The 72,089-nt window shown below is 33.3% G+C and overlaps 1 long non-coding RNA gene across 1 annotated transcript; it reads left to right on the forward strand.

The window, feature by feature from the left end:
* Nucleotides 1-8,672: 8,672 nt before the first annotated feature.
* LOC131409954 (uncharacterized) lies at nt 8,673-28,167 on the forward strand. The gene is made up of 3 exons (XR_009221090.1): nt 8,673-8,825; nt 22,463-22,641; nt 27,898-28,167. It is a non-coding gene; the product is annotated as an uncharacterized LOC131409954 (long non-coding RNA).
* The last annotated feature ends 43,922 nt before the right edge of the window (nt 28,168-72,089 follow it).

The following is a 72,089-nucleotide window of genomic DNA, read 5'->3' on the forward strand; positions in this document are numbered from 1 at the left end:
TTTATTAAAGAAATCAGCAGCAACTCATTCAGAACTACCCGTGTAGGTGTCAAGGAAGCCCTGTTGCTTAAGAAGAGCTGCTGGAGTGAAATGAGTGGGTGACCGTCTGTGCTACTTTTCTCTAGGAGTTTAAACGTGAAATTCTGGTTATAGGAAATGCCTGGTCAGGTGGCAGCAGGCAAGAGTGATCAAAAGTGCCCCTGTGAGGACTTCTGGTTTCAGCTCTGACATGTAAAGGGCTTGGAAGTTGTCACTTTCATTATTCCAACAATAAAATGCTAAGAAAGCTGAAAATAAACTCCTTTCCTTGGGACCATCAATAATGAGATTCTACTACAGAAATATTAGAATGGCTAAAATCCATAAACCTGACAGTATCAACCTGACAGATGCAAAACAAAAGACACTCTCCTTCATGGCTGAAGGTAATGAAAATGGTACAGACACTTTGTAAAGCTGTTTGGTATTTCTTACAGAGTTAAATATAATCTTACTATGTGATCCAGCTATAGCTGTCCTGGTTTTTACCAAAATAATTGGAAAACTTAAGTCCACACAAAAGCTTTTCATAAATGTTCGAGCAGTTTTATTCCTAATCATCAAAAACAGGAAAGAAAAAAAATGTCCTTTAACAGGGGAATTGGTTGACAAACTGCAAGACATTATGATCCATTTGAATATTATTCAGAGACAGGAAAAAATAAAAACTATCAACCCTAGTTGAAACTTAAATGCATATTGCTAAGTGAAAGAAGCTAATCTCAAAGGGGTGCATATTGTATGATTCCATTTCTATGACATTCTGGAAAAGGCAAAACTATGGAGATGTTAAATAGATCAGTGGTTACCCAGGGTTTGGGAAGGGTGGAGGTTTCAACAGATGAAGCATGGGGCATTTTTAGAATAGTGACACTATTCCATAAGACACTACAATGGAGGCTCCATGGCTCTATGCATTTGTCAAAACTCACAGCACAAAGAGTGAATCTTAATTTATGTGAATTTAATTATTTAGGAGGTCAGAAGATCCCAGCACCAGATATTTCTACCCCAGCAGGATATCTCAGATCATACCCTGAAAGGGATACCTAGTCTGATTTTACAGGTTTAATGAAACCTTTTCTAAGTGTAAAAACAAAGAGAATTCTCAATACCTTCTCTCTTCTTCCTCAGGTATTGATGAGTTTGAAACATCATACAGATTTTCTATGAAATATCAAATAACGGCACTTTTATTGAACACTCCATCCTTCACTTCGAGACATAGTCATCCCTAGCTCTATTAACTGATCTCCAATCTATTCCTTTTACAAAAACTCCAGACGTGTCAATCTCTCCATAAATTCTAGGCATAATCACTTTCAGTCTCATCCTAGAAGTTCTACCCCCTGAAAACATAAAATAACTAGGAACGTAGAAAGACACAGTGAAAAATCTGGTTGCCATCTACTCAATCTCAATGTCTATGTCTTTCAAAATCCCAAAGTCTGAAATACAAAACCTATTTTGTATTCTAGGAAATCTTTATTTAGGGTACTGAGGATATTTCCTCATTCAGAGTTGGCAGTTCCAACACATCTATGCATCTGTTTGTTTTGTAAGTAAATGCCATGCGTGAGGATACCAAAGCAAAAGAGAACAGATTCTGGTATCTGTTTCCTTAAACACTTTTAACTATTTTCCTTATGCCAATGGCTTCCTGGGCAATTCAGATAATCAATGACTCACCTATGAAGAAAAAAAGAGAAAGTGGTAAAGAGAGATAAGTATACATAGTATTTACATGAAAATAGAAGATAATTCAAATGAATCAATTCTCTAAATCAAACGAATAGACAAATAAAAAAAAAGAATCCCCAACACACAGAAGACCCTGTATTCCAAAAAACTGAATGTGTTTATTCTCAACTTTAAACTTAAGCACTTTGCATTAGGTTTTGCTGTGATATTTTTTAACTACTTTTCAGTAAAACACAATATGAAATTTATAATAACTTTAGAAAAAATTTCAAATTTATATTCATTTTAAAGTTTATCTCATCTGAAATTGTGATTATGTATGTATCTTGTAATTCAATTTTAATTTTCAGGAAATGTGCATTTTTGAAGAGATGTAAAATAAATCATTGGAAAAATTGAAGGAAATTGATTAATGAGGAATATCACATGCCTCTTCTTTTCTAGAATATAAAGAAATATTATATACTCACCTGCTCTTCCTTACAGTTGTAAGATGTCCATAATAAAGAATCTTTCTGTGTAATGCCAGCTTGGCTAGAAATATTTGAATTTTAAAACTAAAAGAGCACAAACAATAAATTAAGAGTTTGGTGTGTGTTTGTGCATGTTTGTACACACTCGTGTACTTAAAACTTTTACATCTGTTAACTCCCAATGAGTTATTTAACATAGGCTTTACTTTACTCATTCCTCCATTTCTCATATAGTGGACAATGATTTTCTACCCAGCATTCATTTCCAGTTTTTTCTTTCTGAACATACTTTTATTTTTTTGTGTCCACTAAATGACTAAACCGCTTACACAATTCTTGAAAAGATAGTCTAGGGAGAGGGGAAATGGAGGAAGAGGTGGAGCACAGGAGGTTTTTATGGCAGTGAAACTATTCAGTATGATACTGCAATGGTGGATACATGATATTATGCATTTGGCAAAACGTAGATCTGAGCAACACAGAGTGAACACTAATGTAAATGATAGGTTTTAGTTAATAATAGTGTATTTGTTAGTTTCTCAGTTGTGACAAATGTACCACACAAATGCAAGATATTAAAAATAAGGGGAGAGCAAAGGGAGTATATAAGAACTATATTCTCTGTTTCAGTTCCATTTTTCATTGTCTACTCCAAATTCATTTTTTGTGAATTTCTTAATTTTACTATTTTTTTCTTTTATTTTTATTTTGACATATGTAGTAATATCAAATATCAACACAGAAAAGTACTCATGACCATACCACACAAAAATGAATATAGTACTGGATTTTTTACAGTAAAATCCATTGAATCATTATAAATAATGTCCTCTTATTTTTTATACAATTTAATATAGATGCAATTTTTGCTTTCATTTATCTTTGCCATTATGAAATCACAACGTGACCGTCGGATTATCTGTACTTACTTAGATCCAGTAGAATATTTTCTATGAGTATTATTATGTATTATTTAGGTTATTTTTAAGATTGTGCTAAACTCAATTCTAGAGTAGAATATGAAGGCATGAAAGAAGAATTGTTTTACCCAGCAACTTTTGCTTTCATGAAAAGGCTTATTGAATACTTAGTGAAGTGAAAACTAAGTTAAATAATTCACTGTCAGGTAACAGATGTTAAAAAAGATTAGGCACAGTAGTTGGATACACATGTATCAAATACCTACACGTAAAACTCTTAATGATTCGATGTGTGTGCTCTTTTTGGTTTAAGATTCAAATATTTTAGCCTAACTAGGACTAAACAGAAAGACCTAAAATGAATCATCTGAAAAATAAAATAAATAATTTCAATTAACAAGGAATATCTCATATGCATATTCTTTTCTAGAGTTTTGTTTTTGAATTGCTTGTTCCAACAGTCTGATGGCCACTGCATATGATGGGCTATGGATGCCCAATTTTCCAAAGGGAATGATATCATTACTGGGTTTAATCTCAAATGGGCCTAGTACAAAACCCAGATTCCCGATCTTTAGGTTTGGCCCATGGGTTGAACTTTGTTGACTTATGATTTGGAGAAACAAAATGAGGACACAAACTAATTGTAAGGTGGATGACTCCAGAAATTCTCTTTGGGTTGACTCTTGATAAACTGGCTGGGGCCAGGAGCACTCATTCCCCCAAGTGGATGCTTTATAGCTGAACTTATAGTACCAGGAGCTTGTAATACTCCAATAGTGGGCATGAACACTCCATCTTCCCCATGGTTTTCAGTTGCCGGGTGGCTGCAATTAATTAGTTAAGTGTGTATGTGTCTACCACTAAATTTTACACTCTCTGGTGACTAAACATACCTTTTTTCTCCCATAACCTACTAATCCTTTCTTATATTTTCCCTACAACAATAAGAAAAATAAGTGTCAATCTATTGCAGCATGGCACTCCTTTGAATGGAAAGTTGAAAAAACAGGATCCCAGGTATCCTATGGATTCAACATGTGCAAAGTTATCCTTGCTATTAAGTGCCCAAACCCATTGAATGACCCAACATTTTGAATGTGTTCTCTCAGTAAGACTTGGATGTTATTTGTGAAGTATTGTTACCTCACTTGAAAATTCAGAGCTTTTGTGTATGTAATTATCCTTATAAAATTATCATTTTAAAATTTCTGGCATATATTGCTTGTTTATAAGTTATTACATAATTTTCATATAAAGTATGCCAGAAGCATACATTATAAATGTTAGAGCTAAGTAGGAAGAATGAACCAGCAGTCCATCTCTCTGAAAATAGTCACCCAGATTTTCAATACAAGTTGATGGTATTTACATGTTATACCATTTGTATCATCCAGGAGACAGGTATGCTTTTCCAAATTATTAAAGTTGCCTGTGGTTCTATATACTGTGCAGATTTTTGCCTTATAAGAAAACGTAAAACGTACTAGTGTGCACATTAACAAGTGAGTGATATTAAAACATATAAAAATATAAAATAAACAAGAGAAAAATCACTTATCACTGCCACATGACAACTATAATCTGTATTATTTTGTGTGCCCTTTAAGTCACTGTTTTTATATATATGTTACATAATCGTAAACATGTTCTGTATCTAGTTTCACAATAAGTATTTTTATTTAATATTTTACTTATACATTCAGTGGTGTGTATGCTAAGAAAGACTGCACAATATTCAATAAAGTAGATATAAATGTAAAAACGTCATATTTTTGGTTCACAATTCTGTTATGTACAATTAGCTCAGTGCAGGGTTAAATTTGCTCACATTTATGACATTGCTTAATACATATTGAAATGTATTTTGTAGTTAATTTATATATTTCATCTGATCAGATAATTTAATGTTTACCTCAGATTAAGAGCTTTCTCAGACTGAAGTAGAACAGGTTTAACATTCTTTGACTTTTTTGACTTTCCATAAAGGAATCATTAGCCAAGTATATGATTTAAGTTTAAATATTTCTATAAGACTCTTTGTGCCCAAATTTTCTCCTGATGAGTTTGTTACTGATATATTAACATGTTAGGGAAAATTATGTTTTTACGTTAGTCATTCCAATTTAAAGACAATTTGATTTTTTTTTTTCTAATAGGCATACTAGTGTATTGAAAAGAATATCAGTATTATGATTTAAAAGGTAAGCATATGAATCCTGGCTTTACCGCTCACAGGTGGAATGACCTTAGAGAAATTAGTTAAATTGTTCATTTTAAAATACTAGATGATAATTCCTACTTTAAAGGATTATATTGAAGACAAAATAAAACATTATATTTGAAAATGTATCCTCTACTGCCTAATACATTATTTAAATTAAAAAAATATTATTCACAAAATGTTAGCCCTCATTATTTTGACTCTATAATAAAATGGGGCAATATTATTGGTTAAGCAACATATACTGTTTACATATCAGAAATACAACTTTACTTATACACAGTGTGTTATTTAAAAATATATTGGTGATAGTAGAGACAGTTGGTTATGCCATAATTCAGAATCAAAAACTGATGTTTAAAAATCAGATTTTATTTATTTATAAACACACATGTATACATATATACACATATACACATGCATGTATATATATGTATATATATATTACACAGAGTAGCTGATGCTGCTTCAATTTTCATAGTCAAGTTGAGGATTAGTACCTGCTCTTTCTTTGTGATCTTTCATTTGTAGAGACATCATAATACTAAGCTTAGTTTGATGACTAAACTGGACATACGATATGTCTATTTCCTGGGTTCTCAATGAAGCAGTGGGTTGACAGCCTTGTTATTTCCTCATACACATTTTCTTATTGATGAGAATCTTTATCTAAAGGTTTGGTTTTCTATAAGTAAATCAACATATTCATTTTCTTTAGATAAGGTCAGAGGTCCACGATATGTTTAAGAACTCATCAAATCTAGATTCAGAGTCTTCAGTGTTTTGTTACATGAAGATGCCTAAAAACATAACAAGTCAAAATAAATGAAAATGAGTTTTGTTGGATTAGGGAAAGAGTGTAAAATGTCTGCGTTCAGAGTAAAGCATTTTAAAGAACGGCTACTTTGCTGTTTCTATGCATATGTTTATATGAATTAATTGCTTAGTAAAATGGTTCCAAGTAAAAGTCTAATGTATAACTAATATTCCTTTATATTTCACAGTTTATTACATTTTTCTAAAAAATCTTAAGTTGACTTTTTGTTTTAGTACTTAAATTGACATAAAACATTAAAACCTTAGATACTAATAGCAAACGTTTTTGTAGATTCTCAAAGGTAAAATAAGGGACATTTTGTGTGCTTTTTGTTGACTCAATTAATGGAGAGTAAATGGTATTTTTATCGTAAAATATATTAAATAGCAGAATATATCTTTGGCTCTAAAAGATAACATTATCCCTTATTCCACAGTGTAACTATAAGATCAAGTGATGTTATACATAATGAAACTTACACTGAATTTTGGTAACTGTTGAGTTCCTAATTTAAATTTGTAATTTTGGAAGAGTATTTCTATAAACAGATGACATATTACTTCTCGGATGTTGGGACATGCACCACACTTGTAACACTGCAACATTGTGCATTACTTATGGAGTAGGTTGTGTCAACGAGGATTTTGGCAATCATAATTACCAGAAACTGTAAAATTCAGATCATTGGTTGGACTTTGTAGTAGAACATACTGTGTTGTTGATTGAAATGAGAGATAATATTTTGGTTGACTACCATGTAGATAGGGAAGTCAGTATTTCGTTAAAAAATATAAAGGATGCTTTGAGGTCTTGCCCTAATTGTGAGTGGAGGTAATATGTGTCATGTAAAATGACTTTTAAAGATCACACATATTGAGATAAAATTCACATATATACAATATACAATTATATATTATACATAATGAATAAACTACACTTACATATTCAATGTAATGAACAGACATAAATAATACAATATATGTATATTGTATATATACCATATATGTAATGAACAAATATGAATTACACAGTTCAATAAGTATTGAAATGTACACATTCAAGTAATCACCTGTCAAATCTAGATACAGAATATGTCTATTATTGCAGAATGTCATGCCATTTTGAAATGTATTTCCTTCCCATATATTCTCTATGACCTAAGTAAACAATGATCTGTTTTCTATCACTGTGGATATGAAGTCATGCAATATATACACTTTTGTGTTTGGGTTCTTCTTCTCAGCATCATGGCTTAGACATCCATTCACGCTATTGCAATTTGCTGTTTTTTATTTTTTTAACTGCTGAGCAGTGTTCCATGGTATGGATACCAGTTTGTTTATCCATTCATCTGTTGATGGATATCTGGGTTGCTTCCAGTTTGGGCTATTATAAATAAAGTTGTCATGACAATTTGTTTAAAAAGTTTTTTGTGTTGTTATTGTGGTTTTCCTGTGGACATCTAGTTTTCATTTTTATTTGGTGAATGCCTGGGGTGTGCAATTGTTGGATCATATGGTAACTGTATATTTAACTAAAGAGTCAAATTGTTTTCCCAGTTATTATACTGACTTTACAGTTCTACCAGCAATGTATGAACAATTCCCTTGTGCCAAAACCTAGCCAATATTTGGTATTGTGATTCTTTTAATTTTTGATCATAGTCATACTAGTAAGCATATAATATTGTCTCAATGTGATTTTGATTTGCTTTGCCCTCATGACAAATGACATTAAGCAATTTTTATTGTATTTATTGGACTTATACTCCTAGCTAGAATATATTATGTGTTTATAAATAATTCTGGATTTTATTTGTTAATATTTTTGTTAATATTTGTTGAGAATATGTTGCTTATATTCATGAAGAATAACATTCTTTTCTCAAGTAATATCTATGCCTTTTTTTGGTATTCAGGTAATACTGTATTCATAAAATGAATTGAGAAGAATTTCATTCTTTTTTTATTTTCTTAAAGAGTTTGTGTATTATTGATGTTATTTTTCTCCCAAAATGTTTGATAGAAGTCATCCATGAAACTATATGGGCATTGAATTTTCTTTATGTGAAAATATTTAATTTAATATATTTACTAGCGATAGGAATATTCATATTTTCTCTTTCTTCTTCATTAAACTTTGTTGAGTTTTTTAAAGTCTTTTTCCTTTATGTTGGCAAAATTCTTAACATAATTTTGATCATAGTATTTCCTTTTTGTCTTTTTAATGTCCGTAGCAGTTACAGTGATATTCTCTTTCATTTCTGATACCAGTACTTCATGTATGTGTGCACATACATATGTGTGTTTCTCTCTTTGCCTTGACTAGTATTTATATAGTTTTAACTATTCTATGAAATTTTTGCAAGAACAAATTTTGGCTTTTTAAAATGTTCTTTCCTTCTACTTATTTTGGTTTTAATTAGCTTTCCTTTTTCTTATTTCTTTACAATCCATTACATCAAGGATTTTAAAACTTTCTTCTTTCCAAGACAGGTAAGGTTATAATTTCCCCACCAAGTACTACTTTGCTGTATCCTGTTTACCTTTCACCAGAGGCATATAAAGGGGTAGAGCGTATAAAGGACGCAGCTCCTGCAAGTACCTCAGGGAAAGCCAAGTCTGGACATTGAGTTCTGCCCAGCTGAAGAGGTGAGGGAATTACCTGCGTCACTTCATTCCCTAACAGAGCATAAATTTAAATCTGACCTTCATTATCTCTTTCTATTCTCAACTCTGTAGTAGTTACTTTCTGGTAAGTCTCATGTTGTTGCGCCCAGCCAATGTACAGCAGCCCTCTACCAAGGACTCACAGGGAATAACCTTACGGACTTCTTTTTGACCTCCTCCCTCTCTCTTTCACAGCTCCTTCTGCTTTAGTGTCTGTCCCATAGATTACAGACATGTTTCTGTTCAGGGGGACAACTCTTCTGAGCTTGGAATTCAGCATCTTTCACCAAAGGTCTTAAATTTCTGCAGTTAGAAAGCCAGGGTAATAATGGGGTTCTTCCATGAGTTTTCCTCTCTTATGAATCACAGTTTTATAGTTACTGTTGACTCAAAACAGTTATATATTCTGTCCATTGTTATGGTTGTTTAGTTTGGGATGCTAGCCCAATACCAGCTACGCCATGAGAGTGGGCCCAGTAACCGTTATTCCATCATAGCTGAAAGCAGACATCCCTCTAGATGGCTTTTAATTATTTGATTTAAAAGACTTTCTTAAGGCAGTGAAGTTTATGACTTATTAATATACATATTATCAAAAATTAATAAGCAAATAATTACTATAATTCTATTGCAAATTATATTTTCTAATGTCTAAATTTTTGCATCATTTTCTGGTAGGAACAAATACAATAGCACTCTAATGAACTTCTAAATGCTGTGTTTTATTATATAATATCACTGAGGAGAAAATATTTTCAAGGAGAAAGATAACTTTCTTACATTTTAGAGATGCACTAGTATGGAATGTTACAGCTTGTATGAATGGTGATTTTAATTTATAAGTAGTAATTTGGTTCACCTACCAAGGCACTAAAATCTTTAATAAAACTTACTCTGTCATTATTATTCATTATTCATAAAGTGATGTAAATGGAGATAGTGTCTCAGAAAGGTTAGCATATAGATAAATCCATGCCTTAAAGAATTTATAATTCTGAAATCCTTTCAACAAGCTCCCCACCACCCAACCCCTGGGCACTCGTTAGAATAAGACAGCTTGTGATCACTATTCCATTTGGCATTAATGGTATAAAGAAGTCCAACTAAGTACAAGCTTTAACATAATTCAAAAGTATATTTTAAAATTTGAAAACAAAACATAATATTCTGATGGATCTACGTTATCTTCTTAGGTTTAAAGTATGACATAAATGTTAAACAAGTGGTTTATGGTGTAGCAGGAGAGTAATACTTCTATCTCAGATTTAATGTTAAACTCATTTTATTTTAATATGGCAACTAGAGCAGGAAGTAGAGAAAGAACGACTCCTCTGGTACTTGCACACTGGACTGCAGTAAATGAATTGGAGTTTTGGCCTGCACGTATACAGCTTACTGAGGATCCTTTTCCTTGAATCTGGTCACTGGGCGTATGTCTACACGATCTTGTGCCCCTTCGTTATTGCTATTTTGTGAATTAATGTTATCTTCAGGTAAATGTAATGAATCAGAATAATTCAAAATTTCACAGAAATTAAAAATATTTTGATGCATATTGAAATCATTATGACAACTCTATTTAAAGCTTGTCTTTCAGAGTAGGGTAGAATGAGCAAACTTTACAAAATATTAAGAATGTAGAAAATCCTTTTCTCAATTTATTTTTTTTCCATGGAAGATCTGAGAAATCCTACTTAATGCTTTATCATTTGAAAATAATATGGTTTCGATTTAAAAAATGTATAAGTGAAGAGTCCAGTTTTTCCTACAGCTACATGAAGAAGTTCTTGTTCAGGAAAATGCTAAACCATTTTTAGGAGTTACAAAGAACAAATTATCTCACTCTGAGTACATTTGAAGAGTTCTTTGGCCCTCTGCTTCTGAGAATATGAAAAAACCTCTGCCCGAAGCAACACAGGAAGAAGGTAGAAAAGGCAGGGTTCAGGAATCATTGGTTGGAAGGAGGCATGTGGGCCATCCACTCTTGCTTCTACAAAGAGTGATTCACCTTTGTTTCTGAGGGCATTGCAGGCTCCCATCTTCCTTATTCCATGCCTAGGAAACATAGAGCTAAGAACAGGGACCCTAGCATCACTGACTAGAGTTGGAGAAACTAGTTTGATGATCAAAGAGGTTAAATCTTGTGTTTCTGTATTGTATTCAGAATTTCATTAAGGACATTTTTATAAAATTGTTGTGTGTTCACATTGTCTTGACTTTACCTTTCTTCTGGAATGCTTCCTCCCATCCAACTAGCATGGTAAACTGGGAATAAAGCTTCTTTGAACTCAGGAAGGCTCTCTCACATAACAGTAGGGAATTTAGGTCAGCTCTGTGCTAGTATTTGAAAAAAAATCATTTATCTTGGTGCTATCTTCCTGAGGTTCTTTATTTTTCCTTTCATTCTTCTTCTGGTCATAAAGTTGCAAAACTTCAAGGGCCAAGATTAAGATATAGGCCTAACTGAATGCTTAGGACATAAAGGTCAGATCTAGAATTGACTACACTTGGGGTTTCCATTTCAGAGTTTAGGGATAAAGCATTCTTACAATTAACAGTATGCCTTGTTTGGAATTTGTATGCTTATTCTATTGAGTTCCTAAATCTGTGGTGGAAGGAAGTAAGTGGAGAATTTAGAGAATACAGGATCCTGACATTGCTAAAATTCTTTACTGTAGAAGAGCTAACAGGGGGAGTCAGTGCGAGTTATTAATTTTCATGTTACCAGCAAATTATTTCAAATATGGGGATTTTTTTTTTCTAAATTAACTATGAGAACTCTGAAGTTGAGTCTCCAGCATCCTAATAATGTTAACTCTGAAACATACCTTTTGCCAGAATCATAAGAAAGTCCTATAATGGGACCTTATAATGGGGAAAATGCTAAAGACTGCTTTATTTATTTTAATGTATTGAGATACATTCTAATACAATGTGAATGGCTACTCTACATGGCACAATGATCATAATGTAATATTAAGTGAAAGTAAATTACAAAACAATTCATGCAGTGTGGTAAATATTTTTAAATGTAAGTAAAATCTAATGTAGTATGTATAAATTTTGATATCTCCAAAGCCTTGCAAATTGTGGTGTGCAAAATATTGACTACATAGAATTTTGTTGATTTTTGAGCTCTACATTTCCTTACATTTTACCATTCCCAATGTCAAGGTATGTTTAATAATGAATAGCGTATTATAGTTTAGTAGGTAGTTTTTTTTTTTAACTCAATGGTACATTGTAATATCATTGACATCTTAGATCTAATAAAATGTTCTTCTTAATCAGAATTTCCCCATTTCTGCCTGCTAGCAAAACATTATCTAGTCACTTTTTCTCACTGTAGCACAATTCCTCTTAGTTTCTTGTTTTAGGCATTTTCTTTTATGTTATTTACACCAGTGGTTCTCATCCCAGAAGTGATTTTGCCCCGTAGGGGACATTTGTGAATGTCTGGAGACATTTTTGATTGTCACACTGGCGCCTCAAATTATCTAGTTGAAAATGACAATACTGCCAAAGTTGAGAAACCCTAACAGGGAAACGATCTGCTGCCAGCAGCAAAATCGCCCCCACAAAATCATTCAGACCCTGGGGTACAGTTTCACATATGTCATATATGTCACACATATGTGAAACTGTAACTTCCCACCATTCCAGATAGAACCAAAACAAACAAGACAACAACAACAAAAACCTCTCAATTCATTATAGGATTGGTAAGGTAAAACAGTTAACTGTAACGCTATTTTTAGTGAAACGGGTTTTTAACTTTGACCCTCAATAGAATCACCTGAGAAGCTGTGAAAATGCCGATGCCTCTGTCCCACCTCCAGAGATTCTGAGGGAGTTGGTCTGGGGAGTGTAGTTGTTCTGGGCTTTGGGATTATTTTTTTTAAAGTTCCCCAGGTGATACTAAGTCAAGATTAAGAAGCACTTCCCTGAAGTGTCTCTTTTTATAACCAGCTGGGAAACATGTTTGAGCAGAGTCAACTGACTTTTGGATCTCATTTAATATGAAGATGATGACTTTTGGGCTTGTAAGTTTAAACAAATAGCATCTGTTCACTAGTTTTCTGAAAACTTTGTAGTGGAAACAATTGTGGACTCAATTCTTACAGTCTGGGCAAAACTCTCAGAAAAGAAAATATTGAGGATTTGATGCTATATATGTTACTGCCTACAAATGCCACACAAACAGTGGAGGATAAAGAGAAATATCTTATTTTTCTTGGATAAATGCCTGGTGCCTGAATGAGGTTACTCTGACTTTTGGGTAGTGCAATTATTTTTCCACTTTGCATTCTTTAACAGAAAGTTATAAAAATAGTGTGCTAATTTTAGTGATGGATGTAATTGCAGAATTGTTTCCTTATATTTTTTGTGTATTTCAAATTTCTGAGATTTTATATATATATATAATCATTTTCCATGCACACGTAGAAGTTTTTGAATGAATATATATATAATATATAAATTATTCAATATTTATACATCTATACCAGAGTAAAAAGACAATGTTATTAATTTAAAGGTAGAAATGTGATAAATGCGTGAAGTATGTTGAGTCTTATCTGCCAGTAAGAAATTTGGTGGACAATACCATTAGGCAGTTAGAAATGTATAAAGTAGCTTATAATATGTTCAAACTATTAATATAAATTTGACAATCTTGTATAGTCAGATGATGTTAATTTAACAATAAGATAATTTTCTTTACAGTGGAAAACATAAAATGAGAGAAGGAAAATGGTAAGAGAAGTGATTTAGGGGAATCACTGCATTTGTGCAGTGAGAGGTGGAAGAAGGACAAGTAAGCATAGAAGGAACAATCAGAACACAAGGAACACAATCAGTTACCACGTACTACAAAGGCAACAGAGGAGACTACCGTAAAGTGGTTGAGGATGATAAACAGGCAAAATGCTGAAGGGAATTAAAAATGGTGACAAAACAAGTTGGGGTCTTGAGTTCAGTGCATAGGATGTTCTTGGTGACTTTTGAGAAAATAGGTCTATAAAACGGTGAGTAAAATTAAAGCAGCAAGAGAAAATGAGTGAGTAAATGGAGTCCCTGGTACAGATTATGGTACTCCTGTGGATAATACAAAAGGAAAGAAAAAGCAGAGTAGTTTGAGATGATAGCTCTGTGCAAATAAGATATACACTTGCTTACTTTTAAGTTTATTTTAATCCTAATTTTACTTTTTTTTTAGAATAGTGGACGCAGAGTTTATTTGTGAGGAAAAGCAAAAAGACAAGGGACCAGTAAAAGCTATAAAAAAAGAAGATTAAGAGGTTAAATAGATATTTGATATACCCCAAATAAATCATTGATAGCATGAGTTACTATTGCATAGTGGTAAGAAGCATTGGTGATCGCTTAGCTTTGGTTAAAAATAAAGTTACTTTATTGGAAAGAGAAAACATGGTGAAGATGCAATTTGAAATGTTATGTTAGAGGCAATATCACCTGCTAAGAGTGAGCAATTGGAGTATCTTTTCATGGAATATTTTCAATTTAATATGCATTAGATGCCTACCACACTCTGAAGTATGAATGCTGGGGATACAATGAAATCTACAGTATTTGTCCACAAATGCCATACAGTCCAGTGGAAGATACCAAGAAGTTTTTATTTTTTAGGATAAAGTTTCAGTGTGGGGACTGATGTTATGGTTTTGGGGTAAACTGATAAAATAGACTTCCAAAACGAAATAGAAAAGTTGAATTTTGAATCAATAAATACTAAAAAGAAAATCTTAATTTTAAAAATCTTGCATGTGGGGGCCAGCCTGGTGGCACAAGTGGCTAAGTGCGCGCGTTCCGCTTTGGTGGCCCAGGGTTCGCAGGTTCGGATCCCGGGCGCGCACCGACGCATTGCTTGTTAAGCCATGCTTAACATGCTTTATATGGGTGGCGTCCCATATAAAGTAGAGGAAGATGGGCATGGATGTTAGCTCAGGGCCAATCTTCCTCAAGGAAAAAAGAGGAAGACTGGCATCTGATGTTAGCTCAGGGCTAAGTCCTCCTCACAAAAAAGAAAAAAAAAAAAAAAAATCTTGCATCTGGGAATGGCCCAGTTGTGCAGTGGTTAAGTTTGGCGTGTTCCACTTTGGTGGGCCGAGGTTTGCAGGTTCAGATCCCAGGCATGGACCTATACCATTCATCAGGCCATGCTGTGGCGGCATCCCAAATATAAAATAAAGGAAGATGGACACAGACGTTAGCTCATACAGGATCTTCCTCAAGCAAAAAGAGGAAGATAGGAAACAGGTGTTAGCTCAGGGCCAATCTTCCTCACAAAAAAAACAAAACAAAACAAAACAAAAAAACCTTGCATGCATATATAATACTCCCCAAAAACACATTTGGCAGCATTTAGGATTGACTCAAATTTACTTTCGCATATTCAAATCTTTTCCCCACAATTACCATTTTTTCTTTGAATATGAATGAAAAGACAACAAATTTGGGAAAAAAAACTAAATGTTTACCCTCAAAGTATTTTAATTTGCCAAAAATCTAATTTTTCAAAACTAGAAAGTACATCCTGAATCTAAATTTATTTTCACATATAGCAAGCAATGAGAAATACAGTTCTGAAATGTTTTCTTCCTGTGTGAAGCGAAGGCTTTCCTCCTCTGTGGGATAGTGGCTAAGGTTTTCAGAAATGCATAATTAACTCAAAACACTAAAAGAGGAAGCTAAAGTAAATTTTGATAGACTTGTTCATGATATTTTTCCTTATGTGTTTACTTACCCCACCATCTCAATACTGCTTACCATTTTCTTCGTTGCCTGTAGGAAATAACACTCATCTGCTGATCAAACTAAAACTGATTAAATATTTCTGTATGAAATTTTATATGTGAGTCTATAGAATGGAAGAAAATTAGATACAACAGATAATATTACAGAATATGAAGTCTCCAATATGTATTTAAAAACAGAAATGTCTGAAGTTCCAAATTATAAGTTTATTTCCTGAATTTAATATTTAATTGATTTAATTTTCCATTTGGTTTTAATTTTGGAGCAATCATGGTTTAAGATTACACGTATTCTATCCATGGGGACTAAAACAGTGTAGACCAATGAAAAACAACCTCTCACAGGTGAAAACAAAACAAAAAACAAAGCAGTGGTACTTAGAGAACCAGCTTTGAGGTCAGAGTCACTGGAATTTAAACATTATTATCTTTCTACATCACTGGTTGTACATGCTTCACAATTTATATGTGTTCCCTAGTGTTTAAGTTTCTTCAGCTAAAAAAGAAGAAAATATGAGATGGTAGTGATCATTAAAGACATTGTTTTCTGCAGTGTCCATATAATCCACAGTACAAGAGTAGTTGTTAATAACTATAATGATGTAACAGTAACAATAATAATGGAGATAGCAATAATAAAAGGGAGCTTTGTTTTCTTGTAATATGAGGGCTAAATTATATAAAACAAATGTGAGAGGTATTCAGAAGTGATTGTTTATAATCTTTTTTAAGACTTGTTTTTGAAATTGTCATCCAGTTGACTTAATTTTCTGCTTGACTCATTGACCGTTTGACCCCTCAGTACTCCACCAATGCTGCTGTATCTCTTATTTCAAGACGGTGAGTGAAGAGAAACAAGTGTGTTCTCTCCTGGAGTAGTATAATCCAGTTACCCTGGGGCTATGGTGCCTGTTTTCCTTCTGACTGATCAATGAGGAACTTGACTGAGGATTGCATGCAAACGGAATTAGACACAAGTTTAAGTAATCTGTTCTCAGAAGTAGATATTCTATTGCCTCTAACTCAAACAAGCTTTAAATATAGGTAAAGTAGATAATTGTACAGTGTTTGAACTCCAAAGGAAATTAATCATTTCTTCAGGTAATGAGTCATTGCCAGCCTGGAAAGAATTTTTGGTGTGATTTGCAAAGCTGTGGTTCATTACCAGCCAATAATTGGGTTGGTGTGTGTTCAATATCCTGTGAGCTACTTAACTTATTATCTACATAAGAATTCCAGTATATTGTGGGATCTTAATATTCTCTTTGCAACTACTAAAGATATTTTTCTGTATATATCCAATGATAACAGATCAATCCGTAAAGCCATTTTTATGACATTTGTGATAAATCCTCAATATTTTATGGTTGCCACTGTATTTCAAATAGACTAAACTGAGTTCTGAATGTGTATGTGTGTGTGAGAAATACAAAGAGAGAAAGAGAGAAATTAGAGATTGATTTCAGGAAATAGCTTTAAAGACATTCAGCAGAAAAACACTTTCAAGATCTAGTTCTTTTAATTCGCTATATGTATATTTTTAATTATTGCATAGAATATGGAAGTGTACTAATACTAATTTTGGATTTCCTAAAATTTTCATACAGACATAACCTTCAAATTTGTTAGAAAGTCAGAAATAACTCATTATGATACTCTTTTGGGTTTAATTGTAGGTTTATTCACCATCCCTAGGATATTATTGGGAAGATCTGAAGTCAGGGTGCAAAATAATGATTACTATAAAATCTGTTTAATTCTGTGCTTTCTATTGTATATAGCCGTCATTGCTCTATGTGATGAGGTTCTAACAAAGCATGACACAGTCGATTACTTGTGGAGATATTTTAGAAAGGTTTGACAGAAGTTTGAAAACTTTTGATGTGCCAACATTGGAAATAACATACATGAGATCATTGTGTGGGTAACAGAAGGTTCCTATAAACTGAGTCTAAGTTCTTTGTCTGGTACTGCGGGTCTCTGAGGGTAACAGCGCCTTGTGAGCTCAGGAGAAAGCTATCCAACTCGGAGCTCAACCATACGCTGCTATTGATTACATGGGCATCAGATTATTCCACCTAGAAGACATACCCTCTCCATACAGCATCGTCCCTTCTTACTCAGGAGTGTGTTTTCCTTAGAAGCAGCAGATGGCACTTGTATGCTATTCTAATTAAACAAAATACAAATAAATCTGATCCAACTGCCAATCTCAGTGGAATCAGGTCACTCTCTGGGGCTCTCCTTCCCTTCCCAGAACTGAGACTCAATTTTCTTAGTCTATTTAAAAATAATTTAAACAATACTTATCTTATTTTAAAACACGTATGTACAATTTTATGTATATTCAGATTAAACAAATAAGAATAATTTTTATTAATTTTCTGTGCTGAAGGCTAAACATGGTTAAGTTGGGAGAAGAAACTAGTGATCCTATGTTCACCTGTATACATTAGGAAGCATCATAAGTCGTGACATAGGTTTGGCTTTTTTTATATAAATCAGGTTTATTAAGTAATAATTGTTATAATTTATATGTTGTAAAATTTATCCTTTTGGGGTACACCTTTTATACATTTTGATAAACAAATTGTTGTGTAACCACTGCTACAATTGAGGCACAGTATATTACTACTAGCTCTTAAAGGTCCCTCATATTCCCTTGAAGTAACCCTCACTTCTTTAGCCCTTGGCAAGCATTGATTTCTTTTCTGTCAGTATAGTTATTACCTTTTACACAAGGTCATAAAAATGGAATCATACATTATCTACTCTTTTGTATATGGCTTCTTTTACTTTTAATTATGATTGTTTCATGCTGTTAGATATATAAGTAGTTCATTCGTTTTTATTGCTCAGTAGTATTTTGCTGTACATATATATATATCACAATTTGTTTATCCATTCACTATTTGAGGGACTTTTTTCTTGAGCTCTGGTTTTTGGTAATTATGAATAAAGCCACTACAAAAATTCCCCTACAAGTTCGTGTGTGTGCGTGTATGTGTGAAAATGTGTTTTATTTTTCTTGACTAAGGATCTAGATGCAGATTGCAGAATATAGAGAAACCACCAAAGTATTTTCCAAAGTGGCTGTGCCATTTTGCATTTACACCAGCAACATACGAGAATTTTAGTTGCTCTACATCCTTTCCATCACTTAGAGTTATGAGATTTTTTTTTTAAGTTTAGACTTTTTAAACACTTTAGTATGAATTAGTTGTGTCCACTGTGATTTAAATTTGCATTTCCCTGTTGGCTAACAATGTTGAGTATCATATCATGTATTTGCCTTTTGTATATCTTCCTTGGTGAAGTCTCTGTTCAAATCTTTTCCCCATTTTCTTATATATATATTTTAATTTCTTACATTAAATTGTCAGGGTTCTTTAGATTTTCTGCATATTGGTTTTTTAAAAAAACATGTGGCTATTAAATACTTATTTGCTAAATAGGCATATATTTTTAAAATACATATATACATTTTTTGTTATATATATATTTAAATCTACATATTTTTCTCTCAACCTAGTTTCTGTTTTTGACTTTTATCAGTGTCTTTCTAAAAGCAAAGTTTTAATTTTGGTCAATGTGTTCTTTTTCAGTTCATGATTTTTTGTTCTAAGATATCTTTGCCCAACCCAAAGTCACAAAGTTCATCTTCTGTATTTTCTTTAGAAGTCCAATAGTTTAGGATTTTACTTCAGATTAGTTTTTTATATGTTGAAAGTATGGGTCAAGGTTCACTTTTTTGCATAGGACTATGCAGTTGTTTCTATACCGTTTGTTAGAAAGACTATCCTTTCTTCATTGAATTGCCTTAATATCTTTGTCAGAAATCAATTGACCATATATGTGTGATTCTATTTCCGAAGTTTGTATTCAATTACATTGAATGATATGTCTCCTATTTTGACAATAACAGACAAATTTATTTCTGCAGATTAAATCTCCAAATTTGCCCTTGTTTTTCAAAATTATTTAAATTCTCTTGTTCATTTGCTTTGTTACATAAATTCTGTAATTAGGTTGTCAATGCCTATGGAAATCCTCCTGGGAACTTGACTGCTCATATCCCCCACCCTGCAAGACCAACAAGGGAGCCTCTCTCTGGTCTCCTGCTCTGCCTTCATTTGGTCTCCAGCAGCAAATGGAAGTGTGAGAACAAGAGCCTACGAGTGAATGTGAACTCCTCTTTTTTGGTGGAAATCTCAAGACTTCTATACTAGCATATTAGTCTACACTTGGCGTTTTGACAGTCACTAAAATTTTAGGTTATTTCTTCCTCGTGAGCCTGTCCCTTCATCCTATGCTCTGCCACAGGTGAGGCAGTCATAATGCCTTGTATTCCCTTGACAGAGGACTGTCTTCCTTGCCTTGCTGGCTGCTTCATTGCCCTGGGATCTTGTCTCTCTGAAGAGTTCAAGATGAGTTATGATTTAGTATTTTTTACGGCTTTTTCTCATTATTAGGAATAAACATTCTTTTCAGCTTTCTACAAACTAGGTGGAAACAGAATGAGTCCTCTTTTTATTACTATTTTAAGAAATTAAAATTAATTCCTAAACTCTGGTGTTGATCTTTTTTCAAAAACCATTTTAGAAGAGACATTGATGGTGTGGAGGGGTTGATTACCAACCCCATAAACCTGCCAATTGTGAATTCAAAAGCAATGTCATTATTGACTGATACTAATTATTTCCGTAAAAGTCATATGCTATTGAAATGATTATAGTTAACAATACTTGTATAAACAGAAGGAGACTGATATGTTAAGAAGCAGCAAGCAGGAGCCAACCTTAGAGGGACTGCGTCTACATAGCTCTGCCAGCTATAAGCATTCTTTCTTATCCTTCCTTCTTTCTTCCTCTTTCTTGATTCCTTTTTCTTCCTTTCTTTTCCTTACTTTCTTCTTTCTTTCCTTCTTTCCACCTTATTCTTTCTTCCTTTCTTCTTTCTTTCAGTCCCTTCTTCATCTTACATTATCCCCCTTCATTCTACTATGCATCAAAACATTTCTGAAATATCTGTATACTATAAACACTCTCTTAAATGATAGATACACGAACATGTTAGGAATGTTTTCAATATCAAGTGGCTCACAGACTAATGAATTAAAACTTATGATTAATATGGCAAATGTCATAAAAGAGATATGAATAAAATGTTTGGAAACACAGCATAGTACAAGAGTAACTGTCTTGGAGTTAGATGTAGATTGACACAGTTATATCTTGAAGTATTTCCAGGGTTTGTTACATGGAGATTATGAAAAATGACATTTAGGCAGTCACCCATAAGGTCTTTAATTAAGGAATGCCATATGAATTTCGTGGTCACCAAAGAGGTAAACAAGACATTTTTTATAGTTCCCACTAAAATATCCCTGAAGATATATCAAAATACAGTAAATGACTATGTAGTTTGACTGGAAACAGTTTTTTACATTAAGAAAAAGCTTAAAAGTGTCTAAGGCTATGAACTCTGAAAAGTTATACAAATTTTATTTCTCTCCACAAATTCTATTCTTGTCAGAATAGGGCAAAATGTTGCATAAAGTGAAGATAACTTTGATGCTGGTCTCCAATTGGGAATTAAGACACTATTTTTCTTAAACTAAACAGCTTCATAACAATTCCTTCTTAAAAGTTATCAGAATTTCCTGTTTCTTTATCTCTAATAAATAAATTGTGACTTTAATTTTAATTAAATATTTTAATCAAATATTGTGATTTTAATTTTACCTAAGAATTGGAATGAATTTGCAAACAATACTCTCATTGTGTAAAGCAATGTGTCTGTCTTTTATGACTACTTCCTTGAAATGTAGTTGATATAAATGAAATATATTTTTCAATTATTAAAATTTGATAGAATGAATGCTAGATGGATATTTAAGAATAGAAAGACAGATCATACATGAGACATGAGACTAGTACTATATTTTATTTAGCATCAATTTCAATATTGATTAATCTAATATTAATACAGCATTTTATGTACATAGAGATTATTTTACAGATGTCTTTTATAATAAAGCAAATACATCTGATTCCAATGATATAAATTTGATTTATGCATTTTTTTCAAAAAAGTTAACATATTTGAATATATTGAAGTCCCTCAGCTTGTAAATGAGCGAGATGGCTTTAGAAATAGTCATGCAATGGTAATGAGCTGCAAAGAGACAAAGGCAAACAAAAGTTAAATGAGCAAAGAAGGTTTGAGACAAAGGAGTCTAAGATGGGTTGATTTGAACACAGTAGGTGAAAAACTATGCCATTGTAGAATACTCTTATTAAAATCAGACTTGCTCATGGTTTGTCCTTTGAAATACATTTATACTAGGCTAACCATGTAGTATTATTTTAAATAAGACAGATGAACAAACTAAAACAAAAAATACTTTAATGTGTATGAAGTACAAACATAAAACTTAATCTGACCATCGTTATAAGCACCTATCCTGTAGCATCCCTTAAATATCAAATAGTTTTGGTGTGTAGACTCATATATGAGAAGCCATGCCTCTTTGTGTGTTTTATTCGCAGTTCAAATTTTCAATTTCATTTTGTACACAATGAATACAGATGATTCCAAATTTGGCTAACTGCTTCTAAATTATTTTTATGTGGACATAATACGGTATCTCATCAGAGTGGTGAATAATTTATAAGTGGATTTTGCAGACGCATGTCTGTCTCTGAACGTGTAGCTAACTATCTTTGGTATATTCATCTAGATAGAAAGATTGTCCCTCATAATGATAGTAATTTGGTAGTATTTTAAAATCTGTTGAGCAAATGTATATTTTGTTAATCTTTAAATATTTGATATTAATAGTGGTAGGTGTTATTGAAGATATCTTCAAAGTTAACATAGAGCCGTAATATAAATAGGACCCATCAAAGACATATGTCTGTTCTGGAAGGAAGAGTGATTTCCTGGCAGGAATTGTAAATTGGAACTGGAAAAGCAACGTTTGGACTCGGTTTCAACACTTACTAACTTTGAGATTTTAGGTAAGTTATGTAGCTCCTCAGTACTGCAGTTGTCTCCTTAAAAAAAAAAAATAAACAAGTTGAATTTATATGCTGGATAGTTTTTATAACAGACTCTGTTTGTTTTTGAGCTGGGTTTTCTTCCTACCAGCTCAAAAATCATTTGATTGTATTACAAATACATGATGACCGTCTTTGGATGTGTTAAAGTACTTGTTGGTTTAAAATAAGAATTTTTCAAATGGCAATAAGATTTCATTATATTAGCGTGTGTATACTCTCAATTAGAATCATTTAGAAAATGATATAAAAGAAAATCTGTTTTCATGTCGATACTGGAGATATAATGCATCATTGCACTAGTGAGAATTATTTCAATTCAAAGAAAGTAGATGAGTGTATTTTTTTCATATACAATATTAAGCATGTCTGTGTTCTAAAATACTTAGAAAGTCACCTATTCTTTATAATGCAATTTATAAAATTGCATTTAGTCCTCTAAAGATTCACTCTCAAGCATAAAATGTTATAATTTGATTTTTAACCACTGTCACATCTTTACACTAAAATTATTCTTTAACATTGAGGGGAAAAAGAAAGCAATAGCATTGTTATGAAAGTCCAATTTTTACTGCATTCATCTTTAAGAAAAAAAATTAAGCCCATAATTGTTGTTAATGTAATACATGTACTAACATTGTATTTTTGCTATCGGTTTCTAGGCCGTAATAAAGATAAATAGGCAGCTAACACAGCTTTGAAGATACCATTCCAAATGTCTGGCTTGTAAAAAATTCATCATGCTGTCTAATACTTACCAATGAAAGTAATTCAAGGACAGCTCACTCTGTACTAGTACTTCGTCATTTCAAAAGCTTACAGCCAAAGAATAGTTTTTAATTGTTTATGTGATATATGACTTGATTGTCTCCTTTACTCTGCACCTAGGTAGAAGAGAGTAAATTAATAATAAACTTAGGCACACTGCAAAAGAAGCTGCTAGTGAATTCAAGTGATTTATATCATGGATGATGATGCTTTAACATTAGATAAATAAAAAAGAAATATAAATTTTCCTCTATGTCTATAGTCAGAATCTGAATGTAGGTTTTCCAAATTTCATTTGAAACGACAGTCTTTGAACTACGAAGGTTAGGAAGAATACAATTGTGTGTTAACACTGATGGGAAAATAGCAGATGAAAATGGAATGACTTTCTAGACTATGTTCTTTAGCTGAGTCACACATTTATATGGACAGCAGGTAGCGAATTCCTACAAGGAAGCAATAATGAAAAGTAATGCAGACAGAAATAGCTTACCTCCAGCTAGACTAATGGCAAGGTCAGATTACATCAATTAACTCTCCAAGATAAAGTTCACTAACACACTCAGGGATTTTATTTTTCCCCAAATAAATGTCTGCTTTTATAAGTAGAGGAATTTCACTATAGTTTCATATTGGTAACAAAATAAGGTGAAAAACAGTAAATAAAAACAAGAACAACTATATATATATATATATGTGCTTTTTAATTTTTGTGAAATGGTATTTGCAGGAAGCTAAAATGCAGGATAGACTAAACTTTTTAATAAATATATCATTACATTCATTGATATTGTCGCTGGCACTGGTCAGATTGGTGCGGTGAGGTCCCAGGTTCTTGGTCCACAGACACAAAAGAATTGAGAGCAGACACATAGCAGAAGTTTTAACAGAGGAGGATTTACTAGCAAAGTGAAAGTACATCCCTAAGGGGAGGGGTGGGGAAGCTCAAAACAAGCAACTGCTCCGAAGTTGTGGTGGTTAGTGGTTTTGGAAGGTCGGGTCCCAGGGGTGGGTGAGGGTCTTGGAAGGTGGACCAATCTGGGCATTGTCTCCACCCCAATGTTGGGAGGGGGAGATTTTTTTCCTTACATAGGCCTCTCCGGAACTGTCATGGTGGTGATCCCCCACAAGGGGGTTCAAAGCTGCAATGCAAATGAGGGCATAATGAGGCTTGGGGCTACTCTCTGTCAGGGTCAGGGGGAGTGTTGCATGTCCCAAGTGCCGCTACCCAGTAATGAGGACACTGCACCTGGGGGAGTGACCTTGCTGCCAGCTCATATCTAGCTTCCTGCCCATCTCAATATCATTATGGCATTTCTAGTAATAGTTGGGTTGTATTGTTTTTGTTTTTTTCTTTTGAAAAATTATAAAAAGGAAATGGTTCTAAATCTTTGCCATGGAAGTATAATTAACACTTTTATTTAACATACAAAAAGCCATATGTATTTAATGTATGCAACTTCATGAGTTTGGAAATAAGTATACACCTATTAAACCCTCATGGCAGTCTATGCTATAAACATATTCATCACCTCCGAAAGTTTTCTCCTGCCCTATTTATTTATTTATTATTAAATTTTGTGATAAGAATACAACATATGACCTACTCTCCTAGAAAAATTTTAAGAATACAATACAGTATTGTTAACTATTGGTAACATACTGTACAGTAGATATCTGGGACTTATTCATTTTACATAACTGAAACTTTGTACCCTTTACCTGTTACCTCTCCTCCCAGCCCCTGGCAACCACCATTCTACTCTCGGCTTCTACGAGTTTGACTATTTTAGATACCTCATAACAGTGGTATCACGTAGCATGTGTCCTTCCGTTTGACTCATTTCACTTAGCATAGTGTCCTCCATGTTCATCCATGTTATCACAAATGGCTGGATTTCCTTCTTTTTTGTGGCTAAATTATATTCTATTGTATTTATACACCTCATTTTCTTTATCCATTCATCTGTTAATGGACATTTAGGATGCTTCTATGCCTATTGTGAATAATGCTGCAAAGAACTTGGGACTGCTGAAAGTTGGATTTTGAAACACTTCTTAATTCAAGAATTATTATAGCCCAGTCATTTAAAAAATGTATTTTTCTTTTTCAATATTATTTTAAATTACATTAATCATGTGAGATGTACCATACAAAGTTAAGGAATAGAGTGTAGACAAAAGTGGTAGGTCTACAAGGAAAGTGAGTTTTAGCAGTAAAAAATATATATATTTTACTTGAATACTATTTTTCTTAAGTAATTAAAAGTGGCACCACATTTTTATAATACAGGAAATAAAGTAGGAACATTTCTAACAATTATTTTCTATTAATGAACTTTTACTAATTGCCTATTTTATGTAAAACATTGTGGTAGGCAATAGAAAGGAAATGAAGATGAACTCTACATGGGGCCTTCAAATAGCTTACAAATTTGTGAGCAAAAGAGAAAAGCATCCAAATAACTACTATACAAGATAATGCAGAGGTTTGAAGGTGAAAGGATTGCCAGAAGTGATGATTTTCAGTCAAATCATATGTGAGCAGGTGTATCCAATTAAATAACAATTTCTATGCATTTGGAGCCTAGAATGTGATGTTCCAGCATGGTCAGACTGGAGTGTGCAGAGATAACCCATTGAAATCTTCAATGTATGCCACTAGAAAAAACGGTAGTCAAAATTTTAAATAGGGAAAAAATCGGTTTATCTGTATAAAATAAAAGGGAAGTTATAGAGATGTTTAGTGATTTAAATAATATATTTGAAATCTTTTAATTATTTAATAATTTTTAAATGCATCACTTGAGAGAAGATGTGATGATTAAAACAAAATTTCAATTATAACACATTTCTTCATGGCTTTTTGTGTCATGGTTTTACGTATGTTCAGTGTATAATAAATGCATTTTGAATCTCGATCTTTAATCTGAGAAGTTGTTCACTCTTAGTCATGGCAGCTTTAAGATTTTTTTTTTAACTGATTAGTAGTATCTTCAGCCAAAAATTTGCAAAGGTGTACCAATCTTGCTTTGAATTGGCTCCAAGTCCTTTAAGAATATTGTTTTTGAATTACATTTATTTGAAACTACAACAATTTAAATAGAGATCAGATGGTTATTGATAAATTTGCCTTATCAATGAACATGGTAAGGGTCACTTATTGTCCATTAACACATTTATGTATATGGGTATGTATACACACATAACACATTTAAAACATTTATTTATTTATAATTTAATTTCTAACTTTCTCCTTGTTCTCAATTTCCTTTTGCATCATTGCTTCTGACCCCTCCATTTATTTTTCTCTATGTAAAATTTCTTTAGAAGAGTAACTTCTCTTGACATCATTACAACTTCAAAAGTAACTACATACAATTTTCTAGGTAATTCCCCTAATTCTATTAATGGCACACCATTCTGTTGGTTTAACCTGAGTCTCATGCTTTGCATTGTCTCCATGGTTTTGCACATATTGCTATGAATTCCCAGAGTGCCTTTAATCTCGTTCCGTTTCATCAGACTTAATGTTACTCCAGTTTCAGCTTGGATATTATTTCCCGGGCCGGGCATTTCTTAATTCCCTGGGCTGTGTTAGATGTGCACCTGTGGTCCGGTGTTTCAGCGGGTATCATTCTCTGTTCAACTCCTTTTATTTGTATGACTGTCCTGAGTCACAAGGTAATAGAGGGCAGACACTATGGTTTATCTACCATTTTAGCTTCAAGCCTAGTACAGTGATAGAGACGTAGGAGGCGCAAAACAATTGCTTACAAAATAACTGACAGTATTAATACATTAATAATTAGGATTTATTTTTAGTTTCTCTATATTTTATATAGAATCTCTCACCAATATTTTTCACAATATATCCCTTACTCTTGAATCTAGCTGACATCTTTCTAAAATAGATTCTTATTCTCTTATGCTTACATTACTCCATTTAATTTCCAATTGTGTTTTCTTGTTCAAGGACCCCTCTTTCCACTCTATCATGTACACTGAACTCACAATAACTTCTCTTGAATGCTGAAGATTTTATAAATTGTGTTCAGCTGTGGACCTTTGCTCCACTTTAAAGATTTTATTTTCTTTCTGAATAAGGTGGAAAGCTATCGGAGAGTTTAAGCAGTAATCATCACCTAATTTAAGATTCAAAAGACTCATTCAAACAATAGAAATGTAACCTGTGGCAGGGCACAAGTGTGTAAGTGAAAAGTATGGTTAGAATGCTATTTTAATAATCGAAGCAAGAGATCATGGTGGGCTAGACCAGGATGATAGCTAAGAAAGTCTAAAAAATATTTGGATTTTTCATACTTTTTAGGGTATATCTAACCTTGGAACTGAGAAGTAAACTAGTAGCAGGATGCCATTTTGTGTTTGTGATACAAATAGTTAATGGCCAACCTATCATCTAATTTACTCTTTTTTTTTTATTAATAGAATTCTGGTTTTGCATGGGGTATCAACTAAGAAAATTCCTTCTCAGCCTTGAAGATATGATGACTAATGATTATAGGTAGCAATAAAAAGTAAATAACTGCCAATACAGGCAAAGATAAATCTTAAATGCAGTATGCTGAGTGAAAGGGGCCCAAGTTCAAAAAGGTATATACAGTACAATGCCATTTATATAAGAATCTCCCAAAATCAAAGGTATGGGAACAGACACCAGATCAGTGTGTACCAGGGGCCAGAGGTGAGTGAATGGGTTGACAGCAGAAGGTCTCAAGGAAACTATTTGTTGTGATGGGAAAATTTTATATATTCCTTGTGGTGTCCATTACATAACTGTACGTATGTATTAAAATGAATAGAACTATACTTCATGAGGGACAAATGTTATGGAGTGTAAAATGTAATAAACATGACTTAAAAGGATGTAATCAAGGCTAAGGCTGAATTTATCAGCCCACTTCAAATTTCTGAATTCACATATTAAATCATGAGAAATCTGTTCCAATTTTTGTTTAGGAGAACATTATCCCAGTAGATAGAAGAAGATAAGTGACCATTGATAAGAATGGTAATGTGCCATTGCCTACTGGCATGTGATTAAAGATCTTTATTTATATGTTACCAAATGTAGCCAGAATTCCACTAAGAACCTTGTGGGTTATATCTTCTAAAATTAGAGATACTTTGCCAAATACAAATTTCTAATTATATTATCATGTTTTAAATATTTACAAAACCCCAAGTTTTCCTTACCAGTTACATAGGAAATCTCTTAAAGTTTGGATAACTATTTCAGAGTGTGATTTATGAAGAGGTTCTGGCCTCTAGGGAGTTCCTTCTTCTGTTAGAGAAATCTTATGAAGATACTGACGTTTCTTTTACTATTAGTCTGAAATATCTGGACTTACCTAGACTCTCAATGCCTTCTATAACTTACCTGGGCCCAATGTTAAGCAAAATAGTGCCTACTGAGCATGAAATCTCGGGGGGAAAAAAAATTAGAAGTTCAGAATTTAGAGTATTTCAGCAGAATTAGGGACTTATGAACTATTTCTGGTCTTCCAGAGAACACATATTTCTAGTTATTAGATACTTTTATCTGTTAAGGCACATATATGGTGTTTTTTTTCTCTCAAATAATGCTAGGTATATAAGACTTTTCTTATCCTCCCATCCAATGGTCTTAAAGAACATTGCCCTTGCATTGGGCAGCATTTTCTGATATCAACCCACATGAAGCATGAGGTACACCTTAAAGATTACATAATATTTATTATTTTCATTTGCTTATGCCATCACTTATTCAATAAAACACTGCATTACCTTTCTGTCATTGAAACATTTTGAAATTCAATTATAGACTATTTTACTTTGTAAAGTTTTTGTATTGATATCTCATGTCTGTGCTTTGTAGATTATTGTTTATATCTGTTGTTGATGTTGTCATTTCCTGATTTTCTACTTTTACAAAAATATTTGGAGACAACATTGGCAGCTTGGCCTCCTGTCTCTAAAGTGCTGTCAAATAGATCATTTTAAATAAATAGTAGTTGAATACATGAGCTAATCCTTTCCTCAACATCATATATATTACAATTTTTTAAAAGAAAGATTTTATTAAAATTTACCATCAGTGTTCAAAACACACAGAATTAAGTCAGAGTATCTGGCAGAACACACAGAATTAAATCAGAGCCTCTGGCAATAGCTTGACAATATTTAATTTTATCCTCTTTGTTCTTATTGCCTAAGTTTTGAAATTTTGTTTCATATAAAGATTGGATGTTTAAGTCTGTGCTTTTATCTCCAACAGTAGAAGTAAGTCCCATGAGAACTCCATTTTCGATTATTTTCTGGAGCATTAACTATAAAAACAACAATGGATGTGAAAATGTCTATTCCTCCTCCATCTTGTTCCTTCTTCTTCTTCTAAATATTTAAAGTTTACTGACTCAGTAGTAAAAGTTTAGATGACTAATGCAATAAAAACTATATTGGGGAACTATTTCAGCATTCATATATCATTATTAATTGATATTTATGATTACTTTTAGCTTGCTTATTTTTCTTTCTAAAAGAACCACATTAGCATCTTCTGAGTATAGAAGATAGAAAATTTCTGCCACTTTACCTTGTAAATATACTCCATGGTGATACACTAGGCCCTAATGTAGTCAGAAATCATTCAAATATTTGATGAATCTTAGATAGTGCCTCTGGCTTAAATATTGCATTTGACCCTTAACGTACAAAGAAGAGCATATGTAGCAAATGGTTTACATCACAAAGAGAGAGCTTACATTATATACTGTGTTATTTTCTGAAATATTTACTGGATTTGTTTCTTTCTGGGAATTTGCAGCTGTATAATTTATCTACAGAGGAAAATAAAGGAGAAGATAACAGGTATTGAACAGACCCTTGCATGCAAGAGGAGTATTTAATTTCAAATACATTCTGTTTGTATTATTTAATAGGTTATCAAGTTTAGCATTCTAGAAAAATGAATAATATTAAGAGATTTTTTTAACTGCCATCTGAAGACAGAAATAACTAAATCCATATGCACCATCTTGTTCTTTGTGAATATTTTCAGTGCAGAGAGGACTATACTTAACTCATGTTTCATAAGCCAAAGAGTCTCATTTTTATTTTAACAAAAATGTTAGCATTAAAAAATATATATTATTATATAAGTTTCAGAGGTACAGAATTATAATTTGATATCTGTATACACTACAAAGTGCTTGCTCCCACACACCATAAAGTCCACTTATGGTATTGCTTGCATTTATAGATTCTTAAGCTTATGGAATCTGCTGAGAGTGTAGCATGTTTAACATTTCAAAGAAAAAGAAATATATTTGGGGGGCTGGGCCTTGGCCTAGTGGTTAAGTTCAGTGTGCTCCACTTTGGAGGCCTGGGTTCGGTTCCTGGGCGCGGGCCTACACCACTCTTTGGCGGCCATGCTGTGGTGGCAACCTACATACAAAATAGAGGAAGACTGACACAGATGTTAGCTCAGGGAGACTCTTCCTCCAGCAAAAAGTGGAAGATTGGCAACAACTGTTAGCTCAGGGCAAATCTTCCTCAACTGCAACAAAAAAAGAAATGTATTTTAAAAACTTTTACTTTTGCATTGAACATGCAATTATCATTAATAATGATGAAAATGTATTGTAAGAATCAATGCAACTTCCTTAAAATTGTCTTAGCTTGGGGGAAAAAGTCCTTAAAGTTTAAACTTTATCTGAAGTTACTTTCACAATGGTTTTCTATTACACAATACTACGCTGAGATTGCATGATGATGACAAGAAGTTAAAGGAAAGAAAAAAATTATAAAATGCTTTTCTATACAAATCACATGCTCTTGTGGCATATAATTTTGGTAAAAATTCACTTGCAATTTTAAATAAAAACACTTGCAGGATTAGTAAACAGGAGGAGATTCAGGATGTCTTATATGTTTTGAACAAATAGATGAGTAATGATGAATTACCAGTAATAACAGAGAGAGATGATCTTCTAACAATTTTCTGCTGTCTCCCAAGTCATAATTTTTGTTTGATTGTGTGTGTTGCTCAGCTTTCTATATCACCTTAAGTGTATATCATTTCTGTTTAGGAAATAGTAAATGGTTTCAGAGTAGAACAAATTGCCAGCTTTTGTTCAGTTTTCAGAGTATCCTTGACCTTCTCAGTCATTGATGCCATGAGATGCAGCTGAAGTCCTATGGGAATCTGAAATGGACTGAACATTGAATTTAAATAGAAATTACATTCCCTGTTAACATATTTGCAAAATATAAACATCTCCTTTACCCACCCCTTCAGAGAATGTTTTCTATTATCACTAAACTTGTTACTCAGTTTCTCTCAGAATAAAGTGATACTCTCCTGTCTTTTAAGAGGAAAGGCATCCATAGCTCTGCTCTCCATCTCACTGCCTCTTTGTACAACTCATGCTTTCAGAAAGCTCTTCAGTGCTTTCAGTATAATTGTATTGCTTTTGGTTTGCAAAAGAAGTATTCTAGAGATGACACAGTGCATGCTCTCAGGCCTGTAAGCTCACAGTAGGTGAACATTTTCCATTTTTAATGTATAAGAAATGTTTTTTTAATATGAATTAGAATATTATCTGTGGAATGTGGTAAATATGTTTTTTAATGCTGGATGTTAACCTTGGAATTTATTCTATTTAAATCTAATATTGCTTTATTTTTATCTTCAGAACTGCATATTTTACTTTTTAATTTGTCTTAAATTCATTTGGATTCACCAAATACTTCCATGATGCTGGAATTATATGCAAGGTATGCTAGCAATTTTTAATCTAAATAAGCAGGTTAAACGGGTTAATTGGGTTTTCACTTTCCCAATTACATTCCTGCTTGTTTTAATGAATATTGTTCAAGTGTATGGATATTATATTAGCATCGGCAATATAATTTTCTTTCATTCATATGCAATTTATAGTGTTTGCCCTTTACTTTGGAGAAGCCACACTTTCAAGTAAAATTAGATTTCACAACTGTGGATGCCTTTTTTTTTTCTTTCACTCTTCTTTTTTAATATGTGTCTCTGATCTCATTAAATGTCTTAGAAGGTTGTGTCTACTGTTTAAACACAATTGACTGCATATACAGTGCTGCCCCAGGGATTGATTGGCCTGAATTTCCACAGTTTGTTTATCTGTTGTTTCTTACTGACCCCGTGGAAATTCAAGACAGTAAGTATAGGACCAATAATGATGTCACCACTTAATGTCAAAAACTCAAATAGAAAAATTTGATTCAGTAGGTCTTTCTCAGGGCTTATTCTTTATTTTCCATGTCAAAATGATCTCATCTATACAATTAATGCTGTTGTTCTATGGCATAGATAAATTGTTCATATAAGCGTATTTAATACACATACATTTGTTTGTTTTTGAGAAATATTTTATTAAAGTGCATAAGATACATGTCTAAGCAACTTCCTGTCCTCCATTTCCATTATTTCCATCCCGTTTTTCTCAGTCATTGGCCATCCAAGTTTCTTATTTGATATTAGCTCCACACAGTAAATTAATTTTTCTTATGCTAAGAAAAAGCGTCACTCACTCACACACACCCCCCCCAAACATATTATAATGTTGGAGTGCAGTATTAAAGTAATAAACTGAACCCAAACACAGTACAGTGTAGGTTTTAAGAATATACCCTTAATAACTAGAGATCCAGGGTTCAAGTCCTGACTCTTTTTCTTATAGCCTCGTGGTCTGATTTTAGGCAATTTATTTAAATTTACCATGTTTTAACTTCCTCTCTTTAAGAATGTCATAGCAATACTACCTGTTCTTGGAATGTTATAAGGCTAGGATGACTTGTTAGGTGTCCAGTCATCAGAAGAATGTCTGTGATTCAATGCTAAATAAGTGTTAGTTTCTATCAATACTACAGAAAACTTGTAATGAGGGATAGATTTTCCAATACTATACATTATCCAAATAATTTATTTGGGAAAGGCCATAAATCCCAGTTTGTTTGAGAAAGTTCTAGTTTATCGCTGTGGTCCTTGTAGAATAATTCATTCATATGATAATAATTCAGTGCTGCTTTTTACTCTCACAAGTGTAAATTATACAGTCACCCTATAAAAACTCAACTTCTACATAGAATTTACTATTTTTTAGCTTCTTCCCATACTTCTCCAGTAAAGCTATTCTGAATAAGGTCACCGACGACTTCTGTCATGTTAATCTCTCTTTATATTCTATGTTCTTATCTGAATTGAATGTTGTATAGTATATAACATTGTTGACTATTTCCTCATTCTTAAAGTCATCTCCCTTCTGTGTCTTTCCTTTTTCTTGGATGTTCATTTTCACTTTCTTTTGTGAGATTCTCTTCCTCCCCATCAATTATAATTTCCACTTGCCCATGTTTTTATCTAAGGTTCCATTTTCTTCTCATCCTATGCCTTGTTCCCAGGCAACTTATTTATTAAACAAGCTATGTGGAGGACATTAGACTAAGTGAAATAAGCCTGTCACAGGACTGCATGACTCCACCTATATGAGGTATCTAAAACAGTCAAAGTCATAGAAGCAGAGAATATAATAATGATTGTTGGTGGCTGGGGGTAGAGAAAATGGAGAGTTGTTGTTCAATGGGTATAAAGTTTCAGCTATGCTAGACTAATAATTTCTAGAGATCTTCTGTACAACATAGTACCTATAGTTAATAATTTTGCGCTTCAAAATTTGTTATGAGAGTAGATGTCATGTTAAGATCTACAAACAAAACAAACCAACAAAAGATAAAAAGCAAAAACAAAGGGATACAAGGAAATTTTGGGAGGTATTGGATATGTCTATTACCTTGATTGTAGTGATGGTATAGTGGGTGTTTATATACATCCAAAATCATCAAATTGTACACATTAAATATGTGCAGTTCTTTGTATATCAATTATACCTCAATAAAACTGTTAAAAAATAGAGTCTGGCTTATAATAAGCGCTATATAAACATTTACCCGCATTATTATTTATTGGCTACTTGTAATTTTTCCATGAATTTTCTGTATAAATTTTTTTTGGTTTTGCCAAATTGGCTCTTAAGGTTTCTATTTTCAGTTTACATGAGTAATTTGTATAGTAAAGATATTAAATTGTCACAAAATATGTTAGACTGGTAGAATTTTAAACTACTATTCTCAGTTCAGTGTCGTTTATAAGATTAAAATCCAGATATAATACTGTTCATTTGAATGTACCACAGATACCACAAATACAATCCATCCAAAATTTAATTTGTCATTTGCCTGCTATGTATATGCTTCTTCTATGTTTCTTACTGTCAACTACCCAATCTCCTCAGCCATAACTGTAGAAAACAGTTTTAAATCTTCTCTTTGTCTTATTGAAACAAAATATAAAATTATTCCCCTTATTACATGCTATCTCCAAATGATCTCTTTCCTGTTTTTGTTCTTTATTACATTAGGTGACTGTACATTCTTTCTGGAATTAACACGAAAATTTATTACCTGGTATCCCAGTGTCTATTATTTTCCTCACATGACACATTCTTACACTTTGCTCCAAGGTTTATCTTTCCAAATCCCAATGTGTTTATATTACCCTTCTGTTTAAGTTGTTTTACAGATTTCCACTGACTTCAGAATTTAATAAAAATGACCTAGCTAGCTTAAAAGGCCTCTGCCCCTCCTCTAATATTACCCTTAACTCCCACCCCTTCCATGAACCTAGTGCGTTGTAATTGTGGGAAAAAGATTTTTTTTTTATTAATTGCTCCCATCCAAGGTTGCAATTGGATTCAGTACAAAAGAAATACTCTCTCTCCTATACCCACTTTACATTTTAGTCTTACCTCAAAGATTAATAGTCTGCCTCTCTTTAAAACTCTCTCTCTCTACCTCAGAATTCGTTTTTACAGACATATATACATCTTCTCATACTGGAACACTCTGAACCTAACGACTCCTACGAGCTTTTACCCCTTCAACTGCAGTCCAGGAGAAGGACAAAAATGTACGGGACTAAGAATAAGCTTGTCTAGATGATTAGAAGTGGTTCTTAGAAGTCCTTATTTTATGCAGTTTAGCTCTCTATAGTAAATAGTCTTAGGGTTTCTAGCAAACATTAGTCTTCAGGTCCTTGTTATTATATGACATATCAATGCAATTCTTCAAATGGATGGCACAGCAGTGACAGCTTAAATTGAATGAGTAATTTTAAGAAGAGATATTTTTCATAAAAAGTACTGAAAATATCTCCCATATGTCATCCACACATGCATTTTGTTGATGTACTATTTCACTACAGTCACATTTAATAAAGTATATGAATATTTGTCAAACATCAATTAATTGGAAGTTTGCGTTTTGAAAATGCAATTTCTTCAATAGTTTCCCATGTATAAATTTCCCTAAGGTGGTGAATACACAACAAAACAATATAAACGATCAGCAGTGTGCCTTCACATCCACTGTATTCAAGAAAGAAAGTTTGTTATAGGATTATGTGCTATTTTCTACTAAAATTAGTAAACTCATCTAACTCATCTAACTTTTTCACATTATAAAAGTTTCTGTATCTCATGGAAATATTATTTTAGATAAATCTTTGTTTCCTTCATAAAAATGAAATATATACCTCAGTAAAAAAATCTCCATGGTGATAATAAATGATTTTGGAAGATTTTGCTTCTTCAGTGGAAAAGGAATTTAAGCCAATTACATAAAATGCCAACATCAATCCATTATGAATGAATTCACTTAGAAAAAAACTGCATTGCAGAGATCTACTTTATACACCTACAAAATTATTCTGGAATATTTAATTATTCTATGGTTATTCTACTGTGATTTTGAAGAATTACTCAATTTTTATTCCATTTGGCTACATACACATGGACTGTCATGCAGAAACAAGATTCTTACATATGGGCTTGATTATAGAATACAAGAGTGAAAGAAAGAAAGAATAAAGGAAGGAAGGAAGGGATGGAAAAATGAATGAATGAATGAAGGAAGAAAGAATAGAAAGAATGAAAGAAGGAATGTCAACTGTAACAGAAACAATACACTCCAAGCAAGGCCACTTAAACATTGAATCTCAGAAGGAAATCCTTTTGGATAAAAATGCCATAGAATTCTAGCTACTTTCATGTAAAAATGACATCTGTGTACCTCCTTCTCTTAAAGAATAATTCATTGTTTTTGGAAAATATTACCTCATCTAAAATAACCAATGTACTTCAAAATCAAATTTTGGAGAAGTACTTAACGTCACATGATAGTTCTGGGAGGAACTCCTGGTAATTCTAATAGTAAAACTCATTTTCTGTAAGAGTACATATATAGATACACATATATATATGTATAGACTACACTCTATTGTGGATATTTACACATGTATGTGTGTATATATTGCACTATAGTATGATTTTTAACACATTAGCTCTGATAATTCTCTAGTAATGTGTCTTATGTATGCTGCTTTTGTTTAATCTTTAGTAAAATCTTGAATATTATTTAGGTAAAATGCAAAACATTTTACTATGTAGAGAAGGTTATGTAACACAATATGGTAAGTCAAAGTTGAGGAGTAGCCTTTGTGCTAAAACATAACTTGTTTCCAACTGTCAAAAAATGTGGGGTTTTTTTCCTCCTTTTTCTTAGATTATTGTGTTATAGATGCTCAAGAAATATATAGATACAAATACATATATTTGTAAATCGTTTCTGTGCCATTTTTACAAATAATAATATATTTCACAATAGCTAATGATGAAGCCAAGAACTGACATTCAAGGGTAAACAACATAAGCTTTTATGTCCTATAGCTCTCTTTGTCATCATCGATGAGGTTTCATGGAATGTCAGCCTCAAAAACAAATAGAATTATATGAAAAGTTCCTTGTACTCATGGTGTTCATCAGTCTTTGCAAGTAACCTGACTATTTGTATTGGAAGCTTTCTAAAAGTGTTTAAACTTTTTCTTCTATGAACCAGAAATTATGATGTCATCATCAGTTTAGGCATTTTTTGATCTCGTTATTGATCTCTTATTCCTCAAGGGCTTTTTTTTAACCTCACAAATTGACTTTACTCCCTGTATCTCACTGTTTTTCCTCCTATTATTTTATACATCAAGTTCTAAACCCAACGTTGTAATAGACAAATGTTGTTATGAGCCCTGAAACACTGAAGATCAATTATCTTGTTTTAGCTGTTATTATTGGACTAATTTCAACTGTATTCTGGGCACAAACAAATTAAGATTAAATAAGATATGCTGCATTCTTTCAATAGCAGATGTTTTGACGCTGCCAGCTGTGTAGCAGTTGCTCTACTGGAAGTACTATGTAAAATAAATGTAATATATATTTGTTACAGTGTTTTTCCTATTGTTCATTTGTTGCAATTAAAAAAATCGTCAAGATGGTATGGAAAAGAGTTAATTTAACAAAGAACGGTTATGAGCATGCAAAGCATCAGCAAAAGGCATATGTGTTGTAAAACAATTACAGTTGGAACGGTAAATTTGGGAGGGGGAGAAGGATAGATGATAGATAGATAGACAGCTAGATATAATAGGTGCACATATACATAGATACCTAGAAATGGTAATTTTCTGATAAGAAAAAATTATGATCTCAATTAATGAAATGAAAGGTGATTGATGCTACTTTATTTAAACAGAGCATAAGTCACAGGAAGGTAAAATAGAAAAGAGACTTGCAGTAGCAGAAAAAGGAAAATATGATCTATAACAGAAGTAGGACTGTGGGTTTTGAAAACACTGGGCATAGTTAAGGCACAACATAGAGGAAAACCTGGTAATAGAGTATCTGCAGTAACATAAAAAGTGATGTATTTAAAGATGAATTCAATTCTTATTTAAATAATAGTGTATTAAGCACATAAATATGTCATTCAACACATATTTGTTGAGTACTAGCTATGGCCAACTATAGGCCAGGCAATAGTCTGAGTCCTGGGGTTACAGTGGTTAGCAAAACCACAAGGCCTCTGCTGACATGTAGATGACACTCGAGTGTGGAGAGAAGAGAATTTTTAAAAATACACTTACAGTATATTAGATGGTGCTAAATAATGGTGAAAGAGGGATTATATAGAGAGGTTCATCAGGAGAGGCCTCTCTGACAAGGTGACGTTTGAACAAAAACATGAGTGAAGTTAGGCAACAAGCATGCAGACATATGGCAGGTGTACGAGGGAAGAGATCCTGACAAAAACACGTTTTGAATTTTTAAGAACCAAGAAAGAGAATCATCAATATTTTATTTTAGTAGCACCAAGAAAGGGAAAGGTCAGAGATTGGGAAAGATCATGTAGTGTCTTGTAGCCATTGGAAGAACTTTGGATTTTATTCTGAGATGTGAAGATATTTGTGCTTTTGAGTATAGGAGTGGTGTCATCTAATTTATAGTTTAAATGGATCACTCTGGATGATGTGTTGAGAATAGATTGTTATGGCAACAAAGTTGATATAAATATATCAGTAAGGAAGCCATTGCATGGTTTGGATTTGAGGCACAGAGCACAGCTAGTGAGATGTGGTCAGATTCTGAATATACTTCCAATTGAAGGTGAAGTTTTGTTAATGAATTGTGTGTGTGTGTGTGCATGTGTGTGTGTGTATGAGTGTGAAAACTTCAGGAACAAAATAGAGGATACAGATAATAATTTGGAAACCATGAACATATATATAATATTTGAAACCATTTCATTGGACAAGAAACATTTATAGAGTTCAGGGCATAGACAGATTCTGTAGACATTTATTTATGCTAGATATTGTGGTATATATTGAGAATTAGTTATTAATTCCTTCCTGACTTGCATGACATGGTGCGTCTATTAAAGAAAATGAGGTAACCTGACTGGAGTGGAAACAAAACTTAACACTGGACTAAGGTGAATTCTCATGTATGCCAGTTATTTGATGCCAGTGATGTTACCTAATCTCTTGCATTAGTTTTCTTATTTGGAAATTGGGCAGACATTAATATACACCTCATAGGTTATATAAAATTTAAATAGCATAAATAAAACCAAACAAAAAATATATATGAAAGATACATTCATTTTCTTTTTAAATAATAAAAAAATATACCGAATGGAATGTACCAAATGACCACCACAGGTATTAAAAGAAAAGATTCCTGTTTGCTAAGGAAGGAAAGGCTTAACTGAGCAGATTGAACTTAAAGTTAGCTTTGATATGATGGAAAAGGAAGCATATCAAGCTTTGACTACATGCAAAGCACAATTCTTGGTGTTCGGAGAAACATCACTTTATGTTTCTGTTTCTTTTCCTATTTTCTGCTTTCATTTATACCAGAAATAATTCATGGTTCTCCTCTCTATAACCACTTCTCTTCCAGATGATATATATTTAAAGACAAAGGCAAATGGTCCTTTTTCTAAAGAATTTTATACAGTGGAAAAACTCAATAGGATCTTCAGAGTACCATTAATCCTGGGGGAATTTGTGTGTGTGTGTGATTTTTTTTCCCAGTTTTATTGAGAAACAATTGACATACATCACTGTATAAGTTTATGTACAGCACAATGGTTTTATTTACATATATTGTGAAATGATTACCACAATAGGTTCAGCTAACATCCATTTTCTCATACAGATAAAATAAAAAGAAAAGAAAGAATAAAAGGAAAAAAATTTTCTGATAGTGATGAGAACTCTTAGGATTTATTCTCTCAGTAACTGGTCAAAAGATACAAATTTCCACTTATAAGATAAGTAAGTACCAGGGATGCAATGTACAACATGATGAGTACAGCTAACACTGCTGTATGATATACAGGAAAATGGTTAAGAGAGTAAATCCTGAGTGTGGATGCTTTTTTTAAATCTCTCCATCACTTGTATGTTTATCTTACTTTATATTCCCTCCTTCTTACCCAAAAGTCAAAAGGTAAATTATTTAACCTGAGAGGCTAATCTGCATTAATGTTTTTTCACTGTATTATTTTTCACTTTTTATTTTTTTATTTTTTTTTCCGAGGAAGATCAGCCCTGAGCTAACACCCATGCCAATCTTCCTCTTTTTGCTGAGGAAGACCGGCTCCGAGCTAACATCTATTGCCAATCCTCCTCCTTTTTTTTTTTCCCCCAAAGCCCCACTAGATAGTTGTATGTCATAGTTGCACATCCTTCTAGTTGCTGTATGTAGGACGCCGCCTCAGCATGGCCGGACAAGCGGTGTGTCGGTGCGCACCTGGGATCCGAACCCAGGCCGCCAGTAGCAGAGCGTGCACACTTAACTGCTAAGCCACGGGGCCGGCCCCTACTTTTTATTTTTAAATAGTTATAGACTTATAGAAAAATTGCAAAAACAATATAGAGTTCTTGTATATCCTTCACCCAGATTTCCCCAATGTTAACTTACATAACCAGAGTACAATGATCAAAATCAGGAAATCAACATTGGTACATCATTTTTAATTAAACTATAGACCTATTCAGATTGTACCAGTTTTTCTACTAAAGTCTTTTCCCTGCTTCAGGATCCAATCCGGGATCCCATTTTGCATTTAGTTGTCACATCTCCTTAGTCTCCCCCAGTCTATGACGGTTCCTCAGTCTTGCTTTGTCATTCATGACTTTGACACCTTAGAAGAGTACTGGTCAGTTATTTTGTACACTGTCTCTCAATTTGAGTGTTTCTGATGCTTTCTCATGATTAGATTGAGGTCATGGATTTTTCATAATACCACAGAAGTGACATATTCTTCTCTGTGTATCTTGTGTGAGGGTATATGATGTTGATATATCTTATTACTGACTTATTACTGATGATGTTAACTCTGCTAAGATGGTGTCTGCCTGGTTTCTCCTCTGTAAAGTTACTATTTTTCTCTTCGAAGTTAATAAATGTCTAGATATTTTCATTTTAAATGTTTTGACAATGGCCCAAATATCTGTGGGATCGAGGGTCCAGCTGTATCTCAGGTGATACTAGCTACAAAATCTTACTTCGATTCTTCCTAAGAACATCATTTCATTGGTGTTGTCTATCAATTTTGACATGCTATTAACTTAATTATCGGCCCAATTCTTCATACCTCCCAGAATCCACACACTTGACCTGTCCCATGTGACTTGTTTTGGCTACTGGTAGGAAGACAGAAGTAACAATGAGCTTTCCTATTCTTTGAGAGGCATTATATATTTCTAATTGTCTGTGTTTAAGATTTCTAATTTCCGCCTTTGCCATGAAAATAACGTGACTCAGCTAGTTTTCTAGCGCTTCAAGAGAAAAGACATGTGGAGCAGAGCCACTTCAGCCAACTCACAGACCTGCAGTGAAAAGCCAGGCAGTCTGCTCATCACAACCTGAAGATTTGCCCAGACAAACCTGATACCAATCACCCAAGCCCTACCCAACATGCAGACACATGAGTAATAGTATTTGCTTATTGTTACCTGCCACTAAGACTGTGTTAAGCAGCATTATTTTTACAATAGTTTACAGATTCAACCATTTGAAAATCAAAAATATTTTTCCCAATTGGAGTTGAACTCTTACTGAATAATCTGAACAATAGTTTTCAATTTTGCGTTTTTTTTGACATGATGATTTTAGTGGGAAAGATTCGTGCATATATATATGCATATTCATATATATGTATATATAACCTTTTAAATTATAATTAACCCCTTCTTTAGACTTCTCACACCAATTTGGTATAGGCTAGGGGAAAATCTGACCAGTGAACACCAAGTTATGTGCAAAATTATTCTTTTCTTATCCTCAGTTTTTGATATCAGACCAAATTTTTTAGATTTAATGTTTTACTCAGAGTAAATTCTATCACATCTACAGTTTTAAGGTTTTAGACTTTTGTCTCCAGAAATTTAAGGTTATTAATTCTGGGTGAAGGGGAAGGAGGATTTTGCCCTTCCCAGAAAGTTTCTCACAACCTTAGCTTTGGATGACCTTCCAGTTCTCAACCATAATCGGAAATGTCTGAATTCACAGTGTGTTCTCAGACTGGGTTTGGTTTGGGATCCCTGCAATGTAAGATTTCTAAACAGTATAAAACCTTGCTTTCCAAAATGAAAAAAATAAATTGCAAATGTATAAAATTATACTGTGTGATACTGTTATGTAGGATATTGGCCCAGAGGGAAAAATAGTGAAGGATTTATCAGTGGATTTGTCAGTGACAAAAAGCACAAAGGAGAATAAAAAATGGTAACAAAGTAGAAATGATTTTTCTAGCATATCTGACTCAGGTAATCTTTTTTAAAAAGGAAGAAAGACAAAGTTTGCTTAACTATAGCATAATAATAACCAAGGTGAAGGAGGAAAAATATGAAATGGAACACACACAAAACTTAATATTACAGGATATGCCAGAGACTAGCATAAATCAATCAGTACATGTAAAATTGCAAAGTACGTTTTGCAGGCACTTATGTTTTACATTTATATATATACACATATATTCACATATATTCATAAGCCTGGGGAAGAAGCTGCATGTCTTAATGTGTTAAAGTGTATGATGCATTCTATTTTTAATGGGAAAAATTAATCAGATAATTACTGAATTCAATAAGAAGTTAGAAATAGGGCATACTTGATATAAGTTTAAGGAGATTGTTTTAAGGCTGAAAGATATAAAATTTATGTGCAAACTACATGTAAGTATACCTTTCTCACACTACAGATATTTGAGAATAAAGTATAAACTAGATGTAACATTGTTTAAAAGTACTGAGAAAGAGAGAGAAAAAGGTGAAAAGGAAAGTAGCATTTCTATCCCCCAGATACTTTTTCCAAAAAAAAATCTCAGTATTGGGGCCAGCCCCGTGGCTTAGTGATTAAGTGTGCGTGCTCCACTACTGACGGCCTGGGTTCGGATCCCGGGCACGCACCGACACACTGCTTCTCGGGCTGTGCTGAGGCAGCGTCCCACGTACAGCAACTAGAAGGATGTGCAACTGTGACATACAACTATCTACTGGGGCTTTGGGGAGAAAAAGGGAAAAAAAGAGGAGGATTGGCAATAGATGTTAGCTCCGGGCTGATCTTCCTCAGACACACACAAAAAATCTCAGTATAAAAACTAAAGCAGAAACTTACTCCTTTGAAAATATTTTTTTCAATCTTCCTTCAACAGACTTACTCAAAATTACTCAGTAGTTATAATGTACTTAGTATTTACCATGGGTCTCATACAGTGCTTCACATTTTACACATTGTGTATTTCATTGAATTCTTGTGCAGCCCATACTGTAGGTCCTGCTATAACTTCTGTTTAAAAAATTAGAGATAGCTGCACTCCCATGTTCACTGCAGCATTGTTTACAATAGCCAAGATGTGGAAACAGCCTGAGCGTCTGTCAGCAGATAAATGCATAAAGAAGATGTGTTGTATATATATATAAATGGAATATTATTCAGCCATGAGAAAGAAGGATATCCTGCTGTTTATAAACATGGTTGGAACTCGATGGCATTATGCTAAGTGAGACAGAGAAAGACACATACTGTATCATATCACTTATATGTGGAATCTTAGAAAGTTGAACTCATGGAAACAGAATAGAATGGTAGTTACCAGGGGCTAGAGGACAGGGAAATGAGGAGCTATTGGTCAAAGGTTACAAACTTCCAGTTAAAGCGCAAATGAGTTCTGGGGATCTCGTATAGAGCATGGTGATTTTTATTAATAATATTATATTATATACTTGAAAGTTGGTAAGAGAGTAGATCTTAAATATTCCCATCACAAAAAAGAAATGATAGTTGTATGACAGGATGGAGGTATTAGTTAATACTATGGTGGTAATTATTTTGCAATATATGTGTATCAATTCAATGTGTCGTGCACCTTAAACTCACACAATGTTATATGTCAATTATATCCTAATAAAACTGGAAAAAAATTAGAGTTGAGAACATTTAAATAACTTGGGTAAAGTCACACAGCCCGTATGAATAGATCAACAACCTGAACCCACATTTTAGAGCCTTCAGATCTCACACTCTTGACCATTACTCAATGTGCCCTAGAAAAAAAAGTTACTTGAAACTACTTTCAGTGATTTGGTGATGAAAGCATGGTGAATATAATAGATGAATGTAAATGTTGCTAAAAATCTCCTGGAGAAGCCAGAGATGATCAAAAATTATGATACCTGTTAAGTGGATAATACTTAATTTCTTTGATGCTAACTCACTCCATCACCAAACAACGTGTAACTTCACATATTAAATATTCGTTATTTTGTTTTTTAATGCTCATATGTTATTTGTAAGACATGTTTGATAAATACATAACTTAGAAATTCAGAACTATTCTGAGCTATGAAAGTCCAACTTGTGAATATCCACTAGATAACATAAGAGAGAAGTCAGAAATCTATAGCCCAGTGGGTCAAATATGGTCAGTCACCTATTTGTATAAATAAAGTTTTATCAGAATGCAGCTACACTGACTCCTTCATGTGCTGTCTAGAGCTGCTTCTCTGCTCTAATAGCAGAACTGAGTACTTACAAGTCAAGTCTGCAGTGTAAGCTGTTCTGCCTCTCGGGCCTTCCACTCCAATGATCCTTGAAGTGTCTCTGGCAAATCGAGTCTCTGGTCAACTACAGTAAGATGACTGCAGTGCAATTCTCTACAGTTTTATAGAAAACTCATGTCATCTTTGCAAATACCTATTTTCTTTTTGAGAAACATCTCCTGGCTTGCTACTAGATTGTAGTAGAAATGAAAAACTAAAAATGGCCTATTATTTGATCATGAGGCCTGAGCTTTCCGTCATGAACTGGATAATATTTGACTCGTTCAGCCGTAAGATTGGGAATGTACAGCAAAAAACTATCATGAGACAGATATAATATATATATATATATATATATATATAGTCATCCTATAGAAGGTCTTGAAGACACAATAAATTGCAAGAGAAAGTTGCTTGGACTCCCACAGCATCTATACTTGTTATTTTACCTCAATCAACACTATGTCATTAGAAGAAGTTAGTTATATCCAGTTTGGTGCAGAGGAAAAAGAAAAAAAAGCAACTTTGGACTGTCTTGCAGTTGGTTCCACAAGATAGCTTGGTACAACTTGGAGGTGGACAGCTGCAGAATTATAGCCTGATTCAGGAGTGATTCAGGGCAGAAGTGAAGGAAAATCATTTAGTGGGTTGAATTTTAGCAGTGCGTTTTGTCTTTCCCTTTATCTGGATCAAGTGATATCCAGAAAAGATTAAAACACAGTTTCTAATGCTTTACTTGGTTTGTCAAGGATTTGGAAAGAGTTATATAGGGAGACTGATGATGAGGGAGTTTGCAAAGATCTGTGTGGGTACACCTCTCAGATGCAGAATATGAAGATATTTGAGTCTCATGGGAATGCCTACATAAGGACACCCACGGGAGAGGAGTCTGTTAAGATCACGTAGGCAAAGTGACATGTTCTATGGAATGTCAGATTTCAAAGTTCACTCAATGGACCATAGTGGAAAGACTAGAGGCATGTATTGAGCTAACTTGGACTTTCCTTTGTCATGACATTTTGTTTCTGATGAGTGCCAAATCTGTCAATGGCAAAGAGCAATGCTGATCCCCTTAAATGAAACCATCCTCTAGGGTCATTAACAAGTAACCAAGTAGTGTATTTATTGTCTTGGACTCCTTCTATCATGAAAGGAGCAGAGATTTCTTGTCCTCATTGAAATAATCATATATTCTGGAGATGAGTTGACCCTCTCTGCTTGTAATACTTCTGCCAGAACTACCATGCAAGAACTTTGGAATGCCTTATTCATTGCCATGGCATTCTGTACAATATTGCTTCAGATTAAGGAACTCATTCCAAAGCAAAGGGTAAGGTAATAGGATCTAGTTTAAGGTATTCACTGTCTTACTACATACTCTATCATTAAAAAACAGCAGTTCTAATAGAATGAGGGAATGGTCCACTAAAGATTCAGTTTGATGCTAACTTGGAGGCCACAATCTGAATGCATAGAGCTCTATCTTAAAGGATTTAGTGTCTGCCCTGAATTAGAGACCAATATATAATATTGTGTCTCTCTTAGCCAGAATACATGGGACCAGAGCAGAAGTGAGAGTGGCTTCTCTTAATATTACAAGTAATAACCCACTAAAAAAATTTTCGTTTCCTATTCCTGCCACCTTGAGTAGTGCTAGTTTGAAGGTCTTAGTTCCCAAAGGATAATACTTCTACTGATGGAAGCTACAATAGTTCCACTTAGTTGGAAGTGAGACTGACACCTGGCCATTTTGTGTTCCTTGTGTTCCTGAACCAAAAGACAAAGAAAGTTTTGTTTTGTTTTGTTTTTTAATATTTTGGATGACTGACCCAGATTACCAAGTGGGTATTAATTTGCTGCCACACAGTGGTGACAGAGAGGACTAAGTCTGGAACCCAGAGAGCATTATGGGGCACTCTTTAGTATTTTCATATCCAAGAGCAAATGATAATGGAATACTATAGCAACCAAAAAAAATTCATGGGCATGTGGATACTGACCTTTTAGGAATGAAGTTTTGGGTCATGAACCACATGATCCACAACTACCTGAGAAATTGGCTGAGGGCAAATAAAGCATGGAAGGCATAGTGGAAGTAAAAAATTATAGATATCAATTATAAGGTTGTACTCAGTTACAAAAATGAGGAACATAGCAGCTACGCATAAATCTTTCATTTCTTATTATGTGTAGAGTTAAATAGATTTTTAACTCTTAACTAATAATTTTTCACTCTCCCCATTTCCTTTATTACTTGACAGGCATTTTATTAGAGGTTAAATTTACAATTTAATCTTCAGTAAGAGAACGTTCAGATGGGGCTGTGACCAGAATGGAAAGTAAATAAGCCAGCCTAGAAATGGATAGGGGGATTTATGGCAACTGCTTCCTGTACATGGAATAGAATGACTATCGGAACTTTGTGTCTTCTCAATTTGGTGAGAGGGTGAGAGCATCTTTAATTGTATAAAGCAGATTTAAAAAAAAGAGCCTGGGGGCCAAATCCACCCTTCAGCCTGTTTTGTAACACATGCAACCTAAGAACGTTTTTATACGTTTTAAAAAGGTGTAAAAAACTAACAAATGACAGTAATAATAAAAGGAGAATATGCAACACACCGTACACGGCCCACAAAGCCTAAAATATTTACTACCTGGCCCTTTAAAGAAAAAATTTGCTGACCATTACTATAAAGGATAGTTGCACATGTTCTTAGTGAAAGCAGAAAGTTGTTTCTGTTGTAATAAGGAGGTTAATATACATATACAAATGTGTGCACAGGGGCTTTGTATGCTTTTGTCTTTCATCGTCAAACCCTCTCTTCTCAATACTAGTTTGTGATGCTGGTGCTGAGACACTGCAGTCCACACATCTGCTGAGTAGCTGCATCCTTTTAAGATTCAGCCAATTGTGAGAGGTAGAAGAAAACTGGAAGGCTGGAGGAGGATTTACTGCTTCCGATCATTTCTTGTTCCTGTTTAGTTTCTTATTTCCTGTTCCTATGAACATTACCCCAGCAATTCTTCCTTCTGACAGGTGCAATATGTTTTAGTAACATGACTTGAATCTAGTTTTTATTGTTTTCCAACACTTAGAGAAGAAACTCATTTTGCCCTCTCTGCAAAACTCTCCCCAGCCGGCCAGTGCTCCTCTCAGATGTCTGGATTCTTGTCTCCTCCTTTGAGTTCACAGACGAAGGTAAAGGGGCACATATGTATGGTGACGGTTGAAAACTAGACTATTGGTGGTGAACACGATGCAGACTATACAGAAACTGATATATAGTAGTGTACACCTGAAATTTATACAATGTTATAAGCCAATATGACCTCAATAATATAATAATAATAAAAAAGACAAAAGCACCAGCTTAGAAGCACTCCCTACTCAGATGTATGAGTGTCAGTTCTGCAGGGGTCTTCCTTCAATCTTATAACTTTTAATAATTTCAAACATAATCACTTGGTTCCCCCAGTTCTGGGAGTGGTAGCTGCTTCCTTCACTTGATATCTTTATGAAACGTTAGTGTTCTCCTTTTGTTTTTAAAATATATTCAATACCTAGCTAACAATCTCCAATGTTAACTTCTATTAATAACATTGTGGTTTCTGTCTCCTGAATGGATCATAATTTAGATTGGAATTCACTCCAGAATGTCAACTTAAAATCTTTCTGAATTATTTCTTATAAAAATTTCTTTTCTTATTGCAAGTATGGGTAAAGACTTGTCCCAAAGCCATAATTTTTACCAGCTGATAATTTTAAACTTTTAAGCAATTGACATATTTTATTATTTTTTCTAGATTGCTTTCAAGTGATTACTCCTTTATTGAAAGGAAAACTTTAAAGAAAATTTTGTAAACTGTGTGAACAAAGAAAGATAAATGATTGAATGATTTTAGAAAGAAATGTGATGATTCTTTACTCGTAAAAGTATTAATGTCCATAAATACATCTCTCCAATGTTATCGGTCTTATCAGAAAACTTGTGTCAGCTAATATTTCCTCTTAAGGAATTTAAAATAAGTGGGGATCAAAAAGCTCTGAGTAACTATTAAGTGCAATTAACATTTAAATGGAGAACATACACTAATTCTGTGTATATATGGAAGTTTTACTTACTGTCTACGCCTCTGAATATTGTTGAAACATCATTAATTCTAGCCTTATTTGGGCTGAAAATTTATTTTCTTGAAAGATTGGTTTCTATTATCGATAATTCACTTTGTCTTAGGTGAATTGTGATGGGATCTGTTATGGAGTGAATATCTGTGTCCCCCCCAAAATTCATATGTTGAAATCTACTCCCTAATGTGATGGAATTTGGAGGTGAGGACTTTGAGACGTAATTAGGTCATGAAGATGGGATCTCATGGATGGGATTAGTGTCCTTATAAGAAGATGCTAGAGAGCTGGCTGCTCTTTCTGCCATGTGAGGATACAACGAGAAGTTAAGTTATCTGTAGAACGGAAGAGCAGCTTCACCAGAACCCAACCATGATGCACCCTGATCTCAGACTTCCAGCTTCCGGAACTGTGATAAATAAATTTCTGTTCTTTAAGCCACCCAGTCTATAGTAATTTGGTCTAGCAACTCCAACTAAGACAGAACCCTAATTCAATTGTATACCTACACTTTTATACACAAATTCTATAATGTGATTTCTACAAAATGGGAAATGTTTTTTTTCACATATTAATTTTTTTTTCAGAAAGTAGACATAAATAAAATTAACAAGAGATTTTTTCCTGAACTGTGACATAATTTGTATTGTATAGATGAACATTAATGCAAGCCTGAGTGTTTATAACTGTGATACATGTATAACACATGAGAAGAATTAGATACAAAAAAAGTGACAGTAAAGTCAAAAGATATTATAGAAACCAGAATAGAACAAGCAAATGACAAGATAAACACTATTCATTTGAAAGGATGTGTGGAAGATACTTTCCAAAGCTGTTAGTTAGAATTCTGTATGCTGCATGTTTCATGACTATCAGATCTGTCAAATCCTAAACAACTTATCAAAATGTAAGAGGAAGCAAGTGTTTGTTATCTGGTTAGTTGATTTGTTCGTGTGTTCTCATGTCAAACCATTTTGTCAATTATTTTTACAATTTAATAAGAAGCAAATAATTATCATATCAAGTAACACACAGATATATGTATATATCAGTTTTGAATGTGTTCAGAACCTTATATATTTTTCAAGCACTTTACTTCAAAACAACACATGAACACATGGGAAAATGGTCCCGTATATTTTCAAATTTCTTGAAAATTTTGAATTACTAACAGAATGAAATATGATTCTGATCATATTGTGCAGAGGACATTTATCATTTTCACCTAGATATTTGTGAATTCAAAATTCAATTTTCAAGAAAATGGACTTGGTTTGCAGTTATTTCCTTTGGTTGTTATTAATACTTGTAAATACTTTCCATATAACAAAAAATTATATCTGTACTAAAAAAAAAGGGGGTTTTAAAAGCTATAGTCCATTATGTATAAAAGAGAATAAATCATTATTTGCTATTAAAAATAGTATGTAATAAAACCTTATATATTTATAGATGTAAATAGAAACTAAATTCTAATGTATGAGTATGCATTCTCATATTTCAAATTATAGCCTACCAACTTCCTAATATCATAAATAATCTGATTCATCCATTTCATGCTTAAAATGATTCTACTCTTTCATGATATTTTATTTCAGAGAATTATAGTTTCCCAAACCTATGCCAATAGACTTTGTTTCACGTCAAATAAAATTTATCTAAATGTGAAATAAGAATAAAATGGTGGCATAAATTGTTGGTGGATGGTGGAATACAGATTTCTCACTGTTGGAGTGGAAGTTTACATGTAAGCAAGGGGAAGAGGCTAGAATGATCCTTATAGTAATTATTCCATAAAAAAGAACCTGAGCTCCTTGTAGAAATGGCTGATTCTAGGACTGGTGCAGGAAATATACAAGATGTACCTGTAGCTTCTTATAATGACAGAAACTAAGACAGTACCCCCCAAAACACACACAACGCACCCATTGTGTGAGTATGTCAAAGCGATACAGGATCCAGCTGAAAGAGCACCCTATGTTCAAAGCTGGAACAATTTAAGAAACAAAATGAAGTAGTATTGGATTGTAACCCAAGTATAAAACAAATATCCATGAGTCCCTACTGATACAAACAAACCAATAAAGGAGTAGGGAAAAATCTCTTGTGCAGAAGAATCCCAAACAATTTATGGAGATACTGTGCTCTCAAGGAAGTGGAACATAACTGCTCACTCTTCAAGTGTGGATTGAACATAGTGACTTCCTGCCAAACAGTAGAAGGTGGAAAAGTGGGGGAAAAAAAATAACTTTATAATGGAGAAACCTAAGAAAATCTTACCTCGATTAGGTGATCAATGTCAACAGCTGCAGTGATAAGACATGTTGATAAGACGTACACTTGAAGTACACATGATGTCATGAAAATGGTACTTCACTTCCATGGTCTTCCTTCCATAAACTTATAACCCCAGTCTAATCACCAAAACAGTGTATCAGAAAAGTCCCAATGGAGGGACATTGTACCTGACTAGTACTCCTCAAATCTATCAAGGTCATCAAAAACAAGGAAAGTATGACAAACTGTGACAGACAAGAGGAGCCTAAGGAGACATGACAAACGTAAGGAGATATCCTGGATGAGATTCTGAAACAGAAAGTGGACATTACGTAAAAACTAGGGAAATCTAAATAAAGCATAGACTTTAGTTTATCATAGTGTATCAATACTGGCTCAGTAATTGTACAAAATATATCATACAGTTGTAAATATTGATAGTAGAGGGAAGTGGGTACAGGGACATGGGAACTTTTTGTACTGTCTTTGTTACTTTTCTGTAAATCTAAAACTATTCTAAAAAGTTTTTTATTTTTTTAAAAGGACATGTTTTGGAAAATGCTGAGTGACATTGCCCCAATTAAGTAAACAACTTCAAAAAATTTTCCCATTTCCCTTTCCGTTGTACAGATATAAAATGTTTCTTTTTTTGTGGTATCCTGGTCTTAAAGAAACAGGATTCAAGAAGTTGTATGACTTGAAAATATTGTTTTAAACTAGTATAAGGGGTTCAGTTAATCTATTATCTAAGGGAGAACTCCATTGATTTATTTTTCTCATCCAGACAAGGCACTTCATCTTCATGAACATTAAATTTCTCATGGGTAAAATTAAGATATTAATTGCTTTACCCTAAGGTTGTTGAGAAATCTAATGATTCAATGGATATTAAAAGACTTTTAGGAAATTATAATGTGCTGTATTTGTATATATAATTTCTCCCTTCAGATTCTTAACACTGATATAGTATACTTACTATTTATTACTATTTTGAATATTACTAAATGTTTATTCTCTTTATGAACACACTGAAAGAATTTAATATTTGCTTAATGTAGAAATCTCAATTATCAAAAAATTTGTAATATATTAATAAAGAAACTTCATTGTAAAAATTCTGACTTCTAGCATAGCATCCTTCTGGTTTTTTCTGTATCTAGTTTTTCCATATGTTGCTCAGCTTCCAAAATGCTAAATAAAAGAAATCCCTAGAAATCTGTTTTCTTCCTTGCATCTCTACTTGTTCCTTTTTTTCCATTTCATGGATTTATAAAAATTTACCATTGTATGACTCCTAAATATACAGGTTCTGCCCATTTATCCAACTCTGCGTGTACCATAACTGCTTAGATATCTACAAGGCATCTCAACTTAATACGTTCAAAATAAAACTCTTATTTTTCCCTCTAATCTCTTTCCTAACCTATGCATTTTCAGCTCAATAAATAGCATAAAAACTCACCCATTTATTCCCCCCTAAATCTAGGAATTATTCTTGATTCTTCTTTTTCCTTTACAATCCATGTCTAAATTTCACCAACTCTTAGCTTTACCTTCAAAAAATTCCAAATCTGACCACTTTTCAACAGCTCCATAATTAACACCATACTCCAAACTCATCATCATATGTCATTTACACTCTCCCTGATTACTCTCTTTATTCTGTGCGCCCCATTCACACGCAGCCCATGCAATCATAGATCATTCCTTCCTCAACATCATCAAAGCCTTTTCAAAATAAAATTCAAAATCTTTCTCACGACCTAAAAATCCTTCTATGATTGAACCCAATTGATCTTTTTTTTTCTTTTCTAATCAAACTGTCACTTTCACACACTCTTATCCAAATATACTGACTTTCTTGCTGAACTCAGAGAATGCCAGATTCATTTTTGCCTTAGAGCCTTTGCCTTTGTACTTATTGTGCTCTCTTGTGGATTTGTCTCCCCCAAATGGGCCATGATTCTTTTTCTCATTTTAACAGTCTTTTCAGAGAGGCTTATCAGTTCATCCTATAAACATGATCCTCATCCACACAATGTCACTCTCTTCCCTTTTTTTCTCTCTATTATGAAAATAAAGGGAATAAATTCATATATTAGGTTGGAAGAAACTCTATAAAATTTGCATATAAGAAGATTAAACAGAGAAGCACAAACACAGCCCAAGACAAATGGCAACACTCCTTGGTGTCATATAATAATATAGCTTATCAAAATATCATATTCATGTATAATGTTATAATAGTAAAGGTTGTAAAACATCCATGCAGAACAAATATGCAGAAGTAGGTTGATAACATGAACAAGTTACAAGTTTTCTCTTACTGTATTTATTCTTATCAATTTTGTTGAGGGAATGGTTGCACAAACAAACTACATCCTCTAAACGTGTACAATTTATTAAGTTTTGATGTTATGTACACTGCAGAGATCACCACCACCATTAAGAGGCAAAACATTTCCATATCTCAAAATATTGCTCACATCCCTTGCAGTCCACCTGTCCTTCTGCCTCCAGTTCTAGGCAACCACTAAACTATAGATCAGTTTGCATTTCATGATATAAATTGAATTATTTCATATATACTGTGTTGTACTTGGCTCTTTTCATTAACCGTAATGATTCTGAGATTTATTCATATTATTATGTGTGTCAATAGTTCATTTCTATCTCTTGCTACATGGCATTCCATTGTATGAATATGCCATATATTGTTTATCTATCCACTTGTTCATGGACATTTGGGTCATTTTCAGGTTTGGGCTTTTGAGAATAAAACTGCTATGAGTATTTGAGTAAAAATCTTTGTGTGGATATTTGCTTTCTTTTCTCTTGTAAATATCAAAGAATGAAATGTCAGAACTGATAAACAGTTTTACAAAGTTATATCATTTGTATTCCCATAAGCACTCTGTGAGAGTTTCAGTTACTTCACATCTTCACCTACCCTCAATAATGTCAGTCTTTTTAATTTTAACCATTCTAATGAATGTGTCATGATATGGGTATTTTAATTTGCATTTCCCTGATATCTAGTGATGCTGACAATTTATTTTTTTGCTTATTGGTTATATGTTGTTTTTTCAAAATGCTTAGCAATTCTTTATTATGTTATTTGTATTCTTATTATTGGGTTGTAAAAATTCAGTATACATTGTAGCCCATGATCAGATATATGTATTGCTAATATGTCTCCTATTGCCATTTTTCTTTTTTAATGGTATCATTTGAAGAACAAACATTTTTAATTTTTATAAGGACGTAATTTTATTCTGATCTAAAAAATATTTTCTTCCCTTCACGAATACTTCCTTTTATGATTTCTTCTGCAAGTTTTTAACTATAATATTTGGGTCTATGATCCATTTCAGTTTAATTTTGTTTATGATGTGTGATAAATCCATATTTCCTTTTTGTTTTCCCCATAGAGTCTTCCAGTTTTTCCCGCACTATTTGTTTAAAAGATTTTCCCTTCCCCGCTACATAGCTTTGGCCCTTTTGTCAAAAAGCAATTCATCATAAATGTCCAGTTCTATATCCGTGCACTTTATCTTGTTTCATTCATCTAAATGTCAATCATTTTACCATTACAACACTTTCTTAAATACTCTATAATTATAGTATACCTAGAAATCATGTACTATTAGTCCTCATTTGTCAGATGAATCCATTTTAGAATTTCCTCTTCTTCATAATAGTTTCACATTCTCCATGAACTATGGAGTCAGCTGCCTGTTCTTGGTCAGTTTTACCACTCTTTTTCCTTTCAATGTAGGAGTATTTTCATGTAGTACCATTTTATGCAGGCTGTGGATGGAAACAACTTCTATTCACTTGTACAAGTGGGTCACTTCTATTAGTGTACCTTTAGTAGTCCGGTCTTTCTTTCCCAGTTATTTTTTAAACCACATTATTGAGGTGTGATTGACATACAAAAAGCTGTGCATATTTAATGTGTACAACTTGAATTTGTATATAAATATGCATTCATGCAACCAACACCACAATTTATGCCATAAACATATCCATCACTTCCAAAAATTTCCTCCCATCCTGTTTCTTTATTATTACATTTTTTGTGATTAGAACACCTAATATAAGACCTACCCTCTTAGCAAATTTTTAAATATACAACAGAGTATTGTTAACTATAGGCCCATGCAGTATAGTAGATCTCTAGAACTTGTTCATCTTGCATAACTGAACTTAGTACCCTTGGAATAATGTCTCCCCATTTCTCCATACCCAAGCCCCTGGCAACCAGCATTCTACTCTCTGTTTCTAGGAGTGTGACTATTTTAGATTCCTTGTATAATTGATATCATGTAGTATTTGTTCTTCTGTGTCTGGCTTAGTCTAGTCTTGGATAGAGCAATGACCTGGCCATACATCAAGATGCTTAGCTACAATCCATTAGTCTCTAAATGTATAGTTTAGTTAATCTTAAGGTAGTATATTTCATGGCAAACATTGTTGCCTGAGTCAAGTCCATTGCACAGTTTGTCTAGTGCTGTGGGCAACTACTAATTTGCCATCATTATGTCAGATCTCGTTGGAATTGTCCCCTTCTTTAACATGCAATCTCAACAGTAAACCAGGTCTCTTTATCAGATGGTAAATCATATAAACAAGAGTTTGGCAAACTGTGGTCCACAGACCTAGCACAGCCCCCTATGAATTTATTATGGCTGATGTCAAGCTACAATAGTAGAGTTGAGCTGTTGTGAACAGACATCATGTGGCCTGCAAAGCCTAAAATATTTATTATCAGAAACTCCACAGAAAAAAAAAAAATCGACATCCCTAGGAGACAGCAATCAAGAGAGGCATTTCAGTATCCAAGGAATGAGTTTGCCCTTGTAGCTAGCTGAGACTTTGGAGGCCAGGCTAAACTTGTGATTGGATATATTATTCCATCTTACAGTAAAGCTTCTTTGCGACATTTTAGTTCAGAGAGAACCCATTACAAGATATAGATGCCTGGCCAAATAATTCATTTTCACTAGAACCCTACAATGATGTTGCCAGTAATTGTCCTTCAAAATTATATTGAATTGAGTTATATTGACTATAAATATACTCAAAAACTATATATTTTTCAATGGCTGGAGAAAAACTTTTGGTTCAGAAATTAAAAGTCCAGAGAATTCCACAGAGTTCCATTGCTAGAGACTCCAGTTAGATGCAAGATCAGTCACAGACACCTATAGTTCCAAAAGATATGAAGGAGATAGAGACAGAAAGGAATGTCCTTCTTTATAGCTACTTGCAGTCTTCTCATTGCGGAGACCACTACTCACTTTTTGCAGCCTTCTTGGTAAGCTGCTATAAGGACTTTTATAAATCTCCACATGTGAGCTGTATTCTTCTAAATATCAAAGAAACTTATCAAGTATTTTGAAAAATCAGGTTACTGTTACCAACATCTAAAAAGACTTGAGTTGTGAACAGAAAACCTTAGAAATTCTCTCTGAATAAAGTTGAGAATTAACAACGAAGAATAGCAATGTTTGCAAAATATCCATTTTCATTTAAAAAGAATGCATTCTCGGATTGTGGTTGCTTATGTTTCCCAGATTAAATTAATTAGGTGTTTAATGTCTAAAACTTTTGTTTCTTTTGCTTACTAATTTTTGAGGGATATTATTAAGATGAGTTACTTAGGTGGTATATTTGTGAATTGCTCCTTGTAGTATTATTGTTCTTTGACCTTTATGAGTTTGTCTATGGTTTTTGATGAATATAAAAATTGATATATCACTCTGACAAAAAATTTTAATGATAATAGTCTTTTTAACTCTCATAGTTTTTTCCATAAATTCTATTTCATATATCTGTCAGTTATCAATTCATTGCCTCGCAACTCTGAATGCACTCTTCAATATATGCTCTATAATAAACAACAAAATTCCTTTAAGCATTTCTCATTTAAAGTGAGTAAAATGTTACACTTCTCACTAGAAGACTCTTTAGGGATATTTTACAAGTAAAGTGCTTTCTGCACTTTCTGGTGTGAAGTAAGAGTCAGTGACGTGGGTGTGAAGACATCCAGTGAAGCCTGATCCTGCCACCAACCCACAATGTGGTCTCTTTGTAACCTTGCAGCCCAGCATCAGCCTTAGGCTGTCCAGACTCCCTCAGCAAGCCCCTACAGGGCTTGAACTTGAGAAGTTTGCCTATTGTTTGCCTAGCAGCTTCAGACCAGCTGTGGCCTCACTTAACTAGTAAAATTCCTTAATAACCAGTGGCAAAACCACAACTTCTACAGTGAGGGATGAAAATCTTCCAAGTGTGTCCTTCCTTGGCTTTTCTCCTGCAGCCCTGGGATAACATATAGAGTTTCCTTGGATTTTATAGTTATTTTTTTTTACCACAGTTAACAATTATTTATATTAAATACTACACTGTTTAACTTACTATGTGGTTTCTATCTCCTGATTGGACTCAGACTACTAAAAATTTGCATCAGGGGTGGTTCCAGGAGAAGAACCCTAAAAGTAGGATTTGGCAATAGGTTTGGTCTTGCCTTTTGTCTTGAGTGTATGTTGAGTCCCTTGCAAATTAGAAATGGGACCCTAGTAAACCATGGTATGCAGTGGAATCAGAATCAATCAGGCTATCACCCATGGTTAATTCTGATAAAGTGACAACTGGAGCACAAGCCTTTGGAGGTCAAATGGCTGCTGAATTTATGGCAGTAATTATGACTACAAAAACCGCAACGTGGCTTGGTGTTGTTTGAGTGCACCTGAGCGCTTACAGAGAGACAATGCCAAGCTCAGGTCTGTTAACCCTCACCTCAAGTCAGAGTCTGAGAATCAGACAGCTTCCTTAGCAGCCCTATAAGAGTTTCTTATTTCTTGCATCTGCACGGCTGATACAGCTGAAAATAAAAACAATATTTAATTGTGTGCATGGTAAATTACAATGATAATTGAATTCACAGTCTCTCTGAGTTTTTCATGTGAAAGTTAGGGCATTAGTAGGGAAATAAGGGTATTGTAAAATATGAAATGGGGACATCTGGCTGGATCCAGATGAAACTGAGAATATCGAGCTCCCAAGTAGTTCTTAACCTTCTTTACCAGTAAAAGTAACTTACTTTTCACTGTCCAAAACAACTAGCCTTCCTCAAATTGAAAACCCTATGATACTCTCAATCAGAGAACACGTCATGAAAACAAATGCTCAGAACCCACTACAATGACCTCCCATTGCCACCAGAGTATAAGTAAGATCAAATATCAGCATGCTTCACCGGTCAGGTACACACTTTGAGAAGGAAATAACCTACAAAAAAATTGCAAAACCTTAGTAATATATATTATTACCAAAAACCTGAGGGAACATATGTGATAATAGAATTTAAAAATTTTAGACCAAGGAAGGTGAACTATAACACTAAATTGAACAAATTTATTGATATATGTGCACTTCTTAGAGATTACAATTTAATATATTAGCTCATGCAACTGAAAGTGACTCTAACAGATTACTTGTTTGGTTGACTGAAACTTTTCTATATAGGTGGCCTATATTTAATGAGATTGAGATGCCAGAGCTTACCTGGCATCATCAGGAATCCAAAAACATTAGGAACCAAAAATTAGGGAGTTTTTCCCTGGATCTATCATGTATGACCTGCATACCCTCCCCCTTCCCAGCTATGTTCCATAAGAAGGCCCATAAGACACTGCCTTCGTTAAAACATTGAGAAATACATTAGTGAGGGGAACACCTGCACCACTGAAAAGCTCTGCGGTACTCTTCTTTGGAGGCCAGGTTTGACTATATTGGATACTACCATTGAGAGGGTATCTAATTTTAGGGGACGTTGGGATCCCAGAATTAAGTGGCAGCACTTAATTATCAAACACATGATGTGTAAGTAAGCCATAAAGGATGAAATGGATATAATGGCAATCGGAATGTTTTGGACTTCAAAAATCTTTGCTAGTGCCTGATTTATCATCTCTCTGGGAATGAAATAGATAGGCAGCCTATTAGTATATTTTTATCTTTAGAATAGGAAAATCTCTAATTCTGGTAGCAATAAACTAACTCAAGTCATCAAAAAAATTAGTTCCAGATCTAACTCAGTTAACAGACCTAGAGCCCCTTGATTGAAAGGGATGCTGAGTTCCCTTGAGGAAAGACCCTGCACTGTTGCCACAAATACGCATGTAAATCTTCTCACAAGCCTTCCTCAGAGGGACTCTTGGCCATTTAATAAAGTGGATGTACACTAGGGAAAAAGGCATACCCAGACCTTTCAGGGATAACTGGACACAGGCTCCAAATTAACAGTAATTTCTGGTGACACAAAGCACCACTGTGACCCATGAATCAAATGAGGGGCTTTACGGTGGTCATGTGATGGTGGAATTAAGTCTGCATTACAGTGAGCTCAGCTGTTCCATGGATCTACCTGTGGTTATTTCCTCAGTTCCTGAATGTATAATTGGAATAAATACACTTTGAAACTGCAGAATCTTCCCACCGGCTCTTTGACCTGTGGGTTGAGGCCAGTAAGGCTAAATGGCAGCACCAGTCACTTTCCCTTTCCTCCTAGATGATAACCCGAGGTGATACTACATCGCTGGGGAAATTTCAGAGATTAACGCCACCACCAAATAATTGAAAAAAGTAGGAATGGTATTAACGACCACATCCCCATTTAAATTATCAGTTTGTCCTTTGCAGAAGGCAGATGGATCTGGAGAGCAATTGGACTATTGTAAAGTAAGAGGTGATGACTCCGATTACAACTGCTGCTCTAGATATAATACTTTTAGTGGAGAAGATCTTCAGTTCCTGGTGCTTGGTATGCAGTTATTGACCTGGCTAATGCTTTTGTTCTCTACACCACTTTGTAAGGACCACCAGAAGCTGTTTGCTTTCACCTGCCAGGACCAACAGTATATCTTCAGTGTTGCCTCAGGACTACATCAGTTCTCCTGCTTTTTGCCATAACATTTTCACCTGAGATCTTGATTGTCTTGACATTTCACAAATCATCACACAAGTCTGTTAAATTGATGACATATAGGTCCTGATGAGCAGGAGTGCTTTATGTATAATAACGAGGACTTTAAATGGTTTAGTAAGGCATATGTGAGTGAAAGAATGGAAAATAAACTCCACAAAAATTCCCCCTATCACCACCTCAGTGAATTTTCTGGAGGTTTAGTGGTCTAGAGCATGTTGAGATATTTCCTCTAGGGTGAGAATCAACTTTCTGCACCTCACACTACTTAACACGAAGAAAGACATGCACCGCTTGAGAAGCCTAATTTTGGAGGGAACATATATCTCATTTGAACGTGCTACTTTGACCCTTCTGCAGGGTCATCCATAAGGCTATCTGCTTGAGTAGAGACTAGAGCAAGGAAAGGTGCTACAGCAAGTTCAGGTGGTAGAACAAGCTGCTCTACCGCTCAGTTCTTATGACCCCACAGACCCAATGTTATTTGAAATGTCTGTGGCTCTACAAAACCTTTTGCAAACACCAGTTGGAGAATCACAACACTGATCTCTTGGATTTTTGAGCGAATCTATGCCTTCTTCTGCACAAAACCATTCTCCTTTTAAGAAAAAGTGTATGTTTTGCTACTACTGGGCCTTGGTAGAAATTGAAAACTTAGCCGTAGGGCATCAGGTCAGATAACCATGTGGCCTGAAAGTCCTATCATGAACTGGATATTAAATGATCTAACTAGGGATCATAAGATATGGTGTGCACATCAGCATTCTATCACGTATGGAAATGGTATATAAGAGACCTCTCTTGTACCTGTCTAGAAGGTATAAGTAAGTTGTATGGACAGGTGGCCTAGACTCCTTCAACACCAGCTTACGTTGTATTGCCTTCTCTATCTGAATTCAAGTCTATGGATTCCTGGAATGTTCCTTACGATCAATTAACTGAGGAAGAAAAAAATTGAGCACGCTTTACAGATGAGTTTGCACAACATGCAGGTGAGACCTGAAAGTGGACAGTTGTAGCACCAGAGCCCATTCAGGGATGACTCTGAAGGAAAGTGGTGAAGGAAATTCTTCCCAGTGGGCAGAACATTACTCCATGGAATGCCCCTTACCAAGGCTAATCTGTACTAACAAATGCCTAATCTGCTAACAAAAGAGACAACATTGAGTCCAAGACATGTTACCACACTCTGTGATTATATTAGACCTTTCCATCATGAAGGAGGCAAACATTTGTTTTCACTGAAATGGACACACATTCTGGATACGGATTTCCCTTCCTTACCTATAATGCTTCTCCTGGTACCATCATTTGTTTTCTCACAAAATGCCTGATCCAGGAGGTAGGCAAAAGAAATAAACTTCCAGTTATAAGATAAATAAGTACAGGGGATGTAAAGTATAACATGATGACTATAGTTAACACTGCTCTATAGTATATTTGAAAGTTACTAACAGAGCAGATCCTAAAAGTTCTTATCACAAGGAAAAAAACATTTTTCTTCTTTTTTTTGTTTGTGTGTTACTCTACGAGGTGTGAATGCTAACTAAACTTATTGTGGTAATCATTTTGCAACATATGTAAGTCATTATGCTGTACACCTTAAACTTATGCAGTGCTGTATGTCAATTATATATCAATAAAACTGAAAGAAAAACAAAACAAATGAAAAAAAAAATGCCTGATCCACTGTCATGGCATCTATACAGCATTGTACGGAAGTGATTTCCCAGTAACGGAAGTACAGCAATGAGCTTACGCCCATGAAATCAACCAGTCCTCTGAATTACTTCGTCATCCGTAAGAAGCTGACTTAATAAAAACGTGGAATGACTATTAAAGACACAATTACAGTACCAGTTGAGAAACAGCATCCTGAATGTATGTAGCTTTGTTTTACAGGATGCAGCTTATGCTTTCAATTAGAGACTGTTGTATGGTGCTTTCCCCCATAACCAGAACACATAGATCTCGGTATCAAGGCGTAGAAGTGGAAATGGCTCTTCTCACTAGTACACCCAATAACCCACTTGCAGAATTTCACTTTTGTCCCAGTAACTTCGAGCTTTACTAGCTTAGAGATCTCATTCTCCAAAGAGGGGAACGTTTCCATAAGGGAACACACATGGTTCCATGGAATTAGAAGATGAGACTTCCGCCTGGCTATTTTGCCAATAAACTGATAGGCAAAAAAAGTTTGAATCCTGGAGTGATTTTTCCTGATTATAGGGTGAAATCAGGAGCCACTACACAATAGTATCAAGGAAGACTATGGCTGAAACTCAGGAAATTATCTGGATGTCCCTTAAAGGTAACTGAAAAACTACAGCAACCAGTAAAAAGCAATGTGACAGAGGACTCAGACCCTTCAGGAATGAAAGTTTGGTGGTTCCACCAGTAAAGAATCCAGAGCATCAAGGAGCTGTCTATATCCACTCTAGCCCAACTCTGGCCTGGTTCAACCAGCAAAATTCTCTGTTATGCCGTGGTTGAACACACCTTCTCCAGCCAGGGCTAGACCACTTCTGAATTTATCTTTCCTTGGGTACTCTCCTTCAGCCCAAGAGCACCATATAGAATTTCTTTATAATTATAGTTACTAATTTGTCATACTTAATAATTCTTTTTTCACATAAATTTTAGATTCTTTTTATTTTTTAACAGTGCAACTTGCTGCAATTAATAATTCTTTATATTAATCCACCTCTGTTTAATCTATTGTATGTTTTTATCTCCTGATAGGATCCAGACTGTCATAATATTAATATTTATTCACAAGATTTTTCCATTTTTTTAACTTGGAATTAAGTTAATTCCTATAACTTAATTCCTTTTTGCTATATTTTGTAATAAAGCTATTTTTAAAAATTATTTTGTTTTCTCCATTATCTCTCTTTACTTTTATGTACATGAACATTTATTTTATTAAATACCTACAGGTAACTTAAATGCATATAAACTCAGATAATAGGTTAATCAGTAAATTTACTCCTTCTGAACAATACTTAGAACTTCAAACTTTTTAAAAACTTTAATCATGTATCTTTTAACATATTCCTGTTGTGGAGAAATATTTTAAATTTTTCATTTTTTCTCATGAGTTATAAATACTTATAGTTTTTTCCAGTCAGTGTTTATTTAAATTTATGCATATATTTACCAATATCTTTTTTCACAATTCCTTCATAACCCTGAACTACATTATGGGATCTTTTTTTCTTCTTTTAGTCCAAAGAAAAACTTAGAATTTGTTGGTGTTGTATTTGATTCTTCCCCACATCTCCTTGAGTCTTTAACATCATTTCCTATGTCCCTCTCATATTTTTGTTTTTCAGTATTATTTATTTAAATATATAAAAGTATATTTATTTAAATATATAAAATTATTTTAAACTTGAATATGATAATTTCTTTATGGTTCAATTTTCATGTCTGTTCTTTTTAGTGGTTCTTATTTATACATAATGTGATGTGTTCTTTTAGTGTTAAGTGATTCTTGACTGTGAATTCTCTACATTCCATCAAACTTTATATAGCTTTGAGACTTCTGATTGAAGTGCTTTCCTCATGAGAGTATTCACTTTTGCTTCAGCCATTTGCCTTAGGCATGACCAATGTGAGAGTACATTAAATTAAATTAAATTCTCTGCTTGAATCCTTGCGAAACTTTGTAGACCACGAAGCATGGACTTGGACTGCAAAAATATACGGTGCCTTGTTAGTGGTTATGAATTCTCAAGAATGATTTAATTATCTCTCTACTAAATTAAAGTGGAGAGAAGCAGGTTTCTCTGTGTCTCCTTCTGTGTATTGAGTTTGACTCCTAGTGTAGTCTTTTGTGATCCTAATATTTAGAGGAGTTTCCTATGAAATTACACCAGTGAGGCAAATCTTATGTCTTATCCTCTCTCTGAGTCTCAAAGCAGAACACCAAATTTTCATATTGGGCAGAAACTTCTGGGGGAAAAAAATTTTGTAGCTGGTAATTCCATGGATGTTCTGGTTTTCTTCTCCACAGATTCTCTGGTTTTAGGATCTACAGATTTCTTACTTGATATCAGTCCAATAATACACATAAAATGGTTAAGTTTGATCCACAATTTTACTGTTTCAGTAAGGAGGGTGATTCTGCCTCCTATAGAGCTTAAAAACAGTAGTTGATAATATAAAACAATTTACCACTTTTCAAAAAACAAAGAGTACTGCTAAAAAGTTATTTCAAAAGTTCCGCAGACCCTGCTGACAAAAACTCTAAATGAAATATACATAAAGAAGACAACCAAAGTATTAAAATAACTATTTGCTCCACACATTAACAAACATTTTAAATGGTGAACAGCTAAAGCTATTTCCATTAACATTTTTATTTCACATTCTTTTGGAAGTTCTTACAAATTCAATAAGAACAGAAGGAAATAATCAATTATATGTTTGAAATTTCTCCTTTGCGGATATTGTGATTTGAGGTGACAAAATCCAGAAAACATAGAAAATAAAAGAAATAATATGAGGGTATGGTATGTGACAAAACACTCAATATAGAAGCAATAAGGATTTTCTCTATAGTAGTGAAAGCTAGTCAAGGTACATACAAAACTGTGAAATGTTTAGAAAACTGAAATTAAAAAAAGGCATGTATAAGAGTTATAAGGGGAAAATCTAACATCTTTAATAAAACCATAAAACAAAATCTAAAAAAAATTTAGAACACCCATATTTTCTAGTCTGATTTTGGAGAACACCTAATATTGCAATGGTGCTAATTCCCTATGTATATCTATGTCTATATCTATTATCTATCTATCCGTCTATCCATTTATCTATCTATCTATCTATCTATCTATCTATCTATCTATCTATCTATCATCTATCTATCTATCTATATGTCTGTCTTCCTATTTGGAATGTGAATAGAATCACAATATTTAAAAATTGAATACATTTTACAAAATAGCCAAGAATATTATTTAAAAATAATTATTGTAGGCCTTCTTAATCTAATATTCATATAAAAATCTACTGTAATATAAGGTATTATCTCAGAGATATACAAATATATCAGTAAAATAGAATTTAGAAAGATGACCTCATATGGATAGAGATTTATTATATAACAAAGTTAGTTTTCATTTTAGTTGTAAAAGGACTTTAAAAACAATTCTGGCTCATGTGATAGTCACATGGAATAAATAAATACAAAATTACAAGAATAAACATGTATAAAAATAAATTCCAGGTTAATTAAAATCTGAAAAGAAACACAAGTTTGGTAGACTCTACACAATCTAGAGATACATATTTTTTTAAAAAGGAGAATAAATTAAATCTTTAGAAGAGAAATATTGTCATATCTTTTAAAATTAAAATTATATTGTAAGGAAAAATATAGCAGAACCAAACTAATAAATTGAGGCATACTCTCAAAAACTATTAATTTAAAATGTTAAAATCTGTAAAATGAAAACAAATTTGAAATTGAGAAAAACGGCAAACAGTTATATACAAAAATAGACAAAATATATGATCAGGCAGTTCACAAAATAGCAAAGCCAAATTAACTGAGAAGTAAAAGGATGCCAAATTAAGCAACAAAAATATGTAATTTTATTCTAATAGAATAGAAAAAAATTTTTTTAAGAAGTGCTATTGCATATCGGCAGTAAATGTAAGGGGAAAAATGATTCATTTCCTAATAGAAATGTGTATTTCTTGAGCACAATTATGAATCACTCTGTCAGTAAATATTTAAATAAAATTTGACAAATAAAAGGCACACACTTTATCCCATCAATCTCACTCTTGGGAATCCAAAACACTTAAATGAAAGCATTAGTACCTAAATAGAAATAAAGCAAATGTCAATCAATAGAGGAAAGTATAGATCATGTTACAGCTGTTTGGGGAGTATGAGTGCAGTGATTAGAGGGAATAAGTTAAGTCCATACAGTGGAATTCGATGGATTTCCACGTTATATTGGTATGCTGTTCTGAATTAAGTTTCAGAGTAATATTTCCAAATTTCATGACATTTGTAAAACCGTGACCAATAAAGTATCTTCTTCATTATATGAGGAAAAATCTATGGACAGATACTCACTTAGAAGATGGAAAGAGGATAAAAAAAGAAACAAAATAGATCTGTTTGCTATTCTTGTTTTGCAATTTAGGAATTAAATGTATAGACGTTTTAATTAATTTATTAGCTAAAATCTGTTAGTGATAGAGTTATGGTCCAGTGATCCTGCAACCTGACCAACAAATACTATATACATTTACATAAGTGTATACATATATGTTATATGTATCCGATCTAATATACATTAAATTGGATATTTGCTAATATTAAAAGTAATAATAAGAAGGACCTGGACGAACACAAGCTATTTTTTTTTTGCATATTTATTTATGAGAGCCTAAGAAAGTGATGAGTAATTGATCTACAAATTTACTGAGAGACAGAGAATGTTCAAGAGTCTTTTATTTTATGCAATTTTATTATTTTTTTTCAAAAATTGTGTATTTTCTTCTTTGCAATAGTTATTATGATCAATAAGTTTTCTTTATTTGTAAAGTTTGTCAACAATATCTTTGTTGAAGAAAATATATCAGTTTGTGATATGCTCTCTGAATGATGACACTTTTTGTCTTTGATAAGAACTTTATTTCAGTTATGAGTATATAATTAAATTCAAATTTTTCTTATATTGGTTTTATGACCCTGAACTTTAGGTATATTTTCTCAAAACATGGCATTGTAAATTAAATTGCTTTTGCAATATATTTCAGTAATCTTGTTTTCTAGTCCATATCCTTGACTTCTTTTATTATATTACTACTGATTTTTGAAAAAGTGAAATTCAATTCTGTAATATATCACAGAGTTTGGGAAAGAACTCTAGATTGTGATATTTATAAAAAGAGAATCTAACATTCATGTACAAGAATTTTGCTTCTTTTTCTACTATCTGCAAAGACACACAATCCTGTTTCTTAAATTAAGTACTAAACAGGAAGGCAGAAAATCAGCATAGTTGAATATACTATTACCTTCATTTTCTATTGCTATTTTTAAAATAGTTTAATTTTATTAAAATAAAAAGTGAATGTTTCAAGTTTATGAACAAATATACACACAGTGCTAGTTTGCTCTTATAGTGTAGAGAGATTTTGATTTTAGAGATCCAAGTAAAGTAATTTTGTGCATCATATTTGTGATGCATGTAAACTGAAGATTAAACTATGCCATAGACTACAAAAGGAATCTAGCAGTAGATATAGAATGTGAGCATCTTACGTGTCATATTGATAAAGAGTAGAGGAATATATTTCCTATATATTTAGGTAAGAATAAATTTTTTACCTGAACATTATCTTGGTAATGATTTATTCTCTGCAATATTTTTAAAAGTGAAAACCCAGAATAAACAATATACCATATTTTTAATTAGAAAATTCCCAAATCTAATAAAACAATATAAAAATTATACAATTAATGGAAAAATCAATTAAGAAAAATTAGTCTTTTATTTTAAACCAAATGAAGCATTGAGTTTTACACTATTGACTAGTATACTTAATGTCAACTGACCATGGATGCTGAGAATACGTGTCTAAATACACATATATATGTACTCTCATATCAGACAAGGACAAGAATATGCCTATTAGGTAAACATCTATCACAAGCACACAATTAATATTTTGAAAGGTCAACATAATATTAACCTACATAACACAGCATTCTCAGAAGATAAATATCAAAATAAACTTGATCTTTGGTAAGGAGATTGTTGTTTCTGTTTGTTGTTTGCTGAATTTTTTACTAATATACTGTTTAATAAGTACTGTTGCTATTCTTATTTTACAGAGGAAAAAATGGAAATACCAAAAAATATGGAAAATTATATCTAGGATTATTTAGGGTAAAAGTTGAAGACATAATACCTAAATCTATTTTTTTGGTCCCCTAAACCAGTGTTCTTCCCACATATCGTGATACCCATATTGTTAAAAACAAAATCTCAAGTAAAGGCTGTATTACCTCCTCAATACTATGAAGCTTGCTCATTTTCACAGACTCTGCATTGGTTGAAGGATGAGAATTAACAGGGCAGTCTGTAAGTTATGCAAAATATTATAGAAATAAATCATTGAATCATGGCCAGGAAAATGTTTTCTTCCAGAAAAGGTAGATTAAAAGAGAACAGAGTTACCCATCTACCAAAAAAAAAAAAAAAAAGCAAAGAACAGCAACAAGAAAATAAAGATATAACACAAGGATTTTCACGTATTAGATATAAGACAGCATAAAGTTTCTTTAAGATAAGTGACTAATTTTAATTTTTTTGAGGAATCTCCTTACTGTTTTCCGTTGTGGCTGTACCAGTTTACTTTCCTACCAAGAGTGCACACGAGTTTCCTTTTCTTCACATCCTCACCAACACTTATCTTTGGTGTTTTTGATAATAATCATCCTAACAGGTGTGAGGTGATATCCCATTGTGCTTTTGATTTGCATTTCCCTGATGATTAGAGATGGTGAGTGTTTTTTCATATACCTGGTGGCCGTTTGTATGTCTTCTTTGGAAAAATGTCTATTCAGGTACTTTGTTCATATTTTAATTGGGTTATTATTTTTTGCTAGTGTTATAGGAGTTCCTTATATATTTTGTATATTAACTCTTTATCAAATATATGGTTTGCAGATATTTTCTACCGTTCCATAGATTGCCCTTTCATTTTGTTAATCGTTTCCTTTGCTATGCAGAAGCTTTTTAGTTTTAAGTAAGCTCATTTGTCTTTTTTTGCTTTAGTTGTCTGTGTTTTTGGTGTCATATCAAAGAAATCACTATAGCATTACTCACAATAGCCAAGACATGGAAGCAACCTAAATGTCCATCAACAGATAAATGGATAAAGAAAATGTGGTATCTACATATAACAGAATATTATTCAACCTTTACAGAGGAGAGAATCCTGCATTGCACCAACATGGATGAAACCACAAAACCTTTTTACAGATGACTATAAGCTGACACATTTTTCATATCCATTGGCTAGAATGGGTCAAAAGCTTTTGCTTAAGTCAATCACTGACAAGGACATGGGGAACCTATGGATTGGCTTAAATGACTAATGAATGACCTCTAAACTTGGGTTGCATTCGCTTTCCCCCAGGTCAAATGAAGGGTATTGACTATCACTCTTCCATCTCTCTCTCTCTCATCATTATCATTATCATCATTACAAAATTGTTTATAGGATCAAAATCTGGAAACAAATTATTTGCCCAGATATCTAAAACTGAGTATCTTAATGATGGCACACTCTGTATCATGTAATAGTAATCAGAACTTATAAAGAATAAGTTAAACCTATATATGTAGGTATAAAATATTTATAGTACATATCATCAGGATTAAAAAAAAATAAAACACAAGTTCCAGAACAGATTTCATAGCTTAATTTTGTTTATTACAAGATATTGAAATAGAAATAGAAACATAGATATGTAGCTATATATAGATAATGATATTCTTAAATTCAGCTATAACGTTTCTTAAACATACACCAGAAATGGTTGTCTTTAACACTGGGACTGACATTTGGGTGAATAAGAAGAACGGACTTGTATTTTCACTTTGAGATCTCTTATATAATTGGATATTTCTTTTATAATTATCATTATAAAAATAATAGGAAAACAGACAATAAAGTATATAGCAAATGCAACAAGTGATTGCCTTAGTGTCAATATGTGTGACTTGATTTGAGTTTTCTTAGCCTCTACAGGTGCTGCAATGTCCTTGTTTATTTTGCAAGTAAATGTATTCACTTTCTTTCAAGATATAAATTATTATAAAATTATCTCAATGAGGTATCGCTTGATCTCCTAGGACATGCATATGCATCTGGTATTTGCTCGCATGAAATAGAATATTTGAGAGAAATATTTTGATGAAAACTTTTACTCAAAATGAATGAGGGCTAGACTTGGATTATCTTTAAGTTTGAAAACATTCTATAACCATTTCGACTCTATACAGACAGTAATTTTCTGGTTCAATAAATCTCTTGGTGAAGTCCCTTTTAAATGATCAGTGATCTAAAGGAAGGACATATTTTCAACAATATTCTAGTTAAATATTGTATTTGTCATCTCTATTCATTTACAACTCATATTTTAAATGAAAATTTGTTGGAATTAATCCAAGATCAATTAATTTATTTTTTGTCAATTTATGTCATATAATTTAAATGTTATAAATATTTTATGTCATTTCTACCATACCAATTCACATGGTGGTGCAGTTCACTACATATTTGCAGTCTGATGTAATCCCTATCTTTATTTTGGAAATACATTTTTATGTTTTATTTTTATGGGTATATCCAATCAACCCATCAACAAAAACCAGGTCAAAGATATGTTGTTTTTCTTTAGCATAGATTTCTGAAATACACAATTACTGGATCATTCTCTACTTCATTATAAGGAATGAAAGCATGGTATTTTATATACTGAATTCTTAATCCTTAGCCTTGGGCCTGACACATCAATGCTAACTTTCCTAAAAATTTCCCCCTTCTTTTTGTTTTCCTTTAAAAATCCTCTTTGAGAATATGCTTAACACAAATATTTGCAGATATATAGTGTTTTCCCCCATTTCTCGTGGTTCATGCATGGGGTAAATAAACTTTCATTTTATGAAGAACTAGAATAAATCTATACTTTAATTTCACAGGTTTATAGGGCTAGAGACCCGTTTATGACTGTGGCTTTCGTCAAAGAAGAGATTTTACCTACTCTGACTTAATGTGTCTGGTTTTACAAATCTCTTATGCTGAAAATGACTTTTACATTTTTCCCTTAAGATTAATGTAAAAACTATTTTGCTTGATGACATGCTGCAGATGCCTGAATTATTAGCTGTTTTAAAGCCTTCCTAAGTTTCACCTAAAATTAAGTTCACTTTTTTATATTTAATTTTTATAAGTGGCTGTAGGTTATTAAATGTAAATGTTTAAAAAATACATCTTGTCAAGGTATCAATAGTTTCTTAATTGCACATTTTTGAAACATAAAGATTGGAATATAATTCCATTATAATTCAGTTTTTGTAGTCACGTATTTATATAATTGAGGTGATTATTCTAATCCTAGAAATTTAATAATTATATTTTAAATGATCCCTTGATAATGCCTGGAATTAAGGAAGAAATTAACAATTATTTAGACCTGAATACTGAACTAAATTTTATAGGCATCCATTGGGAGTCTGCAACAGCACTCGTTAGGGGAAGGCTAATCAGCATTGCATCAGGGAAATAGCTGAAGTACCGACTAAGGAGACAATATGAAAATAACCATAACAATTAAAGAAACTAAACAAATAAGAAAGATGTAAGAAATTGTATAATACACTAATTGTTACAGTCATAAAATGGTATAATGTAAGTTATTTCAAATGGATATGTTATAAAACTGTGTTGTATCAGGATAAATCAATTAAAAGCAAGAAAGGAACTGTTGAAAATTGGAAAGGGAATACTTGGACCGTCTATAACACGTGAATATAAACTTATAGAAGAGTTCATCTTATTAAACCATTGCAATGTTAGAAGCCAGCATTCTCATGTTTGGTACCAATGAAGTGAAGCCTCCATGTGTGTCATCTAGTATCAAGTTGTTAGTGTGATAACTTTTT

Source organism: Diceros bicornis, chromosome 9, assembly GCF_020826845.1.
Source record: "Diceros bicornis minor isolate mBicDic1 chromosome 9, mDicBic1.mat.cur, whole genome shotgun sequence".
Lineage (NCBI taxonomy): Eukaryota > Metazoa > Chordata > Mammalia > Perissodactyla > Rhinocerotidae > Diceros > Diceros bicornis.